Here is a 72089-nt window from a genome sequence, read left to right as displayed (position 1 = left end):
ATATATATATATGTGTGTGTGTGTGTGTGTGTGTGTGTGTGTGTGTATAGAGAGAGAGGGGGGGAGGGGAAAAACTTTTAGGTTGTGGCAAGTGGCACACATGCAGTGAGCCACTTGTCCGCGCTTAAGAAAGTGGAGAGTGACATTTGCAAGGGGTAACCCGTAACCCTTCGCCTGAGAGGTGGTTGTGCGGTGCCAGGTATGTTTTTAGCAATTTGTGTAGCACAGCTGCATTTAAACAATGAGAGCCTCTTGAATGTACATGCAACTGATGATATACTGTATGTATCTGATGACATGATACACTCTATGGTCCAACTAACGCCCGACGTGGTCAGCTCGTGCTAGCCATGGCACCGGCGGTGGTGGGGGTCTTTTGTTGTGTGGTCTTCTCAGAGCATCTTCAGCCGCGCCCCTAACAAGGCCCTCCAGACGATTTTTCGGTCACGGCGCTAAAAAATTGGCCCAGTCACGTTCTCAGGGGTCCATTTTTTTCGGCTCGGACCGAAATTGGCGCCGGCGGATCCAACCCGAACCCGGCGCGCTCGGGGGCGCTGGGCGAATCGTTTTTGGCGCGAAAGCGGCGCGGTCCAGCCGCGTCAGCGACACCGTCCGCCCCGTCTTCTCCCGACGCCTCGGTTTCCCGCGGGGAATCAATGGCAAGGCTGCCGCCGGTCGGCTTTGCCATTGATTCCTCACGGGGTGGCGCCGACGCCTCCCCTCCCTCGGACGCGTACACACGGGCGCGGCGTGGCTATATATGGCCTCGTTCGCCTGCGATGAGTGCCACCTCTCCACCTCTCCCCGAGCGCCGCCGTCGAGCTCTTCTCTCCCGTCGATCTCTTCTCCCCAGCCATCCCATCTTCCCGATGGCCGAGCGTTTCCACGGAGACGAGGCCAGGACTCCCTGAAGATGGCGAGGGAGCGCCAGTGTGGCACTTCGCGCAGCGCCGCCAAGGCCGCGACGAAGGAGGAGGAGGAGTCATCGACGACAGCGACGACGCGCCGCCGCCGCCGCCACCAGCCGGGGAGGGGTCCAGCAGGGGCGCCCGAGTCAAGGAGGAGAAGGCCGATGATGGCGGCGACGACGGCGACTTCTCGGCCTTCAGCAAGTTTTTTTTATTAGTTTTTACATGTAATGGCGACTACTCAACTTAAATCGGCGAATATAAGCCCAAGTTTGCCAAAATTTGGCGTGTTTCAGCCGAACTTAGCCTAAATTTGCTACACGTTTTTTTCCCCGCGCCTGGGGCCTGCCCTGGGGTCGGCGGCTGGGGGCCAACTCGCCCCCAGGCAGTGGCGGAGCTAGCATTTGACACCAGGGTGGTCCGCCTTCAAAAAAAATTAGAACAACTATGACATGTAAACATTTTAACTAATTGCAGGTATCACATAAATAGATCAATATGGTCTTATAAACACACTAAAATTCTCATTCAAGTCTAACTTTTGCAAAAAAGAAGCTTACATAGTACATAGTACATACCTTGAGAAGTGAAAGAAGATTATGTTTCCGGCCTACGCTTTTGCATAGCCATGAATATATTCACTATATCATCATCATTCACCTCCGAAAAAAGAATCCATCCCAATAATGTGACAAGGCAATCATCCAAAAGAGTATCATCCAAATTATTTCTCAACTTGCTCTTGACTGAAACATGTTGGTGAAAAAGTTCTGCAATATCTCCGATCCTCTTCATCCTTCAATAATTCTACAATAAGAATATACTTGTTGTCAATCATAAATTCATAATGACACAACTGAATAGAAATAATATGCTTAATTGGGTGTTTGTTCATCGGTTCATCTTCATCAGTTTATGTATTTGTACTGTCCAGTGCACAACACAAAAAAAATAGCAAGCAAGCCCTAGGTAAAAGATTGGGTAATTGGGGAGTGGATGAACGGTACCTCAAATCAGGCCGAGCCGAGTGCCGTAGTGCGCACTAGGCGGCTGCAGCCCGCTTGCAGGGACGCCAGGCGGCTGGGACAGGGCAGGATCTCGGCCTGGGATGGTGGATTGGTGGTAGGGCTCGCGCGGAGCGATTGGCAGGCCGAAGGCGCAATGGGAGGGCAGGAGCGGAGGAGCCTCATGGCTGCTGAGAGGCCGGCAAGGGCGGCGACCGGCGATGCAGGCAGAGGCGGGGACGGGCGGCCGGTGGTTGGGTATCGGGCAGAGGGTCTCGCGCGCGTGCGTGGTTTCTCTCTACGAGCGAGAGGTGTTCTTTGGTTTTAGGTTAAAGTGTTGTTGGGCCCTTCTTTTCTTCTCTGGCCCATCTCTATAGGTATATATAGGCCGGGGGGTCAAAATCCCAGGGTGGGCTGCAGCCCACCCTGGCCATCCTGCAGCTCCGCCCCTGCCCCCAGGCCCATTTTTTGCACAGGGTCATCCCCAGACGGCGATTTTAGGCGTCCCCTGAGGGGCCAACGGCTGGAGATGCTCTCAGCGAGCAGCTTCCTTGCTTCTTCTCCACCAACACCTTGCATAGGTTGAACAGGGACAAGATGTGCTTTTGCTTCCTCCTAACAGTCTCCATCTTCTGATTCTTAAAAAAACAGTCTCCATCTTCCAGTTCCAAAACTTCTCCTCCATCGCGATCTTCTTGCCAACGGCCTTGGTCGCCGCCACCACCACCGCTAGCGCATCGTTCAGAGACTTTGTCAACGGCCTCGGCGCCTCGCTGTCCATCTCCTGCAGGACATGCTCCTTCCACTACATTCAGTCGGCGGTGTACATGTCCTTCCTGTTCTTTATGATGACCATAGGTTGAACCGGCTGCAGCATCTGTAGCCAGCCGAGGTCATTGGGCCCGCCCGAGTACTACTCGAGGCTGATCATTGGGTTTTTAGATTAGTTTTAGTTGCAAGAATAATTACGCTGCTGCATAAAAAAAGTACAGATAAGCTCTGTGTTCATCGCAGATGATGTACTCTGTAGGTTCCTAGTCGTGGTCATGCGCATCATGTGGTTTGAAAAGTGATGTAGACTGATATACCCAAGCCCCTATTTCTAACCAAGTTTCTTTCACCACGTTGACCCACTTGTTATGATAGAAGTGGGTGACCAACCGCCAGTCGCCACGTGCATTTGTTTGGGACATGGTGGAGTAGGATTGTGGTGTCTTTAGGAATTTTTGTAAAATTTTGTTAACTTCCCTGAATTTAACGGGTACACAAAGGGTGAACGTTGCCATTTTCCAGCAACTTCTCGGGTCAAACCTTCTCTTTGTCCGGCGGTGGATCTTCCTGATGTGGTTGCGTACGTGGTACTGTGTGATGTGTGAGGGCATGGCCAATGCTCCATCGTGGAGTGATGCCCCAGCTATCCACGTAGGTTCGGGTGGTCCAGCATGCTGCTTGCAGGCCAAAGCGGCATCCTGCAGAAGAACCGGATTCCTCGGTTGAGAAAGGTAAGAAAGCAAGGGAAAAAGCAAGCCAGTGAGATGTGCTGCTCATGATCCTCCCATTCTGGGTAACAGAGCAGTGAAAACGCTGATGAGAGAGATGGAAAAAGTGCTCACCAATGATGGCAGCTTGGGGTCACGAGTTGGGCACAGGCTAGATGAAACCATTGTCCTCGTCAGTTCGTGCACATGAGGAGCATGGGGCAGCACCTAGGTGCTGCCTCCATTGTACATGCCCTGAGGGGACTACATGGCATGGTAGCAGTGGATCACTCTTGGGTACGCCCTTACCGCGACTCTTATTGTGTTTAATTTTGCCATCTATTGCTTGCCCCGCCCAATAGTGACCCTACTTGTCTAGAGTTACATGGGCTGATATTCGGTATGATCCATTAGCTTGTAAACTTTATTTAATTCTAAAAGAGTATATCATTTCACCAATATTGTATAATCATTTTTATAATAAGAAAACATTCATGTTTTGCAACTAGAATTCCATATATCAAAAACAAATGTTTGTGTATTGAAATGGAGGTTCCACCTATTCTTTTCACAATGATATATGTGAAAAGAGATATCCAGGTGCTACAAAATATATTATTGTATGGACAGTTCTTAAGTATTAAAAAGTATTTAGTGAAAAAAATCTTCATGTGTTACAAGGAATATGTTCACTATACTGAAATAAATGATTTTCTATTTCAGAAAAAAATTATTTCATGTATGTAAAATAATACATTCATATATATTAAAAGAGGTGCTCATATTGTTTTAAAAAATACACATAGATTCCAAAAGAAGTCTCATATAAACATCATGTATTTATTATCATAAAAGAAAATGTATAATAAAACAAAGAAATCAAATAAAAAAAAGTGGAAATATGAAATGGACAAGAAATAAACAAAAAGGGAAAAGAAGCACAATTATATAGAAATGAAAATGAAAATAATTCACATTGGCCCATGGCCCATGCAGGATCGTGCATACGATATCACGATTCTTGTGCCTTTGTTGTGTTTCGGTCTTCCTCTGTATAGGCAAACCCTAGTCCATGCATAGAACACTGGATAGCCATCAAAGGTGTGTCCTCACGCATGTTCATGGATGCTATGGGAACATTTTTAAAAATCTGGAACATTTTTAAAAAATCTGTGAACACTATTTTATATTCATGGATATTACAGAAATTCATGATCAATTTTAAACATTTGGAACGTTTCTGGTTACTCATGATTTATTTCAAATTGGCGAACATATTAATAATTTCTTGTACATTTTTACATTTGCATACACATTTTTTAAATTCTATAGAAAAATTCAAAATTACAAACCTTTCAAAAATATGAAAATACTTTCGGATATGTTTTTAAAAATAAGAAATGAAGACATAAAATATGAAAATTATAATAATAACATTTCAAAATGGAAAGGGAACAAAAACACACGCCCTCCTCTGCACTAGGCCGGAACAAATCCTGTGGTGTGTGTGTACGATAGGAATTGAGCAAACACACAGCTCGTGCGTATTGGGCCGACCCAAATAGTTACCTTGTTTTGTATCAAGAAATGGAAATATTATATTACGTAAAAAAAATATTTTGGAAAATATTTAGAAAATTACAGAGAAAATTTGATTTTTTTACAAATTAAATACATGTTTGAGAATATAATAAAAAATCATGAATTGGAAAATTTTCTGGACTGGAAAAATAGAAATAGAAAAATTTATTGAATTTAGAAAATATTGTCAGATTTTAAAAAGTGGTCACGAATTTGGAAAATGTGCAAAAACTAAAACAGAGAAAAATAAATAACAAAAATATAAGAAATGAAAACCCCAAAAGAAAATAAGTAGAACCGCTATATAGAAAAACAAAATAACAGGAAAACACATACGGCTTCAGGAAACTTCTTAAAACCAAAATAACCTAGGTATATTAGTTGGCCCAATAGCGCTTGTGTGGGTGCATGTTTTCTCGACCACCAACATGCTAATAAGTTGGCGCAAGGACTAGGAGTTCTCCTATGTGTACCACTTGTATCACTCAGATGTAGCACGAACTAGAAAGGCTCACAATCAACCGACGGAAAAATTGATATAAGTTGGTGAGGTTGTACTTGTATGTGTGTTTATTTGAAAATGGACTATACAGAAAATCATGACTTCTAAACAACACTTCTACAGTACATGTTTCGTAAAGAAATGTTGAGTTGTTCTAGTCCTTAGCTGAGACCCTCCAAAAAAACCACACTTGCCTACCCAAGAAATACAATGATGAAAATATTTGTCTGCGGTAACTATATTTAGAATATAATTAGCAATGTGTTTGTTCCAAATGCGCTGCTCAAAAGAATTGCTTCCATATATATATTATTCTACATTCCAACAAAAAAGTTTCCCCAAAATCATGAAAAGGGATCCAACATCCACAAGAATTGTTATGTGTGAAAATAATGTTCATTTAATTAAAGAAAATCATTCAAATAGGTAACAAAAACTTCCACTACAGATGAAGTTGTGGCCACGAAAAAATAAACAAAAAAAGGAGAAGCAAATGAAAAATTAGGAAGAAAATATTAAGAATACTTTTGTTTTCTAAAACACAAGAGAAAAAAGGGAACAAAAAACTAAATAAAAATAATCATAAATATTAAATGTGCAATTGATCAATGAAAAATAAGTGACAAAAAACAAGAAACGTGACTTTTTGATGTTGCATACTTGTTTCAAGGTTTGTCTTTCGGAAATCTGAGCATTATAAGAACCACCAACCAAAAAAATGTGTATTGTGGAAGAAGGCAAAGAAAAGTGGGCGTGACTCTAGTGTTAAGAATGAGTAAGAACCCAATCTGCACATTCTTTTTTTTTTGCGAAATGCACATTCTTAATATTGGAGTTCCGGGTATATTATTTGTGCAAATGTGGTGAGCTAGTTCAACTCGTCCTTCACTAAATATGGATCAAGAAAACATGATGTTTTTAGCACTCAAACAAATGTAAAGAAAAGAAGGGAATACATGCAAATTGTAGAGAGCAATAATAGTAATAAAAAATGATACATGAAAAAAAATACCAATAACAAAATATATCCAATTGCATGTTTGTACCATTAGTCATCTAATATTTCTGTAGTTATGATCATCATAATATGTCACTCGTTCAACAACAAAATATTATCATATATAAAAATAAATGTGATAAAAAAAGAAATAAATGTATATATTTGTCGCACAAACTTGCTACTGGTCATAACAAACTGGAAAAGACACGAGAAACTGCAACGAAATTTTTGTCCCTGCCCAGCCTACCCAGCTAAGCAACACATGATACGAATGGATGACCCAGCTACCTTAGTGAGGCTTACAATGGCAGATGGGGAGCAAGCGGGCGCAGTGGTGAGGATGGACAATACACACTACACAGTCGTGGAGGATGGCATAGGGGCACAAGGAGGAGCACGACTACGCAAGGTGCAGTGAACAGTGGCTGCGGCAAAGTGATGCCTAATGTGTGTGGTACTTTGATTTTGCATCGATTTTTTTATTTTATTTTTTTGCTTTAGCATATGCATCACCTCAAAAAGATTGTTCTACGCCACTTCATGTCTTGTTAGCACATGAAAACAGTTACTTGACCACAAGAGAATCAACAAAATGGAAATTTCAAGAACTCAAGGAGAAACCATTGTAAACATCTCAAGCACTCTAGAATTATTTATTTACTTATACCTTAGATAGACATTCGTTTGCTCTAGAAATATCTATGAAGATAATTGCAAGCCTACCCAATTTATAGATCTTTTCAAAAATATTTAAGTACGAATGCACACACATATATAAACGTAATAATTCATCTAAGTGGCATAATTTATTTTGTGCAGGATTGTGATTTTGTCCTTTTATTTTTCTCTCATCCATCTATGTGGATCAATTCAAATGAATATTTTATGGAAAAACTACTAAAAAAATTAAGCAATGTAAATTTCCTTGAATTTTGTAGTGACAGTAAACACAAGTACATGTGTGTTGTTGTTCATTATTATTTTTCAGGCAAACAATGGCTTGCCCTAATAATTAACAGTGTGGTTATATGGTTGATTTTGCTAATTATATAAATTAGAAAAAATATGTGCGAAAATAATATATTGAGAGAATAAATTATAAATAAGTAAAAAAGGTAGTTTATTTTGATAAGGATAAGTGCTTACAATACGTGTTAGGTCCGTACGTTGATAGAATAAGTTATAAATAAATATAAATGTGACTAATTTTTCGAAGCCTGGTTGCTAAATATTTTTGTGAGGATCGAACAATAATGGAATGAGCTATAAATAAATATAAAATGTGGTTCATTTTGTTGCATTTAATAGATATGCAAAAGATGTGGTTAAATTTGGCAGGTGTAATAGAAATTTTTATTAATTTAATGTACTGACAAAGAACTCACAAAGATTTAATATTTTTTTAATATAATTTTGCACCATTGTCCCCACACGGTGCATTCACCAGAACAATGTTCTCACCATCATTTTCGCCTTCACGTCCCTGATCATACCTCGCCACCCTCCTATCCACCCCGCCTTTAGTGGAAATACTGAGGCATGCTATCATCATCACGACTTGTCTCAAATTTGAGTGTGTGATGGACTCCTATGTGATATGAATGGTAGTGTGATATATGTTCTGTGTATTAAACTTATTTGTTACTAGCATAACAGGAACATGTGTGATTAGTTTAATACATAAAGTATGTGTCCACTTCTCTTTTAACATATAAAGTTTCTCCACTTGAAAGATTAAAGGAACTATGTGACATCACCTTGAGCCTTGGAAAATGTGCTTAATTCTAACAATCAACGATACTTAATTTCCAAGTGTAAGTATATCCTTTATATGTATGCCAAGGCAGTTTCCCTCAATCACTTTGCTCTGAGATTTGGTAATGTATCCAATTTGAAGACTATCTTCTTAGTATAAGAGTACAACTAAAGATCGAGGAGCATGCATCAGGTTGGACAATGCCCCTATATCCCAATGTTTTTATCTTAGTTTGCTCATGGTCAATTATACTAACAAGGGTAAGTGGATTTCCCCACTTCTCCGTGTCGTGCTTCCCTTATTTTGTCCCTGAAGGCCCATGTTTCACAATAAGGAGGGCCCATGCCTGGACCACCAACATCTGCATACGCTCCACCCTAGGTGATTTTCAAGGCGTTTAGAACATCAAGATAGGACAAAGAAGCAGACCAAAACGGTGACAGACTAAGACACAGACAAATACCCCAATAAATAGGCATCCACCCAACAGGAGCAGGACGTCTTCAAAACATGCCAAGATCTCTAGAAGTTGTCCATCGGTTATTCTAGGCATTAACTTGTTGAACGTCATTTGCACTCGATGATTGTAATCATTTCGTCATATAATTTCACACAAGTAGAAGTAGGGTTTGTTACTCATCACACGAGGGGCCCAAACCTAGGTAGAATAGGTGCCTCGTGTTTATCTGGTAACATGAGGTGACGTACCATTGTCATAAAAATTATGTGAAGTTCTTGAACTGCTCTTAGGTATTTGCAAGAAAAAAAACCTTGACGGCTAGCACCGACAGTGGAGATCCTCACGATACTAGAATAGATATGTGCCTACAACCACATACCACCTATTATAATTTTGTCTCCTCCCATTGGGCTAGCTCTGTCTCCATCAGTTTCCACCAACCTCAAACCAGACGAGGACACGACGAAATTTCCGACCCAGCTCAGAATGACGAGCCCGTGAAGATAAGAACTCCTTGCCAACCTTCTTGTTTCCCAAGTGGCCGACAAACCTTGTGCTACTAGATTGAATCTATGACCATCCGTTCCTCTTCAGGATGCACCTTTGGTACCTCACTCGGCCTCATCTACTTTATTATCTTCAACACCTCCACTAGCTTTGAAAGGTGGCAACAGAGATCCCACAACGCCTACTACGTCGACTGATATTTCTTTGACGTATCTACAATTTTTATTGTTATTTTCTACTGTATCATCGGTCTTACATACTTTTGTTATTATTTTGCAACATTTTATATTTTTTTATGGGATAACTTACTAATTTAGTGCCCAGTGCAAGTTCCTATTTTTTTACTTATTTTTGTTTTCGCAGAAAATTGTTATCTAGGAACAACCAAATGCGATGCCATTTTTTGACGATTTTTCCTATAACATAAGGAACACTAGAAGCTTCGGGAGATGCCGAGGGGACCCAAGAACCTCCCACACGGACACATGGCACGCACAAGGGAGCGGCTGCGCCACCTGTCCATGTGGGACGAGCCTTCGTTCACTACAAGAATTATGTCAACTTGCGACCATCAGTGTTGGTCGCTGAATGGTTAGTGTTTTTCATTTGCGATCTTTTTGTGACCAGAAACAGGCGGTCAAAAGCGGACCATCTTTAATGAAAATTAACGACCTTCTCTGTCATAAGGTCGTTGAAGGCAACGACCAAAACAAAAGGTCGTTGATCCTACGACCTTTTGTTTTTTTCGTTGTTTGTCTGCCCAGGCCACGTCGGATCAGACGTGACAAGCTGACGTGGCAAAATTGCGACCAATTGAATTGATTGTTGATTAGAATCAGCCCGATCCAATTTGGTGTATCGCTGCTATTAAAGATAAAAAGATGGGGTCTATTTCTACATGAATAGATCTTGTCTATATCATGTCATCGTTCTTACTGCATTACCCCGTTTCTTCATGAACTTAATACACTAGATGCATGTTGGATAGTGGTCGATGTGTGGAGTAATAGTAGTAATGCAGGCAGTAGTTGGTCTACTAATATTGGACATGATGCATATATATATGACCATTGCCTTGGATATCATCATAATTATTTGCTCTTCTATAAATTGGCCAACAGTAATTTGTCTACCCGCCATATGCTATTTTATTGAGAGAAGCCCGTATAAAATCTACGACCCCGGGTCTATTTTCTATCATATTATTTTCAGATCTATTAATCCATAAATCCAAAATACCATACTGCACTTTTTCTTTATCTATTTTATTTCGTGTTTTCGTTTGTTTGACCTATTTATCCAATCTCATATAATTTAATCTATCTCAATACCGAGGAGGGATTGACAGCCCCTCTTACGCGTTGGGTTGCAAGTTTTGTTATTTGTGTGAAGGTACTGTTTGCATAGTCTGGTGGATCCTCCTACTGGAATGATGCCTTAGTTTTCATTACTGATGGAAATACTTATGTTGTTGTGCTGCATCATCCTCTGTTCTTCAAGAAAATACCAACGCAGTGCAAACAGCAATCAAGAGCGACAACCTGGAGTTGTAGATATTCTGACAAGGGGCGGCATTGAAGCGATATTGATGGGATCCTCATTGGTATCAAAAGGGGCTACTGGTGAATAAATTCAACAGACTAGATTCTTAGGTTTCGCCAGTCATTACGTGAGATTCATGCAATCTCATGTACACGTCATATCTGATCTAAAATATAAGGTTGTAGATTTGGTTAGGTAGGCGGTGAAGAAACATTTTGCTTGTAAGGAAATGTTGATCCTATAAAAAATGACCTTCTATAAAGAGGATAAGAATGTAAAGGAGGAAGCAGCCTTGGGAGACGGGGCATGCACGTCGGGGCCATGCACGTCGATCACGCCGACGGATGCAGGTGCGGCGACGATTTCCTGGGAAGAAATTAGAGCAGCATCTGTAGAAAACAAGTTAGGTGACAAATATGACAGGTCGTATTTCCGCACATGGACATCCGAAACCGGTTCATTAGATGGAAAAGTAAGGGCGTGCTCAATAGAAGCAATATCAACCAAGACACCCGGTCTGGAGTAAGGGAAAACTGACTCATCGAAAACAACATCATGAGAAATGTAGATCCTACCGGGGGTGCGATCAAGACACTTATAGCCATTATGCAGAGGACTATAACCAAGGAAAACACACATCTTGGAGCGGAACTCCAGCTTGTGAGCATTATACTTGCGGAGAGTAGGCCAGCAAGCACACCCAAAAATCCGAAGAGAGGAATAATTGGGCTAAACATGAAATAGACAGAACAGGGGCGTGTCCTTGTTGAGAACCGGAGTGGGCATATGGTTGATGAGATAACATGCCATAAGAAAGGCCTCATTCCAAAACCAGAGTGGGAGAGACGAATGCGCTAGTAAGGCGAGTACGGTCTCGACCAAGCGACGGTGTTTGCGCTCGGCAATGCCGTTCTGCTGAGACGTATGTGGACACGACACACGGTGGGAGATGCCCGTGCGTTGAAAATAGCGATGAAGCTTGTGGTATTCACCACCTAGTCGGACTGAACAGCCTTGATTTTGCAATCCAAAAGGTGTTCGACATGAGCCTGAAAGTTATAGAAGACTTGCTCAACATCAGACTTATGTTTAAGCAAATAAATCCAAGTGAAGCGCGTGTAGTCATCAACAAAACTAACATAATACTTGTACCCCCCAAAGACGCAATAGCGGGACCCCAAACATCTGAATGAATTAATTCAAGAGGTACAGTAGTGACATGATAAGACGTAGAATATGGTAGTTGATGACTCTTAGCACGCTGACATGCGTCACACACTAATGGTGAATTATTTGAACTAGAACAACGAAGGTCATGGCTCCGAACGTGACCACATTATTGGTAGGGTGACCTAGACATTGATGCCATTGCAACGACGAAACGCGGACACTGGATGAAGCATGGCGAGATGACGAGGACGATGCACGAGCAAAGGGAATCGGGTACCCCCCTCCCCCTGACCGCTACCTTGAAGAATGACACGCCTGGTTGCTTTGTCCTTAACAAAGAAAAGACGATGGTGAAACTCAACAAACATGTCATTATCACAAACAAGACGGTAGACAGAAAGGAGATACTCTCTGATGTGTGGAACATGAAGGATGTTGCACAGTTTAAGAGATGAACAGGGTAAACGGGAATGACCAATGTGTGAAATAGACAAACCTGCACCATTGGCCACCTAAACCTGGTCTTTGCCATCATAGCGCTCGTGAACTTGGAGGCTTTCCAGATCACTCGTCAGGTGATCCGTAGCCCCGGTGTCCAGTACCCAAGGATAGTCGACGGTGTTGGTGCAGACCGTGTTGGTGGAGCGAGTGTTGTAGTCCTGGTCATAGCGCTTGCGACAATCATCGGCCTCATGCCCCCAGTTTTTGCAAATTTGACACCGGAGGCGCCAGCGATTGTTGCGACGGCCACCACCGCCGTTGTTGCTGTTGTTACCCCCGCCACTTTGCCGACAATTGCCGGCGTAGGAGGGGTTGCGATCGCGGCCACCGTTGCCGCCTTGGCGGCCGTGCCCGGGCTGGCCGTTGCCATTGACCGAGAGAACCCCACCCTGGGAGGGGTAGGGCTCCGAGTAGGGAGCACGTCCGCCTGGCCGTAGGGGCCGGAGCGAGTCACGGCGTTGGCGGAGGGACTCCACCCCTCCGATGCACTCTGCTGAGCCTGTAACGCTTCGAACGACAAGACGAGCGAGTAGAAGCTGGAGTAGGGCATAGGTGCGTTACTCACACCCAGGAAGGCGGAGATGGAGTTGTAGGCATAGCCGAGTCCGGTGAGGATGTGATCAATGAGCTCATCATCACGAATCAGAGAGCTGGCGGCAGCCATGGTGTCGGTGAGGGCCTTCATCTTGTGCATGTACTCAGCCGCGGACATCTCCTCCTTCCGCAGCGTCTGGAGTTGACGCCGGATGTGACAGACGTTGGCGCGACTCTGCACGCCGTACATGGCACCGACGGCCGTCCATACCGCCTGCGCCGTCTCGCAGCTGATGAGCTGACAGGCGATGTCCTCCTTCATGGAGGTAAGAAGGAGGCCCTTGACCTTCTGATCCTGAGTCCACCAGTGATGGTACGCCGGATTAGCGGTGGTCGTTGCGGCGTCGCCAGTTTTGACGATGATGGTCTTGTCGGGTGCCGCCGTGGTGCTGTCCAGGTAGCCATGGAGGTTGGCGGCGACTAAGACGGTGCCGGTGATACCTCCCTGATAATCCACAAGTGTAGGGGATCGCAACAGCTTTCGAGGGTGAAGTACAACCCAAATTTATTGATTCGACACAAGGGGAGCCAAAGAATATTCTTGAGTATTAGCAGTTGAGTTGTCAATTCAACCACACTTGGATAACTTAGTATCTGCAGCAAAGTATTTAGTAGCAAAAGTGGTATGATAATAAAGGTAACGGTAGCAACAGTAAAGATAAATGTTTTTGGGTTTTTGTAGTAGTTGTAACAGTAGCAACGGAAAAGTAAATAAGCGAAGAACAATATATGAAAAGCTCGTAGGTAATGGATCAGTGATGGATAATTATGCCGGATGTGTTTCCTCGTGCAATAGTTATAACACAGGGTGATATAGAACTAGCTCCAATTCATCAATGTAATGTAGGCATGTATTCCGTAAATAGTCATACGTGCTTATGGAAAATAACTTGTATGACATCTTTTGTCCTACCCTCCCGTGGCAGCGGGGTCCTGGCGGAAACTAAGGGATATTAAGGCCTCCTTTTAAGAGAGAACCGGACCAAAACATTAACACATACTGAATACATGAACTCCTCAAACTACGGCCATCACCGAGAAGTATCCCGATTATTGTCACTTCGGGGTTGTCGCATCATAACACATAATAGGTGACTATAGACTTGCAAGATAGGATCAAGAACACACATATATTCATGAAAACATAATAAGTTCAGATCTGAAATCATGGCACTCGGGCCCTAGTGACAAGCATTAAGCATAGCAAAGTCATAGCAACATCAATCTCAGAACATAGTGGATACTAGGGATCAAACCCTAACAAAACTAACTTGATTACATGGTAAATCTCATCCAACCCATCACCGTCCAGCAAGCCTACGATGGAATTACTCACACACGGCGGTGAGCATCATGAAATTGGTGATGGAGGATGGTTGATGATGACGACGGCGATGAATCCCCCTCTCCGAAGCCCCGAACGGACTCCAGATCAGCCCTCTCGAGAGAGATTAGGGCTTGGCGGCGGCTCCGTGTCGTAAAACGCGATAAAACTTTCTCTCTGATTTTTTCTCCCCGAGACGGAATATATGGAGTCGGAGTTGAGGTCGGTGGAGGTCCAGGGGGCCCACGAGATAGGAGGCCGCGCCCTAGGGGGGGCGCCCCCTGTCTCGTGGACAGGCTGTGGGCCCCCTGGCATTAATTCTTTCGCCAAAAATTCTTATTAATTCCAAAAGGTGCCTCCGTGGATTTCCAGGACATTCTGAGAACTTTTCTTTTCTACACATAAAACAACATCATGGCAGTTCTGCTGAAAACAGCGTCAGTCCGGGTTAGTTTCATTCAAATCATGCAAGTTAGAGTCCAAAACAAGGGCAAACGTGTTTGGAAAAGTAGATACGTTGGAGACGTATCAACTCCCCCACGCTTAAACCTTTGCTTGTCCTCAAGCAATTCAGTTGATAAACTGAAAGTGATAAAGAAAAACTTTTACAAACTCTGTTTGCTCTTATTGTTGTAAACATGAAAAGCCAGCATTCAAGTTTCAGCAAATATTTTGAACTAACCATATTCACAATGACACTTAGCGCTCACAATTACTCATATCAATAGCATAATCAGCTAGCGAGCCATAATAATAAAACTCGGATGACAACACTTTCTCAAAATAATCATAACATGATATAACAAAATGTTATCTCACTAGCCCTTTCTGAGACCGCAAAACATAAATGCAGAGCACCTTTAAAGATCAAGGACTGACTAAACATTGTAATTCATGGTAAAAGAGATCCAGTCAAGTCATACCCAATATAAACCAGTAATAATGAATGCAAATGACAGTGTGCTCTCCAGCGGGTGCTTTTAATAAGAAGGATGATGACTCAACATAAAAGTAAATAGATAGGCCATTCACAGAGGGAATCAGGGATTTGTAGAGGTGCCAGAGCTCGATTTTAAAATAGAGATTGAATAACATTTTGAGCGGCATACTTTTGCTATCAGCGCAACACCTATGAGATGGTTGTATCTTCCATACTAAATGCATTATAGGCAGTTCCCAAACAGAATGGTAAAGGTTTATACTCCCCCAACCACCAACAAGCATCAATCCATGGCTTGCTCGATACAACGAGTGCCTCCAACATACAACAGCCCTGGGGGAGTTTGGTTTAATTATTTTGATTTGCTTTGATCTTTTTGGATCATGGGACTGGGCATCCCGGTTACCGGCCCTTTCTCGTGAATGAGGAGCGGAGTCCACTCCTCTAAGAATAACCCACCTAGCATGGAAGATACAGGCAGCCCTAGTTGTAACATGAGCTGCTCGAGCATACAAAACAGAATTTTATTTGAAGGTTTGGAGTTTGGCACATACAAATTTACTTGGAACGGCAGGTAAATACCGCATATAGGTAGGTATCGTGGACTCATATGGAACAACTTTGGGGTTTAAGGAGTTTGGATGCACAAGCAGTATTCCCGCTTAGTACAGGTGAAGGCTAGCAAAAGACTGGGAAGCAACCAACTGAGAGAGCGACAACAGTCGTAAGCATGCATTAAAATTAATTCACACTGAGTACAAGCATGAGTAGGATATAATCCACCATGAACATAAATATCGTGAAGGCTATGTTGATTTGATTCAACTACGTGCGTGAACATGTGCCAAGTCGAGTCACTCAATTCATTCAAAGGAGGATACCATCCCATCATACCACATCATAATCATTCTAATAGCATGTTGGCACGCAAGGTAAAGCATTATAACTCATAGCTAATCAAGCATGGCACAAGTAACTATAATCTCTAAATGTCATTGCAAATATGTTTACTTCATAATAGCTGACTCAGGAGCGATGAATTCATCATATTTACAAAAACAAGAGAGGTCGAGTTCATACCAGCTTTTCTCATCCCAATAAGTCCATCATATATCATCATTATTGCCTTTCACTTGCACGACCGAACGATGTGTATAATAATAAGAGTGCACGTGCATTGGACTAAGCTAGAATCTGCAAGCATTCAACTCAAGAGAGAAGACAAGTAATATGGCTCTAAATTAAATAAATAATCATGCATATAAGAGCCACTAAGCATTTTCAATATGGTCTTCTCGACCCCCAAAGGAAAGAAAAGAAAATAAAACTATTTACACGGGAAAGCTCCCAACAATTAAAAGAAGAACTAGAAATCTTTTTGGGTTTTCATTTTAATTCCTACTACAGGCAAGGAAATTAAACTAACTAATTTTTTTGGTTTTTTCTTAAGGTTTATCAAATACACAAGAAGAAAACTAGAAAAAGAAATTTAAACTAGCATGGATAATACAATGAAAGAGTATGAGCACCGACAACTAGTGTGTGAACATGAATGTGAAGTCGGTGAGAAATACGTACTCCCCCAAGCTTAGGCTATTGGCCTAAGTTGGTTTAATACCAAGGACCGCCTGACTGATATCCATAAGTGAAACTGGGGTAGTACTGAGATGCAAAGGCGACCGTCTCCTGAGCAGCAGCGTGTTGGCGAACTGCCTCCATTCCCCTCTCATATTCAGTTGCTTCTTCCCTGGTGACAACATATCTTCCTTTTTCCTGATAATCAAAAAGGTAGGGAGCAGGAAGAGTAACAGGGACGACGTTGCGTCTGTCATAGATTAGTCGATAATGGAGGAATTGTTCATTCCTCTCAAGAAAATGATGATCACAAACATAGCTTCTTTATCCAAATAAACAGAGGTACAATCATATCCCCCTCTCGTGGAGCTATATTAAGAAAATTAGCCACACGGGTTGCATAAATTCCTCCAAAGAAATCTCCCCTTCTACTATTATTCTGCAACATACGTGCAACTATTGCCCCAAGTTATAACCTTTATAATCTGACACAACACTCTTGAGGACACAAATATCAGGGACACACATGTGACAAACCTCATCCTTACCATTAATGCATCTACCAATAAAGAGAGCAAAGTAATGTATAGCATGAAAATGAATGCTCCCTATGGTAGCTTGTGCTACATCCCTAGATTCTCCCACAGTAATATTAGCAAGAAAATCTCTTAATTCAGATTTGGGAGGATCGTTACTATTACCCCACTGCGGGAGTTTGCAAGCAGTTGTGAAATCCTCTAAATCCATGGTATAAGATGTATCATAAATATCAAACATGACACTAGGAGAATTATGCGCAGAAATATATTCGAACCTCCGCACAAAGGAATCGGTCAATTGATAATATTGAGGACACTTATCTTGTAAGAAGTCCTCCAGCTCGGCATTACGCACATACGCATCAAATTCTTCCTTGAAGCCTGCTTCGACCATAAAATCATCGGATGGCCACTCACAAGCCCGTACATTTGCGTCCCTTGGCAAATTAATATCTTGTTCACGTATAGCAATCCTTGGCCCTTCCTTTGCCGAGGAACCTCCTTGGTACATTCTTCTAAGCATATTTCTTTTTCTGAAAATTTCTGAAATTTTAGTGACTTCAAAATAAAAGTGGATAAAACTAAACAAGATTGGTAGCAACTACTCCTACAAGTGCCTAGAGCCCATATCATGCATTGGAATTGCTTGGGACCTCAAAAAATTAACATGCAAGCTCAAGAACATGGTCACCTAAGCAGCAAAAATTTTCAATGAATAAAGCACTAGAAAAAAAACTAATTGGACCAATGGAGGAGTCACATACCAAGCAACAATCTCCCAAAGCAGTTTTGTGAATGGAGCTTTGAGCTAGGAGATCGAAAATCGCAGCAAAACGAGTTAGAACTCGTGCTTAAGCTGGATGGGGATTTTTTTGGGTAGAAGGTGAAGTGTGTGGGTGCTGGCATAAGTGGAGGGGAGCCACCAGGGGCCCACGAGACAGGGGGGCGCCCTCCTCTCTCGTGGCCTGGTGCTTGCCCCTCCTGCAGTGTTTTCCGTGCCTAAAATCCTCAAATATTCCAGAAAAATCATACTAAATTTGTAGGGCATTTGGAGCACTTTTATTTTCGGACTATTTTTTAATGCACGAATAATTCAGGAAACAGACGGATAATACTATTTTTTCTTTATTTATTCTAAATAACAAAAAGTAAAAGGAGGGTATAGAAGGTTGTGCCTTCTAGTTTCCTCCATCTCGTGATCATCAAAATGAACCCGCTAACAAGGTTGATCAAGTCTTGTTAACAAACTCATTCCGAATAACACGGAACCGGAGAAATTTCGAATAACACTAAGTTACCTCAACGGGATATGAAAATCCCCAACAATAAGAATATCATACTTTTTCTTGACAGTAGGGAGAGAAAATTCAAAATCTCCAAAACTGATATTTGGAACTTTTTCAATAGAATTGATGCTATGAACTTGAGATTGTTTTCTCAGAAAGTGTACCATATGCTCATTACCATTAACATGAAAAGTGACATTGCCTTTGTTGCAATCAATAACAGCCCATGCAGTATTAAGAAAAGGTCTACCAAGGATAATAGACATACTATCGTCCTCGGGAATATCAAGAATAACAAAGTCTGTTAAGATAGTGACATTTGCAACCACAACAGGCACATCCTCACAAATACCGACAGGTATAGCAGTTGATTTATCAGCCATTTACAAAGATATTTCAGTAGGTGTCAACTTATTCAATTCAAGTCTACGATATAAAGAGAGAGGCATAACACAAACACCGGCTCCAAGATCACATAAAGCAGTTCTGACATAATTTCTTTTAATGGAGCATGGTATAGTTGGAACACCCGGATCTCCAAGTTTCTTTTGTATTCCACCCTTAAAAGCGTAATTAGCAAGCATGGTGGAAATTTCAGCTTCCGGTATCTTCCTTTTATTTGTGATGATATCCTTCATATACTTAGCATAAGGATTTACTTTAAGCATATCAGTTAAGCGCATACGTAAGAAAATAGGTCTAATCATTTCAGCAAAGCGCTCAAAATCCTCATCATCCTTTGACTTGGATGGTTTAGGAGGAAAGGGCATGAGTTTTTGAACCCATGGTTCTCTTTCTTTACCATGCTTCCTAGCAACAAAATCTCTCTTATCATAATGTTGATTCTTTGATTGTGGGTTATCAAGATCAACAGCAGGTTCAGTCTCTACATCATTGTTTTTGCTAGGTTGAGCATCAACACGAACATTATCATTAACATTATCACTAGGTTCATGTTCATCACCTGATTGTGTTTCAGCATCAGAGATAGAAATATCATTGGGATTCTCAGGTGTGTCTACAGTAGGTTCACTAGAACCATGCAAGGTTCTATCGTCTTTCTTCTTCTTCTTTTTAGAAGAACTAGGTGCCTCTAAATTATTTCTCTGAGAATCTTGCTCGATTCTCTTAGGGTGGCCTTTAGGATACAAAGGTTCCTGAGTCATTCTACCAGTTCTAGTAGCCACTCTAACGGCAAAGTCATTTTTATTATTCAATTCATCAAGCAAATCATTTTGAGCTTTGAGTACTTGCCCAGCTTGAGTAGCAACCATAGAAGCATATTTGCTAACGCGGTGAAGTTCATCTTTAACTCTAGCCAGATTATCACCTACGCGTCCTATCTCGAAAGCATTATTCTTTAACTCTCTACCAACATAAGCATTAAAACTTTCTTGTCTAGCCATAAAGTCATCAAATTCATCTAAGCATGGGCTATGAAATTTAGTAGAGGGTATTTCAACTTTATCATATCTATAGAGAGAATTTACCTTTACTACCTGTGTCGGGTTCTCAAGACAATGTGGTTCTTCAGGCGGTAAATTAAGACCATGTATTTCTTCAATAGGTGGTAAATTCTTAACATCTTCAGCTTTAATACCTTTTCTTTCATTGACTTCTTTGCCTCTTGCATATCTTCAGGACTGAGAAATAAAACACCTCTCATCTTCGGAGTGGGTTTAGGAATAGGCTCAGGAATTGGCTCAATTGGTTCAGGAATTACTTCAGGAACTGGCTCAGGAAGAGTCCAATTATTTTCATTAGTCAACATATTATTCAATAATATTTCAGCTTCCTCGACTGTTCTTTCCCTGAAAACACAACCAGCACAACTATCCAAGTAGTCCTTGGAAGCATCGGTTAGTCCATTATAAAAGATATCAATTATTTCATTTTTCTTAAGAGGATGATCAGGCAAAGCATTAAGTAACCGGAGAAGCCTCCCCCAAGCTTGTGGAAGACTCTCTTCTTTGATTTGCACACAATTATATATTTCCCGCAAGGCAGCTTGTTTCTTATGAGCAAGGAAATATTTAGCAGAGAAGTAATAAATCATATCCTGGTGACTACGCACACAACTAGGAGCAAGAGAATTATACCAAGTCTTAGCATCACCCTTTAATGAGAACGGAAATATCTTAAGGATATATAAATAGCGAGACTTCTCATCATGAGAGAACAGGGTGGCTATGTCATTCAACTTGGTAAGATGTGCCACAACAGTTTCAGGTTCAAGTCCATAAAAAGGATCAGATTCAACTAAAGTAATAACATCAGGATCAATAGAGAATTCATAATCCTTATCAGTAACACAGATAGGTGAAGTAGCAAAAGCAGGATCGGGTTTCATTCTAGCATTAAGAGACTGCTGCTTCCATTTAGCTAATAATTTCTTAAGATCATTTCTATCATTGCAAGCAAGAATTTCCATAGCAGCTGCTTCATTCATAACATAACCCTTAGGAACAACAGGTAATACATAATCATTGGGGGAACGTTCATCATCACTATCATCAATAATAGGTTCTTCAATATTTTCATTCCCCCTAACTCTAGCAAGTTGTTCATCTAGAAATTCACCTAATGGCAAAGTAGTATCACGCACAGAAGTAGTTTCATCATGCATAGCAGAAGTGGCATCATCAATAACATGCGACATATCAGAATTCATAGCAGTAGCAGGTTTAGGTGTCGCAAGCCTACTAATAACGGAAGGAGAATCTAGTGCAGAGCTAGATGGCAGTTCCTTAGTTGAGGGCAAAATCTTGGTCTTAGCGTCTTTCAAGTTCTTCATAGTGATCAACAGATATAAATCCCAAGTGACTCAGAGAATATTGCTATGCTCCCCGGCAATGGCGCCAGAAATTAGTCTTGATAACCCACAAGTGTAGGGGATCGCAACAGCTTTTGAGGGTGAAGTACAACCCAAATTTATTGATTCGACACAAGGGGAGCCAAAGAATATTCTTGAGTATTAGCAGTTGAGTTGTGAATTCAACCACACCTGGATAACTTAGTATCTGCAGCAAAGTATTTAGTAGCAAAAGTGGTATGATAATAAAGGTAACAGTAGCAGTAAAGATAAATGTTTTTGGGTTTTTGTAGTAGTTGTAACAGTAGCAACAAAAAAGTAAATAAGCGAAGAACAATATATGAAAAGCTCGTAGGCAATGGATCAGTGATGGATAATTATGCCGGATGCGGTTCCTCATGCAATAGTTATAACATAGGGTGATATAGAACTAGCTCCAATTCATCAATGTAATGTAGGCAAGTATTCCGTAAATAGTCATACGTGCTTATGGAAAATAACTTGTATGACATCTTTTGTCCTACCCTCCCGTGGTAGCGGGGTCCTGGCGGAAACTAAGGGATATTAAGGCCTTCTTTTAATAGAGAACCAGACCAAAGCAGTAACACATATTGAATACATGAACTCCTCAAACTACGGTCATCACCGAGAAGTATCCCGATTATTGTCACTTCGGGGTTGTCGGATCATAACACATAATAGGTGACTATAGACTTGCAAGATAGGATCAAGAACACACATATATTCATGAAAACATAATAGGTTTAGATCTGAAATCATGGCACTCGGGCCCTAGTGACAAGCATTAAGCATAGCAAAGTCATAGCAACATCAATCTCAGAACATAGTGGATACTAGGGATCAAACCCTAACAAAACTAACTTGATTACATGATAAATCTCATCCAACCCATCACCGTCCAGCAAGCTACGATGGAATTATTCACACACGGTGGTGAGCATCATGAAATTGGTGATGGAGGATGGTTGATGATGACGACAGCGACGAATCCCCCTCTTCGGAGCCCCGAGCGGACTCCAGATCAGCCCTACCGAGAGAGATTAGGGCTTGGCGGCGGCTCCGTGTCGTAAAACGCGATGAAACTTTCTCTCTGATTTTTTTTCTCCCCGAGACAGAATATATGGAGTTGGAGTTGAGGTCGGTGGAGGTCCAGGGGGGCCACGAGATAGGAGGCCGCGCCCTAGGGGGGGCGTCCCCCTGTCTCGTGGACTGGCTGTGGGCCCCTGGTATTAATTATTTCGCAAAAAATTCTTATTTATTCCAAAAAGTGCCTCCGTGGATTTCCAGGACATTCCGAGAACTTTTCTTTTCTACACATAAAACAGCATCATGGCAGTTCTGCTGAAAACAACGTCAGTCCGGGTTAGTTTCATTCAAATCATGCAAGTTAGAGTCCAAAACAAGGGCAAAAGTGTTTGGAAAAGTAGATATGTTGGAGACGTATCACTCCCCACAGCATGAAGTTGTGGCGGCCAAGGCGGACGGAGATCGCCGGAACGGCGAGAGCGGCGGGAATGGTGGCAGCCGCGGGCGAGGTGATGGTGCTGACGCTGTTGGAGAGCGAAAGGGCGGCAGACGATATCGCGACGGCGCGGAGGAGGATGGCGCGCGGCGGCGGAGAAGGAAACTCGCGGCGGCAGCGGCGCGGAAGGGTGGCGCGCCGTGGCGGTGGTGGATGGATCGGGCAGCGGCATAGGGTTCGCGCGGCGGCCCTGTGGCTATCTGATACCAAGTTGAATAGGTAGGTTTAGGGTTTTGTGTGGGTGGCTAACATGCAGCCTCACGTCTTTTTAAATAGATGATCATAATATAATTACATACGTATACAAATACGTGTACATGTACAATATGCTAGACCCTATTTTACATCCCATGTTTAAACCTGAAACATATATGCATAGTGTTATTAGCGTGAGCAAGTGCACATAGGTAGGGTGGAAATCTTTCTCGTCTTGTAATATAAAGCAGTGCCCACCTGTATTTTTGCGCTTGGAGAGCAACTCCAACGGGCCGACCTAAACGGAAGGCGATTTCGTCCGTTTGGGTCGGCCAGACAGACACGAGCGTCCGTTTCCGCGTTTGGGTCGGCGCGTGCGCCCAACACTAGCGCGACCCATTTCAACGGCGTAAAAAAATTAATGAATGCATGCATATTTAACATAAAAACTAAATTAATTAAACATTAAGCCGGCCACGAAAGCCAGCGGGAGTCCACGCGTCCACATTAGCATTTAAGAAAATTTAAAACAAACTAAAAACTAGGCGCCAGCGCGCTGCCCTAGGCGGCGTCGTCGTCGTCCTCGGGGTCAGTGAGGTCGATGAGCGTCGGCGCCGGACCGGCCCAGCTGAATGCCGTGTTTCAGAGCGCGGCCATGTCGGGCGCGGGCTGTGCCGGCACTGGCAGTGCCGCCGCCTGGCGCGCCTACTCCTCGGCCTCGGCGTCGCACTCGAGCATCTCGAGGTACTCGCCCTCGCGGCGCTCCTCGGCCACACGGATCTGCAGCCAGTGCTCGAGGTACGCCGCCTCTTGCTCCGGCATGGCCTGCATCCATACCGGCGGCGCCCTCACCCGCTCGCGCACTACTCCTGTCCAGGAGTGGCACTCGATGGGCTCCGGCTCCGGGTCGGCCTTGACGAGGCGTCGGGGAGGGGACGGCGGCGCCACCGGCGGCACCACGCAGTCGTCGGCCGCTGAGAGGGCCATGGCTTGCGCCATGGCCGCCTCGTACTGAGCTTCTTCCTCTTCTGCCGCCTCCACCCTGCGCCGCTCGTCCTGCTCGCTCTTCCGGTAGACGGCCGCAAGGGCCGCCTGGATCTTCCTCCCTGACGAAGATCTCCCGCACGCCACGCCGCCTCGCCTCCTCGTGCTCGAACGCGAACCAGCGCACCGAGTTAGGCGAGTCGAAGGCGTACGCCTCGTCGCGGTGCTGCTCCGGCGTCATGAGCGCCCGCCGGTGACGCACCTCCTCCGCGTGCGCCCTAGCCGGCCGCGGCACCGTCGGCACTGGGATCATTTCCGGATCCAGATGCCAGTCATGCGGCAGCGTCACGTCGGGATAGGGCAGCGGCACGCGGTGGCGCCAGTGCCACTCCGCCTGGTGCACGGGCACGTTCACCCGCTGCCTCTGCCGGCGAGCCGGCGCAAGCGGAGGCAGGGTGAACTCCGCGGGGAAGGGGAAGACGGGGGCCTTGCCCTACGACTTGCTGTCGGAGAAGAGCCCCATTTGGGCGGCTGGGGTGGCTGGGATGGCTAGGGTTTGGTTGCCGGCGATGGGGGAGCGAGCGTGGCCTAGATGGGGACGAGAAGTGGATGAGGACGGCCCCGCCACACGGTCGGCTTTAAAAAGGACGACCGCCATCGCTGACGCGTGGGCCCGGGGTCATAAATTAAGCTGACCGGCGAGGGGGGTGGGTGGTTGGGCGACCGCCAGGTGGGGCCGCGGCGGACATCGAGAAGGCGCGCATGACGTCTGTTCCGCGTCCGCGCCGACGCATTTGGGTCACAAATTTGGGCGGCAAATGCGTCGGCGCAGACGCGGAGCGGATGCATTTTGGGTTTGGGTCAGCGTGTTGGGCCTCCACTTTTGTCCGCGCCGACCCAAACAGACGGCGACGGACGAAATGGATCGCCCCATTGAAGTTGCTCTGAAGTCATTGGGGGTTCGACGCGATCATTGGGAATGGCATGGTTGTCGGTTCCTTGCGGGCAAAGACAAGCGAAGGACCCTTGTGTGTTGGTACATTGTCCGTAGCATTAGATATCTTCCGCGGGTAACTTTGCACTCGTTGATCTCTACTCCTAATGTGGTAGTCTCTATTTCACGATTTATTTTCGTCCCATCTATGTCTGGCTTATTTTCATCCCTGCTCCCACCTCCCACGTAGTCCCCTCCACGCCTAAAAAATCGATCCAGCCCACATTACAAGGGAGCGAGGCCTCCAGGTTATACCTGGCCAAACCTCGGGCCGGGCTGGGCCTAGCCAAGCCCGACACAAAAAACTCAGGCCTGGGCCCGGCCCGGCCATCGGGCCTGTGTTTCTGGGCCCGAGCACTAAAAGTCCGTCGGGCTTCGGGCCGGCCCGACCCGACCTTTAGAAAATGGCAAAAACGACGGGCCCGGGCCCGGCCCGACCCGTCCTTCGGGCTCAAAAACTAGGCCCAAGCCCGGCCCGGGGGCTTTTTCGGGCCGGGTCGGGCTTCCCATGGCCAGGACTACTCCAGGTACTCCCCTCCATGTCTAAAAAGGACGAAAATAAACCAACGAAAGAAAACCAGCGGAAAAAAATTGTCTTGGACTGGCAACGTGCGAACGAGCGAGCGAAGCCTCCAGGTGCCCTCGAGCGACGCCCACCAGATCCCTTCGCCGCCGCCCTCGCCCTCGCAGCCGCCGCCGATCCCCTCCCCCATCTTCCTCCCTCAAACGCTAACCGCAACGACCGTGAGTGTGCCGCCCCTGCTTCCAGCCGTCTCGCAATGCGCCCCCGCCCGTCGCGGCCGCCCCCGCCACCTCCCGTCGCGACCGCCGCCCCAGCACCAGCCGTGGCCGCCGCGCCCAGATCCAGCCACGGCTGCCGCCCCACCTCCAGCCGTGGCCGCCGCGGCCGCTGCCCTGCGCGCCAACGACCCCTTCCCCCGCCGCCACGCCACGAGCTCCAGCGCTGACCATCCCACCGCTGCTCGTGATCCCCTCTTCCATCAGCTCCACTTCACCGGAACCGTAAGTCCACAGGAGTATGCATAGCAGGTTCACCAGATCCTCTTGACATCTTCTTCCTTCTCCAAAAATATTCTCCGGCTTTATTGATGACGTGGTCAAGAAAGGATCCCGCCAATTCCTCTTGAATTGCTTTCATGCGATCTTGTTCTAGGAGTTCATCCCACATCTGCCACGTCTAATTTGAAGAAGGGGGTTAATACATATATGAATGAAACTCAACAGAAATGATGGTGTAATAAAATGAAATTGTGAATATTATTGCTTACGCACTTCATACTGTCCTTTAGAGTAGCACCGCTTATGTTTCAAAGTCGCATTGTAGATGAACTCGCACACGTAGTATCCACAGAAATCATTCCCTTGTTCTTGCCACAAGCACTTTACGAGAAATAGAGGTCAATCAAACTGATAATGAAGCATTATAAATGGCATTGATGAAAGTACAGCTATAGAATCAATGGGAGATGCGCGCAACTAGCTAGCTAGTAGTATGTACTTTCGGGTATGTATATCGCAGCTCCTTCGGCAGTCCCAGAACTTCTGCGGTGAACTGTTTCCAAACCCTGCAAGACAAAGAAAATAAATATTATTACTTGAGATATCAGGAAATGAACAAAAAGTTGCCGATATGGTGCGATAAATGATCGATTGAACTTACTTGTTGAGTATTTTAGTCATGTCCGCATAGGTTTGCGGATCTTTTCTTCTCGAGTCTAAGACGATTACTACTCCCCGCTCAAGCTTAATCTCCAGAAGAACATAGTGGAATCTGCGCACGCATGCATAACTCATCAATTACATTACTATAACCTCGCTCGAGTAATAAGGGAAACTGAATATGCACACGACAGTAACACTCACTGGGAGTTGTAAGGAAAGAGTATTAAATCTTTGTTTTGATTTTTGATCAACGATTGTAGCAAGTTCTCCTCAGCCTCTGCGTGGTGCTTTTTAACCAGAAATTCATCTATGATATTTGTGTTAATGAACCCAATATCATACATTTCTTGTTTTTTGCACTCGACGATCTTCAATCTGCATAATATAGTAAGGATAATTAATTATAAATACATGCAATGAAAGAGCCGAGCTATATATAGAGACTTAATGACATAAATAATACTTACAAACAGTAGCAAAAGACCATTAGTTTCAGGGCCTTTTGATTGAAAAACGCGAAGAACTCATCAAATGGAACAGTCAACAGATCAGTTGCAAAGAGGTCGTGCTCCTCTTTAATATTCAGATACAAAGCATTCGTCCCCCCAGACTCTCTGCAGGTTTTCATGTACCAATTATGAAATCTTCGCATCATAGTTGTCAGAGATTTTTCATCTTTGATGAGAGGCTTCCCGTACTCGTATTTGTGTTCGTCCACCTCCAAGAAATCAGGAAGTTGATTGTTAGGCAGGTAATCTCCAAGATTGCCATAACCGGCACCGTCCTTGGAGAAATAGACACATTGAGCGGGGGGCACGATTGCTGTGCTTGTTCGCCGAGCTGGGCAATTTTTTTCCCAGCTGCTCATTCTTTTAACCTTTTATCACTGACAGTACTTCCCGACCGCTGGGCTTTGAGATATGTCTGTTCAGTAATGCGCTGATAGTTGGTTCTCGGCGGAGACTTTGGCGGTTTCCTCAGGGCATCGATAGTGCGCTTTGCTTTCACCGGATCTACCTTCTTTCCCGGAGGTGGATGTCTCTTTGCTTTCACCCCTTCAAAGAAGTCCTTCACGTGGGCCTGCACGATCGTCTCGTTTTCCTCCTCGGTCCTCTCGTACGATAACTTCTCTAGAGGCTTGAGAGGTGACCGTATCTGTATTGCCTCCCGCCTCTGCTGGCTGCTGTACTGCTAGACGCCGGAGGAGACGGAGCGGCTGTGGCGCCTGTCTTCTTTTGTGCTTGCTTACAAGGCGGAGGAGAAGGACTACGATGCGCCGGAGCAGCCGGGGCGGCGGCGGGTCTCTTCCGCCCTTGCTGGCGAGGTGGAGAAGGAGGAAGGTGCTGGCTGCTCGGGCGCGCCAGCGCAGGCGGAGAAGGAGGCAGAGTGCCATCACGCGTCGGAGAAGGAGGAGGCTGCTGGTTGCTCGGGCACGCTGACGCAGGCGGAGAAGGAGGCGGAGTGCCACCACGCGCCGGAGAAGGAGGAGGCTGCTGGCTGCTCGGGCGCGCCGGCGCAGGCGGAGAAGGAGGCGGAGTGACGCCATGCGCTGGAGAAGGAGGCCCAGTGCCCTGATCGACACTCGCCAGAGGAGGAGGCGCTGGAGGAGGCAGAGTGCCCTGACTCGCCGAAGGAGGAGGAGGAGGCGGAGGCGTCTAGTTCAGAAGGTTGATGAGCTCCTTCCGCCATAGGCATGGAGTCTTCATAGCAGAACCCAGCCTAGTCTCCCCTTCACCGGTAGGGTAGTCAAGCTGGAGGTCCTCAAATCCCTCTGTTATTTCATCCACCATCACCCTGACATATCCTTCTGGAATCGGTCGACAGTGATAAGTTGCACCTTGTTCAGTAGGATAAACAGAGCCAACAGCCGCCTTGACCTTCAAATTCATCCATCGCGTCATAATGTGGCAATTTTGAGTCCCCGTGATAGCATCCACGGGATAGCTGGCAGGAGCCGTCAAGACATGCTCCGGTTGAAGCACCTCGGTGGAAGCCACGCTGCTTCTCCGCTGAGATGGCGGGGTAGCTTCGGGGAAGCTTCGGCAGGTCGTTTGTTGCGATCTGCTTCTCATTCCTCTAGCCCCATTACCCTTCCGTGCAGCGCCTGCAGTTGGCTCTGCTCCAGTTTCTTCCTCCTCTCATGGGTTTTGTAACCCCCTGCGTCCGTAAAACCAACCTTCCACAAAATGGAGCCTGGCGTGCCTCGTGCCCGTCCAGGGTGCTCAGGATTCCCGAGGGCCATTGTGAGCTTGTCCTTCTCCCTGTCTGGAACGAACGTCCCTTGCTGCGCTGCATGGATATACTGCCAAAGCCTTGTGACTGGTGTTTTCAGTTGCTCGTCCGTCCAACGGCACTTCCCTGATACAGGGTCCAAGGTTCCGCCAGCCCCGAAGAACCAAGTCCGGCAACGGTCTGGCCATCTCATTGTCTCCGGTTCGATCCCTTTATCAAGAAGATCATTCTCAGCCTTGGACCACTTAGGCCGGGCTTGCAGGTAGCCACCTGACCCCGTGCGATGGTGAAACTTCTTCTTTGCAGCATTTAGCTTGTTTGTCGCCGACATCTTCTTACTCTTTTCCGATGTCGTGTAGGCCACAAATGCGGGCCAGTGATCTCTGATCTTCTCATATTTGCCGATGAATTCTGGTGTCTCTTCTTTGTCGACAAACTTTTTTAGCTCTTTCCTCCACCTCCTGAATAGGTCTGCCATCTTCTTAAGAGCACAAGACTTGATTAATTGCTCTTTAACTGGCTTCTCCGGATCCTCCTCTGGCGGTAGGGTGAAATTTGCGTTCAGCTCAGTCCAAAGATCATCTTTCTGCATATCATTGACATAAGACACCTGAGGGTCTTCCTCCTTAGGCTTATACCATTGGTGGATGCTGATCGGGATCTTGTCCCTAACAAGAACCCCGCACTGAGCAACAAATGTGTTCTTTGTCCGGATGGGTTCAATTGGTTAGTCGTCGCGCGCGATTGCTGTGATCTCAAACCTTTCATCCGAGCTCAACTTTTTCTTCAGGCCTCGTCTCCTTACCGAAGTTGTGCTCGATCCGGAGGGCTAGAAAAAGGAAGAAAGTTAATTAATATGTGTACATATACCAAAACAATGAATGCATCAATTAACTAGTCAGCACGGGCTTAACTAATATATATATACCTGGCCGGACTCGGTTCAGTCACCGGAGCAGTCAGCACGGTCTCCTTCTTGTACCTCCATTGGGTCATCACCGGAGCCATCATGAACATAGCCCTCTTCTTGTACCGGCATTAATGGGCCGGAGCCATCATGAACATAGCCCTCTTCTTCACCCAGTCCTTCCTGACCAACGACGTCGTTGAAAAATGACGCAATGACATCAGTTCCTTCTGCGATTATCTCCCCAAACATCGCTTCTGTTGATTCGTCTCGGTAGTGCTCCATAGTTTCTGCAAATATTTACAACATGTCAATTATTATTCAAACATGGTACAGATGGATATATATTAGTGGCAAACGTAGAACTAGCTAGCTAATCACAATAAGGAATCATGTTAGTGGCCTCGACGCTGCTTCTCTAGGGTTTGGGGTGGCCTAGACAATGCTTCAAGAGTTTGGGGTGGCCTCGACACAACGCTTCAAGGGTTTGGGGTGGCCTCGACGACAACGCTCTTTTAACTTGGTAAATTTGGGTGGCCTCAAGAGAGTTTGTCGGGTAGGGGCGCAGCGGGAGGGGGTAGGAGACCAACATCGTTTTCTCTCTAGGGTTTGGGTGTCCTCGAGAGTTTTGGTCGAGCGAGAGGGCCGAGGGGGGGGTATATCGACGACGACAGAGGAGAAGATCGAAGAAAAAAAAGAATAAAAAAAGAGGAGAAGAAGAAAGGAATAGAGGAGAAGAAGAAACAATCCTTTCTTCTTCTCCTCTATTCCTTTCTTCTTCTCCTCTTCTTTTTCTTCTTTTTTCCTCTTCTTATTTATTTCTCCTCTTCTTCCTCTCCTCTTCTTCTCCTTTCTTCCTCTTCTTATTTTCCTTTTTCCTCTCCTTCTTTTTCTTCTTCTTCTTCCTTCTTCCTTCTTCTTCTTTTCTTCCTTTTCCTTATTTTACTTTTTCCTCTACGCTAACCTAAAATGCACTAACCTAAAATCGATATCTACTAACAACCTAAATAAAAATTTAATACATATATTAAAAAACATATATAAACAAAAAAATGCTATGAACATTATATTCATACATAGATAGCCACATCCATTCATCATATAGCTACCACATACATATATACATTATATATATGAAAAAAATGCACATATATACACATACAAACACATATATGTATACACATATATACACACAAAAAATACACATATATACACATACAAACACATATATACACATATACACAAAAAATGCATATATACACATATACACAAAAAAATGCAGGGCAGGGGCGGCGGCACGGCGGCCGCGCAGGACAGGGCGGCGCGCGGCAGCCGCGCAGGGCAAGGGCGGCGGCGCGGCGGCCGCGCAGGTGCGCGGGACGGGAGGGGCGCGGGACTGCTCATAGAGAGCGGCGGTGACGGCGAAGGCGAGCAGCCTGACGGCGTCGATGGCGGCGGCGACAGCGAAGGCGAGCAGCCTGACGGCGTCGGTGGCGGCGGCCACGGCAAGGTGGAGCAGGGGCGTCGGGCGGCGACGGCGACGAGGAGGAGCAGGGAGAAGTGGGGGATTTGGTCGAAAACTGCTCAGTGTTGTATATATATCAATAGCATTGGTCCCGGTTCGTGGCACCAACCGGGACTAATACACCCTTTAGTCCCGGTTCGTGCCACCAACCGGGACCAAAGGCCTCTTTTCAGCAGCCCAAAGGGCGGGAAGCGGCGGCCTTTGGTCCCGGTTGGTGCCACCAACCGGGACTAAAGGGTGGGCATTGGTACCGGTTGGTGCCACGAACCGGGACCAATGCCCCCCTTTAGTCTCGGTTGGTGCTGCCAACCGGGACCAATGGTCGTGTGCTGGCACGGTGCCGCACGAAAGTTTAGTCCCACCTCGCTAGCTGAGAGGGGCGCGCGGTGGTTTTTAAGCCCCACTGCCGCACCCCTCTCGAGCTCCTCTCCACTGCAGGCTTATGGGCCTACTTACCACTGCTTTGCCTGATGGGCCTACTTACCACTGCTTTGCCTGATGGGCCTACTGGGCCTCCTGCGGGCCTGAATCTTGGCACATGGTGGGTTTCTAGTCGTATTGAGGCCGTGGGGGGCCAGTAGGAGGCATTTTTTTCTTTACTTATTGTTGCTATTTTTATTTTTTTTTCCCAGTTTTTTGTTTTGTTTTCTGCATTATTTATTTTCTTTTGTTTTTTTGCTTTATTTTTTAGTTCTTTTTGCTTTTAGTTTTAAAAAAATTATAAACTTTATGTTAGTGCCATTAGTTCTCAAATTTGAAAACACTTTTCTTGTTTTTTTTGTTTTGTTTTTTTCTTTATTTATTTTATTTCGTTTCTACTTACAACAAAATACTTATTGTTGCAGTTTTTATTTTTTTTCCAGTTTTTTTGTTTTGCTTTCTGCATTATTTATTTTCTTTTGTTTTTTTGCTTTCTTTTTTAATTCTTTTTTTCTTTTAGTTTTAGAAAAATTATAAACTTTCTGTTAGTGCCATTAGTTTTCAAATTTGAAAACACTTTTTTTGTTTTCTTTTTGCTTTATTTATTTTATTTTGTTTCTACTTACAACAAAATACTTATTGTTGCTATTTTTATTTATTTTTCCAGTTTTTTTGTTTTGTTTTCTGCATTATTTATTTTCTTTTGTTTTTTGCTTTATTTTTTAATTCTTTTTGCTTTTAGGTCAGCAAAATTATAAACTTTCTATTAGTGCCATTAGTTTTAGAAAAATTATAAACTTTCTGTTAGTGCCATTAGTTTTCAAATTTGAATAGAGAAAAAAGGTCAACACGAATCGGGACCAATGGCCCACGTGGCTGCCCTCTTGAGAGTGTTCTTGGTGAGAACATAGTTGACAAGGAATGAACGAGGATTAATGGTATTACGAGGGCCGAACCATAAGACATTAAAGGATTTCAAATGAACTCTGAAAAAGTTGAAAGTTGGCATGGTATCATAATTTCACGCACATAGCATGTGCATGTACAAAACGGACAATGGTATCATACTCGTCTGTTACAAAGTTGGCATGGTATCATCATAATAGCTGCGGGAGAAAGTCTTCACTTTTTCTTCGCTTGTGTCATTTGCTTATTGCGCCGTAACCATGGATAATCTTCATCGTTTATCAGGATGCTGGGGTCAGCCTTGACTTTGAAGGGAGGAATTTCATGAAACTTTTCATAATCTTTAGACATGTCTGTCTTGCCCTCCACTCCCACGACGTCCCTTTTTCCTGAAAGAACTATGCGGCGCTTTGGCTCATCGTATGATGTATTCATTTCCTTATCTTTTCTTTTTCTCGGTCTGGTAGACATGTCCTTCACATAGATAACCTATGCCACATCATTGGCTAGGACGAACGGTTCCTCAGTGTACCCAAGATTTTTCAGATCCACTGTTGTCATTCCGTACTGTGGGTCTACCTGTACCCCGCCTCCTGACAGATTGACCCATTTGCACTTAAACAAAGGAACCTTAAAATCATGTCCATAGTCAAGTTCCCATATGTCCACTATATAACCATAATACGTGTCCTTTCCCCTCTCGGTTGTTGCATCAAAGCGGACACCGCTGTTTTGGTTGGTGCTCTTTTTATCTTGGTCAATCGTGTAAAATGTATTCCCATTTATCTCGTATCCTTTCCAAATCGTAACAGTCGAAGATGGTCCCCTGGACAACAAGTACAGCTCATCACAAACAATGTTGTCACCTCTGAGACGTGTTTCCAACCAACTGCTGAAAGTCCTGATATGTTCACATCTAACCCAGTCGTCGCACTGCTCCGGGTGTTTGGAGCGCAGACTGTTCTTGTGTTCATCGACATACGGGGTCACCAAGGTAGAGTTCTGTAGAACTATGTAGTGTGCTTGAGACCAAGAATATCCGTCCCTGCATATTATTGAGTCCCTTCCAAGCGTGCCTTTTCCAGTCAGTCTCCCCTCATACCGCGATTTAGGGAGACCTATCTTCTTAAGGCCAGGAATGAAGTCAACACAAAACCCGGTGACATCTTCTGTTTGATGGCCCATGGAGATGCTTCCTTCTGGCATAGCACGGTTACGAATATATTTCTTTAGGACTCTCATGAACCTCTCAAAGGGGTACATATTGTGTAGAAATACGGGGCCCAGAATGACAATCTCGTCGACTAGATGAACTAGGACGTGCGTCATGATATTGAAGAAGGATGGTGGGAACACCAGCTCGAAACTGACAAGACATTGCACCACATCACTCCTTAGCATTGGTATGATTTCTGGATCGATCACCTATAAGAGATTGCATTGAGGAATGCACATAGCTTCACAATGGCTAATCGGACGTTTTCCGGTAGAAGCCCCGTCAATGCAACCGGAAGCAGTTGCGTCATAATCACGTGGCAGTCATGAGACTTTAGGTTCTGGAACTTTTTATCTGCCATATTTATTATTCCCTTTATATTCGACGAGAAGCCAGTCGGGACCTTCATACTAAGCAGGCATTCAAAGAAGATTTCCTTCTCTTCTTTGGTAAGAGCATAGCTGGCAGGACCTTCATATTGCTTTGGAGGCATGCCGTCTTTTTCATGCAAACGTTGCAGGTCCTCCCATACCTCAGCTGTATCTTTTGTCTTTCCATACACGCCCAAGAAGCCTAGCAGGTTCACGAAAAGGTTCGTCGTCACGTGCATCACATCAATTGAAGAGCGGACCTCTAGGTCTTTCTAGTAGGGTAGGTCCCAAAATATAGATTTCTTCTTCCACATGGGTGCATGTCCCCCAGCGTCATTCAGAACAGCTAGTGCGCCGGGACCCTTTCCAAAGATTACATGTAAATCATTGACCATAGCAAGTATGTGATCACCAGTACGCATGGCGGGCTTCTTCCGCTGATCTGCCTCGCCTTTGAAATGCTTGCCTTTCTTCCGACATTGATGGTTGGTCGGAAGAAATCAACGATGGCCCAGGTACACATTCTTCCTGCAGCTTCCCAGGTATATACTTTCGGTGTCAAGTAAACAGTGCGTGCATGCATGGTATCCCTTGTTTGTCTGTCCTGAAACGTTACTGAGAGCGGGCCAATCGTTGATGGTCACGAATAGCAACGCCTTTAGGTCAAATTCCTCCTGTTTGTGCTCATCCCACGTACGTACACCGTTTCCATTCCACAGCTGTAAAAGTTCTTCAACTAATGGCCTTAGGTACACATCAATGTCGTTGCCGGGTTGCTTAGGGCCTTGGATGAGAACTGGCATCATAATGAACTTCCGCTTCATGCACATTCAAGGAGGAAGGTTATACATACATAGAGTCACGGGCCAGGTGCTGTGATTGTTGCTCTGCTCCCCGAAAGGATTAATGCCATCTGCGCTTAAAGCAAACCATACGTTCCTTGGGTCACGTGCAAACTCAGCCCAGTACTTTCTCTCAATTTTTCTCCACTGCGACCCTTCAGTGGGTGCTCTCAACTTCCCGTCTTTCTTACGGTCCTCACTCTGCCATCACATAAACTTGGCATGCTCTCTGTTTCTGAACAGAAGTTTCAACCGTGGTATTATAGGAGCATACCACATCACCTTCGCAGGAACCCTCTTCCAGGGGGGTCGCCGTCAACATCACCAGGGTCATCTCGTCTGATCTTATACCATAATGCACCGCATACCGGGCATGCGTTCAGATCCTTGTACGCACCGCGGTAGAGGATGCAGTCATTAGGGCATGCATGTATCTTCTGCACCTCCAATCCTAGAGGGCATATGACCTTCTTTGCTGCGTATGTACTGTCGGGCAATTTGTTATCCTTTGGAAGCTTCTTCTTCAATATTTTCAGTAGCTTCTCAAATCCTTTGTCTGGCACAGCATTCTCTGCCTTCCACTGCAGCAATTCCAGTACGTTACCGAGCTTTGTGTTGCCATCTTCGCAATTGGGGTACAACCCTTTTTTGTGATCCTCTAACATGCGATCGAACTTCAGCTTCTCCTTTTGACTTTTGCATTGCGTCCTTGCATCGACAATGACCCGGTGGATATCATCATCATCGGGCACATTGTCTGGTTCCTCTTGATCTTCGTCAGCTTCTCCCATTGCAGCATCATCGTGCACATCGTCTGGTTCCTCTTGATGTTCAGTAGCATCACCGTATTCAGGGGGCACATAGTTGTCATCGTACTCTTCTTCGTCGTCGTCTTCCATCATAACCCCTATTTCTCCATGCCTCGTCCAAACATTATAGTGTGGCATGAAACCCTTGTAAAGCAGGTGGGTGTGAAGGATTTTCCGGTCAGAGTAAGACTTCGTATTCCCACATATAGGGCATGGACAACACATAAAACCATTCTGCTTGTTTGCCTCAACCACTTCGAGAAAATCATGCACGCCCTTAATGTACTCGGAGGTGCGTCTGTCACTGTACATCCATTGCCGGTTCCTCTGCGTGCATTATATATAATTAAGTGTGTCAAAAATCATTACAGAACATCATGAATAGATAACTAAGTGACCAAATTAATAGAAGTTCATCATCACAATAAAACCAAAGTACATACATAGTTCTCATCTTCAAGCGAAAATCATTACAGAACAACATAAAGCTTTGCAGAGCATCTAAATTAATTAAACCATACATTGAAACTATGTAAAACATTTCAATGCGAAAACAAATGCGATCATAATCGCAACCAAGGTAACGACTGATCCAACGGCATAATGATACCAAGCCTCGATATGAATGGCATATTTTTTAATCTTTCTAATCTTCAAGCGCATTGCATCCATCTTGATCTTGTGATCATCGACGACATCCGCAACATGCAACTCCAATATCATCTTCTCCTCCTCAATTTTTCTTATTTTTTCCTTCAAGAAATTGCTTTCTTCTTCAACTAAATTTAACCTCTCGACAATAGGGTCGGTTGTAATTTCCGGTTCAACAACCTCCTAGATAAATAAAATCTATGTCACGTTGGTCGGCATAATTTTCATAAACAATAAATGAACCAATAGTTATGAAAAGATAATATATACCACATCCCAATCATAGACAGGACGAGGGCCGACGGGGGCGGATACCAAAACCATCGCACTATATAAGATGCAATAATAAAATTAGAAAATAATACAAGTATCTATCTAAACATACAAGTAAGAATATTTTTCCTTTTAGAAAGAAGATAAGAACAAGAGGCTCACCACGGTGGTGCCGGCGATGAGATCGGCGCGGGTGATCGACGACGGTGAAGACGGGTACGGGGCGTGACGGACCGCTAAACCTAGACAAATATTGAGGAAAATGGAGCTTGGAGGTCGAGCTTGGAGAGGAGAAAGCTTAAGTACTGTGGCTCGGACATTCCATCAAACACCTTGTGTGCATAGGAGGTGAGCTAGAGCACCACCAAGCCCTCTCCCCCTCAGCTGCCAGAAAAAGCAGAGCAGTGTGCTCTGCTCTTATGCGAGGGGGTATATATAGGCACCTCATTGGTCCCGGTTGGTGGCTTGAACCGGGACTAAAGGGCAGCCTTTGGTCCCGGTTTGTGGCACCAACCGAGACCAATGGTGGTGGGCCAGGAGCGAGGCCCATTGGTCCTGGTTCATCCCACCAACCGGGACCAAAAGGTCGAGACGAACCGGGACCAATGGACCACGTGGCCCGGCCGGCCCCCGGGGCTCACGAACCGGGTCCAATGCCACCATTGGTCCCGGTTCTGGATTGAACCGGGACTAATGGGCTGACCCGGCCTGGACCAATGCTCCCTTTTCTACTAGTGCTGGTATGTTAATCTCATAGCCCTGACATTGAACATTTTCTTCTTTTGTCCTGTATATGCACACTTACCTTCCTGCAACTGTATGTACATCCTCTGTAAGGAAATATAGGAGTGTTTAGAATACTAAAGTAGTGATCTAAATGTTATTATATTTCTTTACAGAGGGATTATTAACTAGCAAATTGCTTTCATTTAATTATCATTATTCTGGAAATGTTGTTCACTTGATATTAAACATTTTAATTGGAATAAGCTATCCAAGGATGTTTGCTTGTGCCCTCATGATGAGAAATGCATGGTTCATTTACTAAGTGTCTTAATTTGTCTCATGTACTAAACCCAAGAGAGATTTAACCTGACAGCCAAGACATTGACCCAACTCTTCAAAAAGTTGTAATCCCTTGATGCAGTTACTTTGGTGGACCTGATGAACACTCATTCTTCTCATCTTTGTGTTTTGTGATTTCTTTTGATGCATTGTAGTGATGTGTTGTGACATATGAAATATGTGTATTCATCTAATTGTTGTTCCTCTTCTAGCCTGCAGGATCGCACTGTCAGGAGTTCCGGGATCCAAGTGCGTGTCTCCACACCCAATTATGAGTTCCGGGATCCAAGTGCGTGCCTCCACATCCCATTATGATGTGGCATGGTTGGAAATCATGTGTTTTTAGTGCTTGAGATGCTGGGCATTGGAATTTGCATTTCACAGCTGGACAAATTTGTTCGAGCAGGGAGCAGGTTTAATATTCGTTAGCGCTCCAACTGGCTTCTGGGATTGAGAGTGACTTCATAGTGCTTCTGGGACTGAGAGTGGCTTGATTGGAGTTCGCTGAAAGAGGGCTTGAGAGTGGCTTGAGAGTGCTTCTGGTTCAGGGATTGCACGTGAATGACATCGGGTGCCGTGCGGTGCTCGGGAGACGCCACCACGATGAAGGCACGAACAAGCTGGTCCACGCATGGTTCTGGCAGTACCATAGGTAGGATTGCAAGGTATCCTTTTCACTTCCATCATGTTTCAGTTGTGCCAATGCCTAGGATTGCAACAAATGATTACAACCAATAGTCATCTTTGTATTATACTTTCTGCAGATGTATGTTCTGTAAGTTGATCTCAGTTCATCTCACGCACTTTTAGGAATGGCTCACCATTGTGTTATTTGGGATCAATATGTTAGGTTTATAAAGCTAAATGAGATCGATATATAGCAGGAAAATATGCCTATAGCCCAGATCTGATTATTTGAAGATGAAAGGAAGAGCCGAGAAGCTCGAGGGCTGGAGGAACGAGGAGAAGCTAAACGGACAGCAGAAGACGAAGCACTGGGGAGCCCTTAGACATACAATGTTCAACCTTGGTTGCTGAGGATAAATGCAAAAGAAAATTGTCAAGGCTATCTTGCATACCATGCCTCTTTGAGGTTCACGTTGAGGTCAGTTTTAATCTCTTGTAATGTAGTGTATTCTAAAAACAATCTTTTATATTTATTCCGAGTCACATGTCTAATATTTGGCACGAAGACTCTATTTGTGGGGATGTGATGCCCGCTCTACTCCTCGCAACTAGGTGTCACTGTCTCCTGCATATTACCACGAAGCACCACTATATAACGCTTGTCATCACCAGCCTGCACCAGTGATTATGCCACACACAAATCAGGGGAATGCCATATTCACTGATAGGTGATAAATGGCGTATTTGATTAATTAGTTTGCTAAATAGGAAGCTGGGTAAGTGGAGACTTGTACCAAATATCCTATTCTCACATTGCAACCTGATGTCTTTATTCATTGGGCCCCAAGATATTTAGTTCAACACTCCTTCTGATATTTCTTTCTTTTCATGGATATAATCTTTTAGTGGAATACTTGTTCAGCTACATAACTGCGAACAATTATGTATATTATTGTTATTATTATGCAATGGTACAATCCCCTACTCCCAGCCTGCTCATCCAGATCTGCACTGGCTTAGGAAACTTCTTAAATGCAAGTGTTGAATCATCACTTGGAGGTGTTAGTATATGATTTAAAAAATCTGACAGTGTAGGAGATATCTAACTCCATGGCAATGTTCGATGGCTGTGCTACGAATTGCTCACAAGCCATGAAAAATTGGAGTTTAACACTGCCTATATTGTCATACACACTCATGATCTGGTGATAGTTTTAATTGCTTTGTTCTTTTTTTTGTAGTACAGACAAGAATAGCTTCAATGACAGCATCTCCAAATAGTCCCAGCTTGCCAATATTTTGATAGAGCTGGTTGGGGCTCAATCCAAACACACCCATAGAGCCAGATAATGTGTATGTGTAAGAATTTCATCTACACTTATATTATTTTGCAGGGTCCTAATGCATTCACTACTCTAATTTCTCCCGGATGCATCGGAGTGCACTACTACCAAGTGTAATACTCTTGAAAACTAACACATATAGTTAGTATTCTGGGAAATAAAGAAAACTATGGAATAATGAGGACCCTGGTCTTCTATGTAAACTAGATACTGATCCTACATGGAATTTCTATGCAAAAATTACTGACATAGTGGAGAAGTGCACCACTTGATGTCCTGAGCCTTCACATAGCCAGCAAGTGCTTTGGCTGGGCTTGTGTTGGATGGTAGAAAGTTTTGACTCGGGTTGTTGTTTGTTCAATTGGCAATATACTAATGTTTTGACCAAGGTAGTTGTTTTGAATCAAGTTATGTGCCTTCTTATTAACTAATCAATATCAGGAACTATGTTTTTGTGTTTATTCCTTAACACTTCCAATATACTAATGTGCCTACTTTTTATGCTGTTCTTAACTGAAGTTGGTTGTTCATGCAGGCACGAATTGTTAGACTGAGAAATGCTGACAGAGGGGGATAAGACCATGCAAGTATGTATGTGCCAAAAATGGTAGATTTAACTCTATGTATTGCATTATTTTGCCGCAGGGTAGGAGTACTCTTTAAAGAATTTGTAGGAGATAGCAAAAGGAGTAGATGAAGGATCCATTGATTTAAAAACAGGTGGAAAGCATTCAGTTTAGTAAATATTGTATATACCCTTCCCTGAAAAGTTTGATGTTGTTACTTGGCAAAAGGAAAATGGACACAGATCAAATCCTTTGATACAATGATTACTTTTTAGTGATGCAAAGTTTAAACTTCAGTCATGCTTTATTGGTCATTTTCCTCCCAATAAATATATTCCATGTAGTATAAACATCTGGAGGTATAATAATTTATATAAGTTAATAACAATGCATATAGTCAGAGACTGAATTAGCTTAGGACATCAAAGGAAGTTCCTTTTGTAACTTGAAGAGTGCTCTTTCATATGTGTTAATAATAGTTTGCCACCAATTAGTTTCTAGCCATCCTTTCCAAATCTCATACCTTTCATATCCCTCTGTATTCTCCTTTTAGTCCAATTATATCTTGAGAACTAAAATAATTATATACTCCCTCCGTCTAGAATTACTTGATGCTGAAATGGACGTCTAAAAAAGATACATCCATGTCAGCGTCAAGTAACTCTGGAAGGACATTTCTCTTGATTTTTGATCAACTGTTATTTTTTCTTCTGGATAGGCAAGAGAGGTCAAACTGGCAAAAACATACGAGGATGTTTCTACACTTCTCTTCCTCTACTGAGTTTATAATGCATACGAAAAAAATGTATACCTGTTTCTGTTCTGGCACCTATATTATTTGTTTATTTTTTTTATGCTCCTTTGACTCTTTTTGAATGTCCTATCCTATCTGCAATCATAAAACTGGAAGAAATATGCTTTTTAGGGCATCTTCAATGCAAGACTCTTATACATGCGCTTAGAGAACTAATAATTTTTATAAAATTAACAAAAGCACCCAAGTGCTCTTCTATTCCAATGCAGACACTACCTAATCTGTCGATATAGCAGCGATCCATCCCACACAGCAAGAGATACCTAGGCGCTCATGCTATTTCTCGCGTCGATGCCACCCCTGAAACCATGAATTGGCCGGGAATCGGTGGCACTACCAGCACGCGAGCAGGATGGATACAGAAGTGCTCTGCACACGATTGCTAATGCACGATTTAAATAAACTAGATAATCGTATGGTGTAGGAACATTGTCGTGTGTGGATCGTGCGGGGAATTATCGTGTGCATACCAGTGCTCGGATGGATACCCTGGCGCCTCTGTTAGCGCCCACGTTGGGCATGCCATTAAGGCCTTATATGCGTTCATTTTCTATCATTGTCTCCACACCTCATTCGTCTAATGGTAATTAGCAACAACCTTTTTCTAGGTCAGGTATTATAGTGTTACAAATGTGTGCTGAAGCCACTCCTTGCAGCAAGCACAAATTGGAAGCGTACTTTCTATTTTCAGCAGTATTGCCGTTCCCAATTATTGGCTCTTTACTATGGAAGTTCTTAAAGAAAATTAGTTGGCCTAAAATTAAGGATTAATATTCATTCTTGCTTTTGATTTCTCATATGAGGAAATAAGTAGAAAATATATGAAATTAATCAAAAGAAGAGTCACAAAACTAGCATATAGAGTTAACATGAACAAGTCCTTTTAGGCCTTGTACAACGGAAGGTGCTTAGAGAAATAAACCAGGCTTTTCTTAAGTACCGGTGCTTATTTTTCTAAGCGTCTCTCCTGTAGAAATAGGCACCGGTGCTTCAGAAAAACCCGATTTATTTTTCTAAACATCTTTCTAAGCACCTCCCATTGTACAAGGCCTTAACGCTACTGATGTGATCCTCACTACAGCACAATCGATAATGGTTTACTCTTACTATCCTCACAAGGTTTCCCATCTATTTGGGGACCTCCTAATAGCTTAGCATCGCAGAAAAATAAACGTAATGATTGTAGCATCTGAGAAAAATAAACATGGTAATATTACGAGCTTTGAACAAATACTGAAGTGCACTAAGGGTCCCTTTTTCCCTATATAGTAAGGAGTTAGTGCAGTTTTGGCATTGATGAACAACACCCCAAGCAGCAAGGATGGTGACCACGGGGATGAGATCAAGAGCCTCAACAACTTCTTGGCGGGGTTCCTCCTTGTCGTCGGCACAACCACAACCATCAACAATGATGACCGGCTCACGAGGCAGCCACTTAAGCATTGGAGCCTTCTTCAGAAGACAACATACTGAAGATCGAGAGTGGTCTAGAGGGGGGGGGGATCAGAGAGGGGTTAAGAGAGATCGAGAGAGGGAAGAAGGGATCCTCCCCAAAGATATATGTTTAACACAGTTAATGTTAAACCGCTAGAATATTTTTGCCCCAATGAGAGTGAGCTGGATGGGGGTTTGGGTTGGTTTTTTAGTTATGACTGTATGGACGGAATAGTTGTCTTATTTTAGGAAATATGGCAAATTGTGTTTCATTAGAGAATATTCCGCTCAGACAATCATAACTGAACAGATAGTATGAGAAAGAAATGAGCTTCAACCTTCATGGTGACCTTAATTGTTTGTTTGATTCATTTATATGCATTGTAGCCCGTAGCAATGCACGGGCGTACTACTAGTATCTATAGACAGCCAGCCAACACTTTTAACAGTTAGATGAAAATAAATCTGAGTCATTTTCCGCCTAAAATCGGAAAGTTAACAAACAAATCAATAATGCATTGGTCAAAAGAAATTAAGTTTCCTGAAAAGAGAAATAGTATATTTCACTTCCTATTCCTACTAGGTTCTTGACTTCTTGTGCACTTGCGACAGAGTTATAGAAGATTTAGATTTCTCACCCCGTTTTAAACACTTGTTTCACTTTGAACCATATTTCACCCAACTGTCCGGTCTGGCATAGTCTAAGAGCATCTCCAGCCGTTTGGCCCCGCAGGGCGGTGAAAAAAAGCCACCTGAGGACGAACCGGCGCAAGTTTGGCGCTTGGAGGCGACTCAATCCCCAGTTGTCGCCCAACAGGTCACCCTGTGTTCGGAAAAATTACGTAGAAACTTGTGCAAACTCGGCGATCTAGTATGAACTCGGCAAAATTTCATTGAAATTTGTAAAAACATGCAAACTACGGCAAACTACGCCAGCCACTACGCCGCTAGCCACTACGCCGCGTCCACCATCCGTCATCTACATGCTGAGAAGCCTGTAGAAGCAGGTGTAGTCGCCGCCGCCGCCGTCGTCGTCGTCACGCACCCCGTCGGAGCCACCCCCGTCCCTGCTGCAACCATGCCCAGGGTCGCCGGTGCGCAGCCGGGCGCTGGATGGCCCGGCCTCATCCTCCTCGTCGTTGTCGAGGACGATGATGCCGCCCTCCTCGCGACCACATCGCCGGGCCTGTCGCCGGGCCTGGAGCTTCTCGTACGCCTGGCGCTGGTGGCGCACCTACTCGCGGACGTAGTCCTCCTTCGCCCATTTTAGGGCGGCCTCGTCGTCGGGGGCCACCATGCCGGTGTGCTCCGGCTTCACGGGGAGCGGGCCCAACTCGGGCTTCGGCTGGACCAGGCGAAGGGAGCACTGCGAGTGCGACGCCGCTGCGGTGTCTCCTCCGGCTCTGGCTTGACCGGACGGAGAGCCGGCAAGCCGAAGGAGAGCGAGCCAGAGCCCGACAACGAGGACATCGGCTCCATTCGCCGCGACGTCAGGAACTGCCGCGGCGGCGAGAGAAGGATGGTCGCGTTGGGTACTAGAGGCGCGACACGTTGCCGGTCTCGATGTGGTCGAGGACGGCCTCAAGGGTGCGGCCGGGGACGCCCCACCGCTCGCGTCGTCCTTCGGCGTTGAGGCGGCCGTGGGGAATGACACCGTTGACGGAGGCGATCTGCTCCTCGCGGCGGCGCTCGAAGTACATCGTCCATAGTGTTTCGCTGTCGGGTGCGTACCTCGGCTCGTTCTGCTACTCCTCTGTCAGGGAGGAACGGATGCGGGCGATCTCCGCCTGCAGTGCCGCCCCTTCGGGCACCGGCGACACTGGGACGCCGCAGCGCTCAGCCTCCACGCTCCCGGCACGCGCATGTCAGGGGGCGCCGGGTACTCGGCCTCGTAGAGGAGGCGCGCCTCCGGCTCTTGGAGGTGGCGGCGGCCGAAGCCATTGTTAGGACCCTGACTCAATGGCACACCGATCTAGCATGTAACACCTCATATCACTTTGCGGCCTCACGCACGGTATTCCCACGGGTGTCGCCTTACCAGGCCCGGGACCGTTTGTGCCTTTTGACACATGTATATGATAGTGTCGCTAGCATCCATATGACAAGGAGCCCGGGCTGACATGGCTAGTCGTGAACCCAAAGTGGCACTAACTTACAGGGACAGGCATACATGACCCGGCAACGAACATGTCGGTCATCAGCGAGTGAATCTGGGCTGTAGCAACTGGGCTAGCAGCACTCCGATAGACATCGCGTGACATTTCCTCGAAGGGACAGACACATGAACGAAGAAGGACACATGCCAGCCAGCCTAAGTGTTTCGGAGCAGTAGCAAGCTACCAAGGCTCAGTGGAAGCACTAGGAGACATTTCCCAGTAAGACAGCCTACCAAGGATAAACAACAAGATAGTTAGATCCCACACATACCAAGCATTTCAATAACATACACACAATATGCTCGATATGTGCAAATACAACATGGCATCACAACATGACTCTACAACTCAAGTATTTTATTCAATAGGCTTCGAGGAGCCAAGTATTACAAACATGGGTCTCTCGACCCGGCATTCAGAGCATACAAGTCAAAGCACAAACAGAAGTTTAACATGTCTGAGTACAGACATCTACAAATGAAAAAGGCTAAGAAGCCCGACTATCTACTAGATCCTGCCGAGGGCACAAGATCGTAGCTGAGGTAACAAGCTAAACGTCGAAGTCCACACGGAACTACTAGTGAGACTGAAGTGTCTCTGTAAAAACATAAAATAAGCAAACGTGAGTACAAATGTACCCAACAAGACTTACATCAGAACTAACTACATATGCATCATTATCAACAAAGGGGGTGGTGGAGTTTAACTGCAGCAAGCCAGCTTTGACTCGATGGCTATCCTAAATTACGACTGCAAGTAACTCTTTTGAGGTGGCGCACACGAGTCCACATAATCACCATATCAATACGCCACTATGGATCCGCTCCCGTCTCCCTACGAGAACGCCATCCATAGCACTCACGCTTATCTTCGTATTTTAGAGTATCCACTTTCACTTGTCTATGAACTGTACAGGCAACCCAGAAGTCCTTTACCGCGGACACGGCTATTCGAATAGATAATGCTAACCTTGCAGGGGTGTACTTCTTCACACACGCTCTCCCCGCTTACCGTCATGTACACGTCATGTATCTCGGCAATCTTCAAGCGGAAGCCTGGCGAGGGAGTCGGCCACGACCTGACTAACCATGCAAGTCTCTCGTCCAGGTTTATCACCTATTCGGGTTCCATCCGCAAGGAGATCCGGCCGGGGTGTCGCTCATGGCCCCAAACGATGTGTGCAGGGTTCCCAAGCCCACCTCGACGGGTGGATCTACGCTTGGTACACCGTGCCACGGTGCCTAATCTGTCCCAAGCCCACCTGTACCGGGTGCCACTTGGTAGACTACTAACACTACCTACAAACACCAGAAACTAGTTGCAACTCCTAGACAGAGATCGAGTTGATTAATAAGTCGAGAGAGCTTGGAGTGCCCGGAGCCCAATGTGTGGTAGTAACTGTTCATGGATCACAAACACAGAACTTAGTTCCTGAGGATGGTTTCAATGAGACAACCCACCATGTACTCCTACATGGCCTCTCACCGCTACCTTTACCAAATCGTGTTCACACACTTGGCTCTCAACAGTAGGACATGTTCACCACATTCCAATTCATCCCCGATGAATCAGACCTGACACAACTCTAAGCAATAGCAGGCATGACAAACAAGCATGAATGAGTAGGCACATCAGGGCTCAAACAACTCCTACTCATGCTAGTGGGTTTCATCTATTTACTGTGGCAATGACAGGTTATGCAGAGGAAAGGGGTTCAACTACCGCAGCATGTAACAGTTGAATCGTTGTTGTCCTAATGCAGTAAAAGAGAGCAGGAGCGAGAGAGTGGGATTGTATCGGAATGAACAAGGGGGTTTTGCTTGCCTGGCACTTCTGAAGATAGTATATTTCTTCATCGGTGTCATTGATCTCATCGCCGGTATCACATCTATCAAGAGGGGACAAATACAGGCAACAGAGAAGAAATACAATCAATTGAATGCACAATATGATGCATGATCATGACATGTCAATATGCTGTGTATTGGGCTAATGCAACTAAAACCAGAGTGGCTTGAGCTTGTTTAAATGAAAGATTCAAATACAAGCCTAAACTATGAACTCATATAAGTGCATTATCATGTTTCATCTAAACAGCAAGGTTAGGTTGCTCTAACATGCATGAAACCAGTACAAATGGAAAGGTTGGATTTTTTTGATTATTTTTCATATATAATTTATTTCAATGTGAGTTATAGATTATTTTCTATGAATTTTTAAAGTTTTGGATATTTTCTGAAAATAAATAAATCAAATAGATTTATTTAAAATCCAGAAAAGCATTACTGCGTCAGCCTGACGTCAGGGTGACGTCAGCAGAGTCAACAGGGCTGCCCCGGGTCAAACCTGACCAGGGGGTCCCACTGGTCAGTGTCACGGTGCTGGTTAGGGTCGCTGACGTGTGGGCCCAGTCAACAGCCACGTCAGTGGGTCAACTCAGGCATGTGGTTCCCGCTGGGTTTTAAACTAACATAAACAGAAACAAAACTAGGATTAATTAGGGCGCGGGGCCCATGCGTCAGTGGCCCAGGGGGTTGGTTAGCGGTGTGATTAGGCCCTAATCACGGCCACGTCGGCGGTTAACCGCCGGTGACACACAGACGCGGCGGCATCGCTCGTCCCGACGACTCCGGCGACGAGAGGAGGCAGGGTTGGGCTCTAAGGCTGCAGCGCGATGAGGCGCATCGAGTGGTGGCTGCGGGACTGCCGAAGATTGACTGAGGCGGCGGCAGCGTCAAGCGGAGCGATGCCGGAGCACGGCTCGACCGTTGCAACGCTACGGGCATCGGTAGAACGACGGGTACGATGGGCGAAACACAACGGGGTTAGGGGTAATCGACGGCGGAGCTCACAGTGAGGTCGACGGGTGCGAGAGCGAGGTCGGGGATGCATTGGGGCGGGCGGAACGGCGAAGGCGATCTCAGGCGGCCGGAGGTGAAGACGACGATGGTGGAGGCGATGCAGAGCTTCCCGGCTCGCGTGGATCGGCAGTAAGGACGGGGGCATCACGTCGGTTCTCCTGGAAGCAACTATGAGGCGAGGGGTTGGTGGTGGACGCGGCAACAGTGGGCGGCGGCGATGGCTCCGCTCGGGCACGAGCGAGGGAACAGAGGAGGGGGAGGGAGAGCCAGAGAGCGAGGGGAAAGTGAGGGAGGCGTCGGGCGTCTCCGTGGCGTGAGGGGGAGGCAGGAGGTGGCCGCGTTCGGCTGCGCGCTCGCCACGCACCTGCTTCTCCTTCTGGCAGAAGGTTGAAGAAGCAGGCAGCGCTGGCTGGGCTGGGCCAGCCATTTGGGCCGCCAGGTGGCCTGGCCAGGTGGGCTGCTAGGTACAAGTAAGCTGGCCCAAGTTAGTTTCCTTCTTTTTTTCACATTTCTGTTTTTGTTTTCTAATATTTGAATTCTGTTTTGATTTGATTCACAACCCAAATCATTTAGTAGCTTCTGAAAATATTTATGTGGCTTGATGCAATATATTCAAAGCCACTCATAGGTTTTTCAGAATTGTTGGACTTGCAATTCTTTTATAGAAGAATTAAATTCAACTCAAATATTTATGAGTTAAATCCAAATAGCCAAAGTAATTCCTCAAAAATGTTCCATATTTTTGGTTTGGACCAAAACCCTTGCCAAAGATATTAAACATCATTGAAGAGCATTTTGGAAACATTGGATGCATTTTCCAGGGTTATTTGCCCTTCTTTTAATTAAAATTTTGAGGCTTCCAAATTTCCTCAATTCAAGTTTCAAAATTTTAAACATGATGCAAGCAAGATGCAAACACTAGGCAGCACCAGAAGCTAGGGATGTGACAGTCGTTCGCCGCTGCGCCATCGCCTGGAAACCTCTCGGTCATCTTTGCTTCGCTCGTCGACGGGAAGGGGGGAGGGAGAGGGCTGCTTTTGCGAGGGCGGATGCAGGGGGAGGTTGTGGCGTTCACCGGCGGGAAGGGGTCGCCTTTTGTAGCCCCAGCGGGGCGGCGGGGAGGCTGCATGCCGGGCAACACGTGGCGGGAGCGGGCGGGACGCGCGGCAGCGGCGCCTTCACTGCGCCGCCCGTGAGGCATTAATGAAGCATCAATGGAGGCTAACCGGCGCGGCAGCGCAGCAGCCTTGGCATTAATTCCCGCGGGAACCGAGGCGACGAGGGCGACGAAGCGGCGTCTCGCTGACTAGGTGGGCCCGCCCCCGTTCGCGCCAAAACCGCTCGCCCCGGCGCCCCCGGGCGCCCCCCCCCCCCAGCGCGCCGGGTTCGGCCTGGGTCCGCCGGCGCTAACTTCAGCCTAAACCGGCAAAAAAAGGGCTCTTAAAACGCGACTGGGCCGTTTTTTGGCGCCGGCATGAAAAAATCGTGTTGGGGGACCGTGTTGGGGACGCGGTTGGAGATGCTATAACCATGTGCAAGGTGAAGTATGTGGTTTAAAATGTGATTGATGCACAAATGTCCGGTGCAGAGTGAAATCTACTAAAATTAGTCGGAGAGAAGTGCAAATTGACCTGTGCATCCATCGGGGATGTAAGGATTGCCTTCATAACCATCTTCGCAGGAGCAATTATGACCTTTAGGAGTCGTTTGGCAGGAGCTTTTGTTACTTTTGCACACGTTGTGAGCTGCTTATCTACAATTGTCGGGCCACTCGTCAGCTGGCCGGTGTTGGTTAACTATCTGCCAGTTTAGAAGAAGGGGAACCGGCATCGTAAATCAAGGACAGTATAACCGAGCCTAATCCGAGCCTTCTCACCCCCTCACTGATTTCTGCCATTGGATCACACATCTCGACCATCCTTGGCCGTCCAAGGCATTGTTTTCTCCTGCACGGGCTAATACTGGGCCGAATGTCTTGGGGCAGCTACTCCCAAGGCCGAATCGAAAGCCTCTTGTTCACTTACTATGCCCAACGTCGGATGCGGAAGGAACGATAGTGATTCTCTCTGATTCTAAAAAAAAGATAGTGATTCTCTTTGTGTCCTCGTAGCCCCACCCGCTCCTCGGCCCTCCCCGCACCCACCCCGCTCCACCCCTGACCCTCCAGGCGCGCCGCCACGGTCGTCGTCACTGTAGAGAGAGGGAGCCGCTCAGATCGCTCCCAGTCTAAGCCGAGCCTCCACATCTCGCATGAAGAAAGAGATCTGTGCGTCACTTCCTCCATCCTGTACAGGTCTGTGCATCTCTCTTCCTCTCCTGCATCCCCTATTTTCTACCAGTCTATTACTCGATCTGGTATTCGAGATGGTTGGGAGAGCAACATGAGAGGTTAAACAACAGAGCATGGGCGTCGTTGTCGTGCAGGAAGACGATGTATCCAACCATGTCGTCGCCGGGCCCACGTAGGGAGAGGCGTCCTCAGATTCTGCGGAGGGCGAAGGAGACCACAAGAGAAAGCTCGAGGAGGTTGACGCCGGCGCGAAGGTGAACGACGACGTGGAGGATGCGTGGAAGGCAATGGCATGACTTAGTTTCTCCAACACCTTGCCCCTCTATATCCACGTGTGTGTTGTATTGTATCTAGGGTTTAGTGTCTTAAGCAATGATTCTAGCGTGTCAAACATGGTCGGCTTTGTGTTAAGCTTGGATTGGAATCCATCTGATCCGTTCATTATCTCTATTGGGATCAGACGTCAGTCAAAACAGAGAGTCCTCCGAGAAGCCTGGGGAGCCATGACTGAATTACCGCTACAACAGCAAAAATTTGCTGCAACCGGTGACCTGCAGGAGACTACCCACGTAATTGATGTGCCCAATACAAAGGTATAACCAGTTGAAATCTGTTTTGTATTTGGGTTCTGTTTCATGTAAAGTTTTTTGAAGCCATTGCTCTGTGGGGAACAAAACAGAAACAGAGAAAGCATCAAACACAGAAAAATAATATTTGTGTGTACCGTTGATTTAGACACATAATTTGCATATGCTGATTATGGCAGTTCATCCAGGTTGATGTTCTAATATGGAAAGCAGGTGAAACGATCAGAAACCTTTAAATGAGCAAAGGCGCGAAAGATTCAAATTACAAAGGATGTAGATGTTCCTTCAGATGCCATTACTCGTTCGATTGAATTGTTCGGAACACATGTGAGTATTGCCTAGGCTGCAGCGTAGCTTATTAAGAGTGTTATAACTGATGTATGCTAAAGGTAATCAACTTTCTCATGGGTTTGTAGTAGTTCACTTTAGATGCATTTCTATCCATGTAGTTACATCTCTGAGGCTCCATCTAATACATCTATTTGCAGGTTGAAGATGGTGGTTCCCCTACCTTGATGGACAAAGGTTTTGGGTCCACACAGTTAGGTTCAGAGCAGTTTCAGAGTGGAGGCTTGTTTCTTCTTCCTCATCACGCATGTGTCGGGGCTCCCCTAACATCGACCTCGACCTCAAGCAGTGGTGCCCCTCTCATGGCCGGTTTAAGCAGCGTTCCAAGGCAGACTGCCATCAGGATGGACACCATGCTTCTGCCCTACATCCACCGCTGGCATGTCGTCCCCTGTAGGTTCACGTAGGGGCGAGAGGGACGACATGGAGTAGCACTGTCGCAGTGTAGCACTCATATATTGCCTATGTCTTTCACTTTATGATTCCAAATCAGATTACCCTGTCAAGGTCAGTACTGCTCCTTTTTGCTGTTTCTTGTTATCAATATTTTAGTGCCACTTCTAAAATATCAAATTACCAATCCTTCTCCATACATGTAGTCTTACATTTCTATGTCCTTAGATATTTGTTATGATCTGTTTAGTTCGTACATAAATATTCAGAAATAGTTCAATGCGTAATTCATGATTAAAATTTATGCTAATTAGGCTTTAGTTTGGTGCCACTTTGATTCTTAGACTAAGCTTGGCTTGCCTATGATATAACAATATCATGTAGAGATTTTGCTGAATTTTATGTGAATAATATAGACAAATGGATATCGGATTTTTGATGAATAATATAATATATACAATCTGTTGACATGTTTGGAATTGTAAGCACATTCATCATTTCTTAAGCACTGTTAAAAGGTCGCAGCAACAAAATCTTCTCTTAAGCTAACATGATTTGCATAATAAAATGTTTACTTTTGGGTTAAGGTACAATTTTCCTACTGCTAGCCGATTTTAGGTACAGATTATGAATTTGATTACCAAATGTTGTTTTCTGGCTATTAGCAACAACATTTTTCATCATTATTCAGTGTACAAATTTTCATGTGTTTTACAAAAATCTCTGGCAGGATGGAGATCTGACATCACTAAAGTTATGAAATTTCTAACATTACCAAGCCATAAACGATAGTTAGTAGTTTCCCTGTATTTTATGAGATCACCATGTACACCAGCCTCTTGTAATTTGACAGAGACAAAAAAAAGTCAGACTTGACTTCTTCTGTTGCTAACAAATATATGCATGTAGATGCAAAATGAACTATAATGTTTCTTGCACCTGTATATTTACATAAATTCATATCATTTTATTGTTAAAATAGATGGGAGCGACAACGCGCGCCACCCATGATCTAGTTTGTTTGATGATCGGCGTCTTCCCCCGGAAATCCCATTAGAGCACCGGAGACAGAGGCTTGATCGAACAACCCTTCCTCCGCCACGAGCATGATCGCCGGCGACTGCTGCCAAGGGCTGGTCGGCGCCATTGATTGATAGAGATTCTAGTAGCTAGCAAATCTGTAGTTTCGAGTGTGGTGTAGCTAGAGTTCGAACAGACGCCTTTATATGGACAAAATCGCGTCGAGATCGATAAAGAACTATTTCCATCAATTAGAGCATCTACAGCCTTACATGGCAAATCTGGGACCGCAAACGTCCGCGGACGTGTCCGCGAACATTGACCGGACACTCCTCAAATTACGTCGTCCACATCCGTGTCTCTCATATTCAAACCCCTATATCCATACTATATCATGCAACGCCGATGAAACTACGTAAATCAGCTCCGGACATAGAAATTGCACAATAGTTTATCAAAAGATCCACCAAAATTCACATAAACGACGAACAACTTTATACTACATGTAAAATTTGAAATTAAAATTAACTTCACCACTTCCGAACCTGCCCTTTCCTCTTCTAGTCGCCGGCGTAGCTGTACCCGTTGGCGGCCGGCTGGTGGCGGATCGTCCGATTCGTCGTAGGAGGAGTACACGATGACGAGGCCCTTGAGGCACTGGACGGCCCGGTCCTGCTGGCGCTAGAGCTTGGCCAGCCGAGGCGGCTCCTTCGTCTTCTCCAACGCCTCTCGCTCGGACTGCTCAATGGCAAGTCGAAGAGCCTTGGTGTTCTTCCGACGGAGCCGCCGAGCGTCCGTCTCCGCCGTCGTAAGCGACCCGGCTGTAGACCCACGCAGGAGCCACTAGTCCTCGTCGGGCTCCGCCGGTAACCCACGCTGGCGTTGGACAGAGCTCTCCACAGCCTTCCTCTCCCTTGCCCGCTGCCTCTCGCGGTGGGCGGCGCGCGCCTCCGACTTCGGCGTGCGCGTCCGGGCGGGCGGGGCGGACACAAGCACTAACCGCTGCCCACGAGGGGGAGCAGCAGCCCGCGGGGCGATGGGGCGGCGTAGGGGAGGCGCCGATTGCGCTGGCCACCTGTCGGAGCTGCCAATGGGCCGGGAGGGGCTAGAGCCGGCGTCCGAGATGCACCGACGAGGAAGCGGTGGCTGCGGCGAGGCTGCAGATCCGGAGCTGCCCGCGGTCTCCACCTTGGACCGCTCCAAGGCGATGCGGAGGGAAAGCTCATACTCCGGATCCACCCCGTCGTCGGAGCAGCTGCCGGAGCTCGACATTGCGTTGGATTCGATCAGAATCGGTGAGAGGAGAGGAGAGGACAGAGCGAGAGAGGAGAGTGAGTGAGCTAGGGTTTCGGACCGACGAGGCCAATGGGTTTTTTGTGGGACATCCGTGGGATCGGTGATGGGCGGGCTTGTCAGGCGGACGCGCCCGGGCCACGGATCGGTGATGGACGGTCTTGTCAGGCGGACGCGCCCGGGAGTGGCCGGGCCACCTCATATCCGTCTCATATTTGGGCTGAATATGAGGGGTTCCAGTCAGTCCGGGCGTTTGAGGCGTCCGTTTGAATCGAAAAACGTGACCGGGCGATTCGCCCGGACATATGAGGCGGCTTTAAGAGGTCCCGTGTAGATGCTCTTACCACGCACAGGTTCGGCTGATTGACCGGAGACGATGCCCACGTTCGAACTTGACATCATGCCAACAACCCGGTACGAACCTGATACGTTTCCCATGTTTGACAAAAAAGACACTGCAGCCACTCCTCTTTGCTGGCACCGCGTTCATCGAAGATAATGGCATGCATGATCGCCAATTGGGTTGGGTATACCTCAAAAGCTCCAAAAGTCCAAACTGTCAAACACTACTTGTTATGTCTAGCCTGTTATAAAACAAAGACTTCTCCAATATTTATCCCCATAGATTAGGGCATGACTTAAAATATAGCCAGTTGCTGGTTATAGGTGCATGTTATCTATGGTCAATCTAATAACGAACATGTATAGTAATTAGCTACAAAGAAGTATGCTTTGTTTACACATGATTCATCTCTCACTCTAGAAAAAATTAGAGCACATGCTATAGTTAGCTCTTAATCTACATCCCACTTATCTTCTATTTCTTACAACTCAGCAAAAATATAATATTTAAGCTTTTATAACCCGCTTACGTCACCTTATTATGCTTGCTCTATTGGAGTTGAAACACCCTTAGATACCCTTTCATGTCCTCCAAATGGAGGACTTAGAAGAACAAATTATATGCTCCCTCGAATATAATGTGTATTATTTTTTGAAAAAAAAATCAAACTTCTCTATGTTTGATGAACTTATAAAGCAAAATAGCAATAATTACAATACCAAAACGGTATCATTGGAGCTATTACAAAATACATTTTCATATCTTATGTATTTGATATTGTACATGTTAATACTCTTTTTAGAAAGTTGGTCAAACATAGATACACCTTATATTTTAAATGGATGGAGTATTACATAACTAAATCTGTCCATTTTTTGTGTGTTGTACATGTTTGTAGTTTTTTCATATTTGATCCAAAGTATTGTACATACAATAGTTATCGTGTTTGAATAAAGTTGCAGGTATTTCTATAAAAGGAGCAAAATCACTCATTATGCTTACACATATCTTTGAAAATCAGAGATGCGAACAACATGCTGACTGAATACAATAGCAGCAACCAAAACCAAGAGTTTTAGGACCATGTAGCAAACTGCATGCATTCCCTATAGAAGTGTAACAAATGGTGAGAACCTAAAAATTATTTGTTTTAAGGCCTCATGGGCATGCTTCAAAAATAAATCTTCCTTCTGTTGTATCACACATTATTGTTACACAAGAAACCACGATGTCACAAGAGCAAAAAGATCAATGGCAACTAAAAAATGGTAATTAATGCACACAAATCTTTGGGATTAATTGTTAAAATTGCATGTGTTATCAACATGTCTAAGAAGAACTACTGAGGACATCTTGCGGATAACATAAACTCTTCTTCCAAGTTGTATTGTCTTGTTGACCCATCATGGTTTCTTTCGGCACTTTTGGTTGATGTTGAATTTATTGCGTTGCCACCCTTCTGAAATTCCCCGACCAGTGGACCATCTAGAACACGGTCCATGGATGTTTGAAGTCCTTCTAGTGTCATCTCCACTTGCCTCATGGTAGGACGTTCCTCTCCTTTTAATTTCACACATTCTACCGCAAGCTTAGCAACTTCTTCAACTTCTATGCCTCCCTCTTCGATTACTCGGGGATCTAATATCTGTAATAAATTGCCTTCCGCAATTAGGGTGACAAATTTTGCAACAAGGCTATCACCTTCAGAAGACATGTATGAAAATGGCTTCTTTCGAGTCAACAATTCAATAAGAATGACACCGAAGCTATAAACATCACTCTTGTCTGTGAGACGTGATGTGTAAAAGTACATAGGATCCAAATATCCTATTGTACCTTGCACCATTGTTGTTACCGAATTGCTCCATTGGAATGTACCTTGAAGCTCCAAAGTCTGCTACCTTCGCTGTTAGAGTATCATCCAAAAGTATGTTGACAGACTTGATATCTCTATGGATGACAGGTATTGAAACCGCTGAGTGAAGATAAGCAAGAGATTTTGATGTTTCAATTGCTATGCGTAGCCTATCGTCCCATGACAACGACTTAATATGAACATGATCATAAAGGGTCCCATTGGATATGAACTCATAGACCAACATTGGGACTTCTATTTCAAGGCAACAACCATAAAGTTTCACCACATTTCTATGATTGACTTGTGACAAGATAGCGACCTCATTAATAAACTCATCAATTTCTTTTGAACCATCACCTTGGGTTTCTTGATGGCTACGACATGGAGATCCGATAAAATCCCTTTGTAGACGGTACCATGCCCTCCACCACCAAGCTCACGAGATTTATCAAAATTGTTTGTCGCCTTCTCTAGCTCTTTCAAGGTTATGATCATTTTTTCTGCAATATCAGCTCTCTGAGATACCAATTGTTGCAACAACTGACCACGATTTTTCTCAAATAATTTATGTCTTAATCTTCTTGCCCTTTGGTGTTTATATCGTTGTGTCATGAAAAATACCATGAAAATAAAAGCAACAACACTTGTCCCACTGCCAAGTCCGATTCCGATGCTTAAAGCTGAAATATATATATGCATATTGTTATTACCGTGAGCATGTACATATAGGTAAACTGATAGACTTCCGCAGTCATGTAATATCAAGCCGTACTGCGCACCTGCGTTTCCTGGCTTTGCGGGCTTGGTGGGTTCAAAGCAGCCATTGGGCAGTGTATGGTTGCCAATGGTGCCTTGCTGGCAATGACACTCGAAGGATCCCTCTGTGTTGGTACATTCGCCGTAGCACTCAATTTCTTCTGCAGTGAAGTTGCATTCGTTCCTATCTACAAATAGCCAGACAATACTTATAAGGTTTATGACAAAACTTGGTAAAAGTTATTTTTCTCCTAAAATCGGAAGAATAATAGTTAACATTAACAAACAAAACAATACTACAACTACCCGCAAAGAAACACAATACTACAACCATAAAATACTCCTAAAAAGAAGGGAAACGTTTCCAGCCGGAGCACCGGCTGAAACGTTCCGCCGGTCGCACGCAAGCATGCCACGCACCAGGGCCCCACGCGTCAAGAAACAACTTCCTTTTCCTTATCTTATTTCTCCAGCGCCCGCATCTCATCTCCGTTCTCGCTGTTCTCTCCCCTTTTCCGCGCCAGCGTCATGCTTCTCCCTCCTCCCCGTAGCAAACCACGGCGAGGACTGCCCAAAATAGATCACCGTGCGGCGGTGCCTTGCTGCTGCAAGCTCCATGGCCGGATTCCTCTGCTAGGCGCAGGCCATGGCCGGATTCGAGCCATCTAGAAGGGGATTTTTTTGCGCCATGGACGAGCTGCTAGCGGCATCAATGGAGGTTCGCTGGGGGCACCTCCTGCAAAAGCTACATCCGGCCATGAAGGTCTTGGAACCGGCCTCGCAGTTTTGCTGGAAAACAGCCCACGCAGGTGCTGGAACGCCCAATTAGTGCTACCTTCCTGCGCCCCGCCGGTACTGGAATCGTCAAACAGTGGTGCTGGAACCGGTCACTACGGCTGCTACAACCCGCCATCACAATTGCTGGAACCGTCCACCATGGGTGCTACAAGCTGTCGGCGTCATTGCTGGAACCTGCGGTATGAGGAGCTACAACCGGCAATCTCGTTTGCTACCAACGGCACCACCATATGCTGGAACGGGCCAACTGTTTTGCTGCAACCGGCACGAGGCACTGCCTTGACGGTGACGGGCGTGGTGCCGGGGTGAACCGCGACGCATAGTTTGTTGCAACCAGCAAACTAGAAGCTGGAACTGATGGAATTTTCTGCTACATCGCCAGAGTGGTGCAAGAGCAATGATGGGGGATGGCGCCGCGATTGATGCAACCGGCATTTGTAAAAGCTTCAACTGACATAGAAAAAGCTTCAACCATGGGGGAAAAAAAGCTACAGCCGGCGTAGAGGAAAAGCTTCAAACGTGGAGGAAAGCTTCAACCCGTGTGAAAAAAGTTTCGATCGGAACTGAAAAAAGCTTCAACCATACAAAAAAAAGCTTCAACCGGTGTAAAAAAAAGCTTCCACCGTGAATCTTCAAACCAGGGCCGTCTGCTGAGAGCGGCGACGTCGGGAGCTACGGCCGGCGGCATGGTGATGCTGCGATGGCCGTGTTCCTACGGCGGCAACTAGTTGCTGCAACGACGGAGGTATCAGGCGTCCTACAAATGGCGGACGTTGCTACGAGGGACGACGACTGGATGTTGCGGCGGCGCCCTGCTGGAACCAGTGGGGAAGGCGAGTGGCGACGAGCCGGCGGGGAAGGCGAGTGACGGCGAGCAGGCGGCGCCTCAAGGTGGGGGCGCTCTCATATCCATGGACAGCAAGGTTGCTGCAGGGACGTCAATGGCAGAGGAGGGATTTTTTTCTCTGTTTCGTTGGCAGACTAGGAGCCTAGGAGGAAGACGACGATTCATTTTTTTAAGTCAATCGTACGGTGCGAATCGTTTTAATCATGTGGCCGTTAATAGACCGGCCGAAAGTTTCGGCCGGCGCGCCGGCGCGTATTACTCGCCAAAAAAGAAATACTAATATGTTTCACTTTCCACTAGAATCTTGTGCACTTGTGACAAATTATGGAAGATTTGGATTTATCACCACATTTTAAAGACATGTTCCACTTTGAACAAGATTTCACCCAACAATATGTGGTTACAAATCTGGTCTAACCGATGCAAATACCAGGTGCGGAGAGAAATTTACTCAAATTAAAGTTGGAGAAGAGTGCAAATTAACGTGTGCATCCGTCGGGGATGTAGGGGTTGCCTTCGTATCCGTTTTCGCATGAGCAAAGATACCCTCCATCTGCCGTCAAGCAGACGCTTTTGTTGCTCTTGCAGACGTTGCGGGCTGCTTCCATGGTACAATTTCCGAAGAAATCAGGTGGCCGGTCGTGATCAGCAACCACCCAGGACAGGAGAAAGGGAACTGCCGTTGGAGTAACTTTCTCCGGATGGGTATAATTATACTCTTCATCTGGAATTGGACCAGCAAGGAGGGGAAACCCCATCAAACTACCCTAGACAGAGGCCTGATCGAACCACCCCTCCTCCGCAACCAGCACGCTTGCCGGCGGCCCCATATCGTCCATGGTACGGTTCGAACCGAACCATGTGAACTGCAAATGGTCCGGCATGCCGCCGTAGATGGGCGCCTGGCAGCAGCCCATGCTGTCGCAGTTCTTGGTGTTGCTACTGAAGGGCATATCTTCTCTCCTTAACCGTTTCGTGACTATATCCATCGCGGCTCTCTCGACGTTGGGGCAGAACGAGGCGCAGCCGCTCATCATAATGTGATCAGCCTTCTCGTACAGCTTCGCATAAACGTTGCAGCCCAGCACGACGAGCTCGTTGAAGCCGAGCTTGTAGGGCCCCTCGTCGCTGAGCCCGGCTCCGAACATGCCATTGCCGGCGGCGTCGACTTTTATGTCCCCGTTGCGTATGACACGCACTGTAATGTCCTCGATGAAGATCCCAGTGACTTGGAGGGTGCCGTCGCCGAGCAGCAGCCTTGGCGCGCCCTGGCCACTGGTGTCGCAGGTGAGGTTGAAGCTCGGCCAGTAGCATCCAGCCGGGCCGAGGGCGAATGGGTACGGCACGCTCACGTTGCCGCACGTGCGGGTGCAGTTCTGCCGCGGCGGAGGCACGTCGACCGCCGCCGCTGCAAAAAATGCCATCATCAGCATCACTGCTGCCAAGCACGAGCTGGTCAGCGCCATTGGTCAATAGAGATTCTGGTAGCTAGCCAGTCTGTTGTTTCGAGTGTGGTGTAGCTAGAGTTCGAACAAGCGCCGTTATATGGACATTATCTCGCGTCGAGCTCGATAGAGAAACTATTTCGGTCAATTACTACGCGCAGGTCCAATTGATTGACCTGGTTCAAGTGTGCTGTAGCTAGAGGATGCGCACGTTCGAATCATCGTGGTGCTCACGTAGCCCACGCTTGGCATCATGCCAATAGCCCGGTGTAGCTGATACGTTCCAAATGTTTGACAAGAAGACACTGCTGCAGCCACTCCTCTTTGGTGGCACCGCGTTCATCGAAGATAATGACATGCATGATGGCCAGTTGGATTGGATGTATATATATACCTTAAAAGCTCCAAAAGTCCAAACTATCAAACAAGACTTTTATGTCTGGACCGTTAAACAAAGGCTTCTCCAATATTGTTCACCGTAGTTGAAGCACACCCAGATGCCCTTTCATGTCCTGCAAGTGGCGGACTTAGAAGAAAAACATATACTCCCTCCATGTGTATTACTTCTCAAAGAAAAAGAAATCAAACTTCTCTATGTTTCACCTAACTTATAAAGCAAAATAGCAATAACTAAAATACCAAATAAGTACCATTAGATTTATCCAAATGAAAGTGTCACACATGTGGCACGAAGCACTCCGGCTCTGACGTTTTTTACAACTAAAGTTGCCATCTGAAAAGAAAAAACAAACTCAAAACAAAACCCTGAAACTTGTCATCCAAAAAAAAGTTGCCATGCTTGACAGGTAAACTTGCCATCCTCATGTCGTTAAACTTGTCATAAAAAATGTTCGAAGTTGATATGTGTCTGTGCCATACATGTGGCACTTATCAGGGTCCTATATTTATCATGTAATACACTTTTATATCTTATGTATTTCATATTGTACATGTTCATATTATTTTTAGAAAGTTGGGTCAAACATAGGTACACCTTATACTTTAAAACAGATGGAGTGTTACATAACTAACTCTAGTTTTCGTGAAAAAATGTTCATGAAAGCCTATTAACATGGTCAGTAAAAAAAATGGCGCGCTATAGCGTCTGAGAAATGCCTCACTATATAAATTGGTGTACAATGTCTTGCTAATAGCATGCTATAGTGCGATATAGCATGCTAATAGCATATTTTGAGGCCCACAAATGTTTTTCATAGCACGCTATTTATTTCACTCATCTAGTTACGAAGATCTCGATGCGAGAAATCCAACGGTGGAAACAGTTCGTTATTTGGACGCACGGTTCAAGAGATAAAACATTTGAATGAATGAATATAAAAAAAATCTCAAGTTGTGACAAGTGGCACACATGCAGTACGCCATTTGTCAGCGCCTGAGAAGGTGGGGGGTAACCCTTAACTAGTGATTTCACCATCTATCGCTTGTCCCCCGCAATAGCGATCCAACTCGTCTAGAGTTACATGGGCTGATAGTAGGTATGATCCATTAGCTTGTAAAGCTTATTTTATTGTATCTAAATTCTAGAAGAGTATATTCATTTCACTAATATTCTATGATCATTTTATAATAAGAAAATATTCATGTTCTGCAAAAAAACAAATCTTTACGTAATTCAAAGGATGTTTCACCTGTTTTTTACAACGTTGTATGTGAAAAGACACATCCAGGTGCTCGAAAATATATTATTGTATTAAGAGTTCTTAAGTAAATTAAAAATATTTAAGGAAACAAATCTTCACGTGTTACAAGGAAATATGTTCACTCTATTGAAAAAATGTTTTTTATTTCAGAAAAATGTTTTATGTATGCAAAATAATACATTCATATATATTCAAAGAGGGGCTCATATTGTTTAAAATAATATGCATACATTAAAAAAGAAGTTTTCTTGTATCTCATATAAACATTCATGTATTTATTTAAAAAAATAAAATGAATAATAAAACAAAGAAATCAAATAACAAAAAATAAAAATGGAAATATGAATGGATGTGAAATAAACAAAAAAAGAAAAGAAACAAAATTAAATTTTTTAGGGGTAAAGCCTAGTCATTATTGATCAAACACCACAGAGTGTGGGATAGTGTTTACATCATGTGGTTGGTCAAATCACACATGACTCACATGAGCTAAGCAAATCTAGCTAAGCTATGTGGGTGGCCAAAACCCGTAAATGATGCATTACACACATCGTCCGGCTACTTCATCAGAACATGCTATCAGACTACCTAAATTTGGCATGTTCTATCTACATACTAATATGCAGAAGATCATCCATGTCTGCCTTTGCCCTTCCCAGCCCTCTTGCAGTCCTTCTCGCGGAAGTAGCGGCCGAACACGCAGTATGAATCGAGTCTGATCTGCTCATTGTCGGAGCTGTCTGACCTATTGTTCTCGCCCTTCTCGTCCTGGGGAGGGGGAGATTGGGCTGTTCGGCCATGGCACAGACCGCCCGGTTCTACTCTCGGGCGAGGTGGCGCGTGTTTCTCCGCAGCAGCTTCTTTACAGTGAGGGCGCAGATGGCTTCCTCCTCCGCGGCAGCCCGTGCCGTTGCATCAGCCACCTGCGCCACCGCGTTGACAGTGAGGTGGGCCTCCGCCACCCTCATCCTCTTCTTACCACGGCAGGCACACCGGTCTCAGTAGCACTCATACTTCGGCGGACCGGTGACAGGGAAAGGGAAATTGGAAGGCTCCCGGGAGCACCGCAATGATCTAGCCCTGGAGGATCCGAGCCCCTGATGCCCCGACGAAATGGACTCGCGTCGGACAGATCCCGTCGTCGGTCGGGCGCTGTCCTCCCGGGAGCAGCGGAGTGCAATGCAGACGGCCATGATCTCCTCCAACACACATGGGATGACACCCCACTCGACGGATCTGGACTGGTCAGAGTCAGATCCGCTGCCCACCATGCCGAAAAAGACCGGAGATGGCCGGATGTGAGCTTGAGTGGAGGGGAGTGGAGTGGAGTGGCTAGGGTTTGATCCGCGGAATGGATGAAGACGAATATATGTGGGGTTGGTTAAGCCAGTGTGGGCCGGATCCGACGTGGCGGATGCGCCCGGTCACACTCGGGCCTCCCTATATCCTCCTATTTTTGGGCTGGATATGAGGGGTGTCGGTCAGGCCGGGCTTTTGAGACCGGTTTGAGATGCACGTCTGGGTCAGCTTTTTTTACTGGTTAATGACCGGGTCGTTCGTCCAAACATATGAGGAGGGTTTGAAGCGTCCGGCTGTAGATGCTCTTATATAACCAACTCTGTTTTTTTTTGAGGTACACAGAACAAACTATTTCACTTACATACTGTGCACATACACAAGTCTATCAAATTAATGGTTTGTCGACCGGTGTCCTACATACTCCCTCCATTTCAAAATAGATGACTCAACTTTGTACTAACTTTAGTACAAAGTTAGTACAAAGTTGGGTCATCTATTTTGAAACGGAGGGAGTATACATCATTCACATGGCCAGTACTAGATTTTATTTTCTGGGATAATGGCCAGTAGATGTAATTTTGGGAGACCCTCATCTTGTTTACTCAAATTTCAGGAGACCTCTCTGTTTTTTCTTTTTTTTTTGATAAACTTCAGGAGACCTCTCTATTCAGCGCATAAGGCGCCCCGATCGTACTGACGCTCGCACAGAATTGCTAGGCTGCCCTCGGCCCATTTGTGCACAGCTGGTCCTGTTCGATCACTAACTTCGCTCACGACATGCTCAGCCTGGCTGCGGTCGTTCGCTCCTTTAAGAAAAAAAACTTTTCCAGTATTTTCTATAGATTTTTAAAAAATCATACAGTAAAAAAGTTTACGAAATTCAAATTTCATGAATTTGATTTTTTACATAAAAATTCATCATTTTTCTAAATCACTGATTTTAAAAATGTTCACGAATTTGAGATTTCATGCATTTCAAAAATGTTTTACTATATTGAAAAAATGTTCACGGACTTGAAATTTGTCCGCAAATTTGGAAAATTCTCATGAATTTACTAAAATATTGTGAGCTAAAAGATTGTTGACGAACTTGAAATATGTTCATGTTTTTTTACAAAAAATTGCGAGTTTGAAAACTGTTCGTAAATTTTAAACTATTCGTGAATTTAGAAAAGTTGATTTTTTTCAAGAATTTAAAAATATTCACGAGCTTCAAAAAATATTCACTAATTTATAACAAGAAAATAAACGAAGATAAATCATGTGAAATTGCCAAAAAAGTATAGAAACAGACTGGCCAAAAGCTGCCAGGTGTTTCCCAATACTGAAACAATTATGTGGGCCGGTCCATTAAAGAACGTAGGCTATATAGGGTGTGCGCTGGTTAACTAAACGCTAGTATTCGGTGCCATACATGCCAAATACGAAAAATTCATAAATATTGCCGACGCGCCTTGTCGGTGTCAAAACCGGCGGATCTCGGGTAGGGGGTCCCGAACTGTGCGTCTAGGCGGATGGTAACAGGAGACGAGGGACACGATGTTTTTACCCAGGTTCGGGCCCTCTTGATGGAGGTAAAACCCTACGTCCTGCTTGATTAATATTGATGATGTGGGTTACAAGAGTAGATCTACCACGAGATCAAGGAGGCTAAACCCTAGAAGCTAGCCTATGGTATGATTGTTGTTCGTCCTATGGACTAAAGTCATCCGGTTTATATAGACACGGGAGAGGGCTAGGGTTACACAGAGTCGGTTACAATGGTAGGAGATCTACATATCCGTATCGCCAAGCTTGCCTTCCACGCCGAGGAAAGTCCCATCCGGACATGGGACGAAGTCTTCAATCTTGTATCTTCATAGTCTTGGAGTCCGGCCGATGATGATAGTTCGGCTATCCGGACACCCCCTAGTCCAGGACTCCCTCAGTAGCCCCTGAACCAGGCGTCAATGACGACGAGTCCGGCGCGCATATTGTCTTCGGCATTGCAAGGCGGGTTCCTCCTCCGAATAATTTATAGAAGATCGTGAACACCAGGATAGTGTCCGGCTCTGCAAAAATAAATTCCACATACCACCGTAGAGAGAATAATTTTACACAAGATCAATCTGCTGACGTATTCTGTGGCGTAACGTCACACCACAACCAAGCCTTTATTTGAAACGTTTTTATTGTACCACTTCAACGCGTTTAGCGAAGCGGTTTCCTTGGCACGTCCTGTCGAAGCAGAGATCGTGTTCCCCTTATTCCGGGATTCCCATCAATACGGACGTGGGTAACCCAACCGCGCCCGTTGCCACGCCCCCTCCATCGAAGGCAGGTTCCAAACGGTCACGGGGACGGCTCTTGGTATTCTTCCTCTTTATAATGAGACCAAGGCCCGTTCTTTTTATCCAATCCTCTATCGAATCTGCCCCTCTCCCTGAGTTCCAACACCCAGGGCTCCGAATTCAGGTACCTTCGATCCTCGACAATGTCCGGTCCTGATCTACGAGGCCGGTGGATGCCCTCCTCCGTCACGGAGGAGGACGTGCTAAAGCTGAGAGATGTCAGGTATTTAACCTACGAGATTTCGCATAGGCTGCCTGTCCGAGGGCAAGTTATCCCAACTCCCGAGCCTGGCGAGATCGGCGTGTTCACGTCTCACTTCCGTCGGGGTTTAGGCTTCCCGACGGATCCCTTCATGAGGGGGCTCATGTTTTACTATGGCCTGGAATTCCACGACCTGGCTCTGGAGTCCATCCTCCATATCTCATCATTCATTGTCATCTGTGAAGCCTTCCTCCGCACTACCCCTCACTTGGGCTTATGGCTCAAAACCTTCAACGTGGAGCCGAAGATGATCGAGGGGCGTCAGGCAGAGTGCGGAGGGGCGGTTATAAGCAAGAGGGCCGAAGCTCCATGGCCCAAGGGTTCTTTCCAAGAGGAGCTCGGCTTGTGGCAACAGGAGTGGTTTTATATCACCGCTCCCCGGGGCAGCAGGCAGAAGCCGCCGCCCGTCTTTCGCTCGGGCCCTCCACAGCAGCTGACGTCATGGGTCAACAAGGGGTGTGACTGGGGGTCGCCCAAAGACGTCCCCCTGTTGCAGGACCGGATTCGAGGCCTCCAAGAAAGGGAGATCAATCTGGTCGCAGTGGTGCAGGTCATGTTGATCCGGCGCCTACTGCCCTGCAAACGTCGCCCCCTCCGCCTGTGGGAATTTAATCCGGAGGGGCCGCGAGCTCTTCAACACTTCATGGGTTTGACTCCCATGGAGATGTATAAACTGTTCTTCGGATCGCCAGAGACGCATCAGGAATTGACCGAGGATGCTGGCCTGAGCTGCAATCGCCCGGATACTCAAGTAAGTAGCCCTGTGTCCGGACACACCATCCATTTATTTATCGTGAGCTTGCCTTTTAACCAGCTATCCCTGGACAGGAGTGGATAGCGCAAGCAAAACTGATACGGTGTCCGGCCCCCCTCCCTGAGACCACGCAGGATCCCGTGTTAATCAAAATGTTGGAGGTTGCACCTTCGAATGAGGGCGAAGGGGGGCACGGGGAAACTGTCACCTCTGCCAAGGAGGCGTTTAGTAAGGGAGAAATCGAGAGTCCCTCCTTCCAGGGGGAGAAGAGGAACGCTTCCGAAGACCCGGAGGCCAAGGCCTCAAAGCGGGGAAAGAAATCTGTACTGGAAGGTCCTGCGCCAGAAAGCGCCCCGGCCGTACTGTCTCCTCGGAGGAATCAGCCCTCTAACGAGCCGTAAGTAAAAAGGGGGATTTTATAATTATCGGACACCCCTGCTTAATGTCTAAAGGTAATGAAGTTCTTACCTTGCAGTTCGGATCCCAGCCCATCTCAGCACAGCTCATCTTTGGGAGACCTTCGTCCGGAGATGATGGAAAGCGAAACGCCTTCATCTGCCGCCCCATCGTGCGGGGCAGACGACCCTGAGGTGTCGTCGCGGAGGGTCTCCCCGAATCCGGCGGGACCAGAGAGTTCGGCGCCCATTGGAGTACGGCTGGTGGAGCTGTAGGATTTGCTTAAGAGGGCGTCCATCTTAGAAGATCGCCGCACATTAATGGGTGATGTGATTGAGAGGATCTCGTCCGCCGAAGCCGGGTTGTATGAGGCCATCGGAAGTTTACTGACGGGATTTGAAGTACGCAAAAAATGACATACCTGTTGACAGTTTTGCACATGAAGTGTGCCCTGTATAGATAGTAGCCCCCGAGACTTGGTATGCTGTCAAAAACGACAGCGTGCCTAGGATCGTAATCTCGGTTATTAACTGTCGCCTTTCCCATGCAGGTGGCGGAACGTTCGGTGGCTAGCCGGACTGATGAATTTGCCGAGCTGAAGAAGCAACTCGACGCTGCGGATGCGGACATCTCGCTGGTCAATAGACGACTGGATGAGTCACAAGGTATGTGGTTGCCCCGCGGTTGGTTAGTAAGGGAGCTGACACCCATTCCTTACAAATTGTATGCTTAGATGCAGATGGTGCTGCTGCTGTGGAGGACCTTCAAGCAGAACTTGCTCGGGCCAAGGAGCAAGCCAGAAAAAGCGAGGCGGCTGCCTTGAAGGCAGCGGAAGGGCTAGAAGCCGAGAAGGCTGCTCACTGCCGAAGCAGGGAGGAGATGGCTGGAATGGCCATGAAATTAAGAGTTGCTACCGACCGCCTGGAAGTTCTTGAAGGAGAACGCCGAGCGGAGCTAGAGGACCTGAAGAAGGCCGATGCCGAGGCCAAGGATGCCCGTAGTGCGATGCGGGCTATGAAGGAGGAACTGCGTTAGGTCGGAGACATTGTGGCTGGAAAGCCCTTTATGCTGCGTAGGAAGTTCACGGATCCGAAGTATGCTCAGCTAGGCCGATTGTACGGTGCGGAGGATCCTTATCTGGACTTGGCGGTGAGTGCGGCTGACGCAGTCGTGCACTTTTGAAGCTAGGAGGATCATGAAATGGAAGAGCTTTTTTGGTCTCAATTCCATAGTCCAGAGCGTCCACTTCCGTTGAGTGATCGGCTGGTTGAGTGGGCTGAGCTAAATAGATTGTCCGGACTGGCTATGACGAATGTGGTAACTCATCTATGGCCGAAAAGGCCCAAGCCAAAGAGTTATTTTGGCTTGTTGCAGCAATTCCTTGGGGCAGTGCCGCATATTAAGGTGATGAAGCGGTCGGCATGCATAGAAGGTGTGCGGATGGCTCTCGCCCGTGGTAAAACAGACTGGGCGGAGATGGATGCCACCGCTGTTGCATCCCGGGGTTCGGACAAAAGCCGATTCCCCACCGAGCATTACTTTGAGGAAGTCCTGCAGGGCGCTCGTATAATAGAGTCGCAGTGCTCGAAAGATGTTATGTTTGAATGACATGTATGATTTCTAAGATCATGTTTATAATGCAATGACTTTTTATACTTGTGTGTTCAAGTATTGAACTATCTCCTGTGCGGCCGTATATGTATGTATAATCTGAAAGATGGCAGCCTTTGGCTTCAGCCCCCACGCACATGGTGCGGGGGTGTTTGCAAAAAGAAAAACGCTTTTTCACACATAATCCAACGTCTTGGTCCTGTTAAGGAGGTGATAGCATAGCAAACTAGGCAACCGGACTATAATGCTTTATAACTTTCACTTAGCCATAGGAGCTCGAATGTGGGGCTACTATATAACCCCTGATGGCACCGCGCCTCTCCGAACTTGGGGCGTGTATGTGCTGACCGGGAAGCGGTCCTTCATCAAAGCGGAGGAATTCTAAACATTCCAATGGTCGATCGAGTGGTTGACCAGTCTCTCGCTATATCATGACAGTCAGTTTTCGGCTTTCTCTACTGAGGTGCTCTCCCGGCCGAACCGGGGCACAATCGCAGCAGTTCTCTTGGTGCCGCGTTAGCCGATGATATGGAACGTAAGGCAGCAAAACACAGGAGCCGGGCAAACCCAACATTTGACCAAAGACATGATTCGGAGCTAATGCATATAAGGCCTAACTCGAGATGCCGAACACTCCCTGAGGTGTTCGGTCTTTATGATATCGGGCAGAATAAAGCACTAAGCCCCTAGTGTCCAGGTACAGGTGGGAACTTCTGACGCGGCCGATGCCAAAACGCCAGCCTCCCCCTCGGCTCTGGTAAGAAACCGGGGGATGTTTATCAACAAGAGACAGTGAGAAAGGTTTACGCAGGGTCTTAATCTGAAAAGAATCCTTGCAACGGGTCCCTACTGCGCGTCTGCGCCTGTGTCTCCGTTGTGCTGTATCTTGGACGGGTGTAGCACGTGCTTCATCTATAAAAGAGAAGGACTTAGTTTCTAAGAAATATCATGCAAAAAGTGTATCAAAATAAAGTATAATTTGGAAGATGAAGAAACTTGAGCTTTATTAGCTTTCATCATTTATGCGCGCGGCCCCCTGAAAAAAAGGGGTATGCGGCTGGGAAGCCCCTTGTTAAGTTACGCCGGACTCGTCTAACCATGTCCGAGGTCTAAATGACCTGTTTTTAGGGGCTTTGACCTGCAAGGTCGGAATAATGTGTAGCTGTCTAGGCAGCCGCACATTCTCCGTGGTCGAGAGACACCTGGAGTTTTAAAAATATGCCACGTGGACCAGGCATTTTTAAGCGTAAGAGACGGGTAATGTGGTATTGCATTAAAGCGGGCAAAAGCTGCACGCCCCAGTAGTGCTTAAGGGCTACTGCTAAATGGGGCGATGGAGGGTGAGCTTTTCGCGACGGAGTTTGTCGGATGAACCGAACACGACCCCTAGTGGTACAGAGCCTGTAAAATTGGCTAAAAAGGCCTGACGTCACTCCTTTGAAGGAAGTGGTTGCTATAGCGAATTTTGGTGGGTTCTATCCCCAGTCTGCGGACGGTGTCCTGGTATAGCAGGGGCCGCGCTGCGTGTTATCACGTGAAGTGAGTTTACTGTTTTGACTTCTAATGGGAAAGTCTTTTGGTTTCCGGAGCATTGCTTTTGGGTTTCGTCACTTTCACTTGGTGTGTCGAGCCCTTTGTGTTCGGCGTTAAGTCGGCCGGACTGCTTGAAGACCCAACAATCTCTGTGGGTATGGTTTGCAGGCTTCCCGGAGGTACCGTGTATTTGACACAGTCTATCCAGAATCTTGTTGAGGTTGGATAGCTCGTCACTGTTATCCTTTAAGGGCAGTGTTTTATTGTTCGGCCAAGAGCTTTTGAATCCGGCGTTGACCGCCGTACTATTTGGGTCATTCTCCTTATTCCGGCGCTGATCTTTTTTGCGTCGTGATTTCCCATTTCCATCCCTGATTTCGGATGTACTCGGGTCGCTGGTGCTGCATCTAGTCAACCAGCTGTCTTCCCCCGCGCAAAAGCGGGTCATGAGACTTGTTAGTGCGGCCATTGTTCTTGGTTTTTCCTGGCCGAGGTGTCTGGCGAGCCATTCGTCTCGGACGTTGTGTTTGAAGGCTGCTAAGGCTTCAGCGTCCGGACAGTCGACTATTTGGTTCTTTTTAGTGAGGAACCTGTTCCAGAATTTGCGTGCTGATTCTCCGGGCTGTTGAGTTATGTGACTTAAATCGTCTGCATCTGGAGGCCGGACATAAGTCCCCTGAAAATTTGCTCGAAACGCATCCTCAAGCTCTTCCCAACTCCCAATCGTATTTTCTGGGAGGCTTTTAAGCCAATGCCGGGCCGGCCCTTTGAGCTTGAGGGGAAGGTATTTTATGGCATGGAGATCGCCTCCTCTTGCCATGTGTATGTGTAGGATATAATCCTCAATCCAGACTCTGGGGTCTATTGTTCCGTCGTATGCCTCTATGTTTATGGGTTTAAATCCCGCTGGAAATCCATGATCCAGTACCTCGTCGGTAAAACATAGTGGGTGTGCGGCGCCCCTGTATTTGGGTGTGCCGTTGTCTTTAAATGCTCGGCTGGTTGTGTTACTTCCTGGAGTCTTCTTTTTTGGCCCATAGATACACATGGCAGGGTTATCCTTTTTCTGAAGATCTTTATGCTGATCATGTGTCGGCTTGTGTGTGGCGCCCCGTGTTGCTCTTGGCCTATCATCTGGTCGTCTATCCGGCCAGGCGGCCCCTTGCTTTTTTGACTGCGGGGGCTCGAAGGCCTCCTCGTCAAATTCGGGCAACAACTTGCGCTTCGGGTAGCTCTTTGTCTGGTGACTAGTGCCATATTTATCTGCGGTGTTGAGTACTTTGCTCCATCTCATTCTGAGTGTGTCTTCCGCTGTTTTGAGCTTCCGCTTTTGCTTCTTCAAACTTCTTGCAGTGGCGACGAGCCTGTTATGGAGATTCATATGCTCTGGTGATGTGAGATCATCTTCGCCGGGGATGGGTTGCTTGTCCGGTTCATGTCCAGCTGGCTGCTTGTTGACGTGTGCGTCGTCCACTGCTTCGCCCTGCTCTACGGCCGGGTCCATATGGGTACCGTTTTTGTCGATGCCGGTCTTCGGGCGGCGCTTGCGTCGCCGCTTTGTTTGTCTGTTGGGGGAGTTGTCCTTCGCCACGCCCCATTTTTCCTCATTGTCGCGTCCTTTTGGTGTGTCCACCATGCATACGTTGTGGGATGGGGTGGCTTTCCTGCGCCCGTTAGGCGCTGGTTCTTGGTCGTCCCCGGCATCGTCGTCCATACCGTCGATGTCCTCGGGGTTGTAGTCTAGCCTGTTAGTTAAATCGTCGACAGCGGCTACCAAGTGGGTGGTGGGTGGGCTTTGAATTTCTTCGTCGTCCGCATCCCAGCCGTCCTGACCACAATCTGTCTAGGTCTCTCCTGATAATAAGAAGTGTTTTAGCGAACTCAAGATGTCGCCGAAAGGTGAGTGTTGAGAGACGTCCGCTGCGGTGAACTCCATGATCGGCGCCCAGTCGGATTCGATCGGGGCGGGCGCGGGAGGTTCGGAGTCCGGCGAGGAGTCCGGCACCTTGGAGTCACGAGCTTTATGAGGGACGAAGTCAGTGTTCGGCTCTATCACCGTAGAGGTTGCAGCCCCCGAGGCGGTGTCTAGGCATCCATCCTCGATCTGCGGAGCTGCCTCCGAATTGAAGATCGGAGTGGTTTCGAGTGCGGCCTCCAGGGTACTGTCCGGCGGCAGAGCTAAATCATGCCCGACGTGACAGTGCGGCACGCTCGGCTGTGGCTCGAATCCGTCGAAGATCAAGTCCCCGCGGATGTCAGCCGTGAAGTCCAAACTTCCAAATCTGACCCGACGGCCCGGGGCGTAACTTTCGATCTGCTCTAGATGGCCAAGCGAATTGGCCCGCAGTGCGAAGCCGCCGAATACGAAG

General features: G+C 46.1%; 1 long non-coding RNA gene and 1 pseudogene across 1 annotated transcript; one reads left to right on the top strand and one right to left on the bottom strand.

Moving 5' to 3' along the window:
* The first annotated feature begins 50048 nt into the window (after positions 1-50048).
* On the top strand, positions 50049-51962 carry LOC123162923 (uncharacterized). The gene is made up of 3 exons (XR_006481567.1): positions 50049-50189; positions 50321-51162; positions 51262-51962. It is a non-coding gene; the product is annotated as an uncharacterized lncRNA (long non-coding RNA).
* A 3547-nt stretch (positions 51963-55509) lies between these two features.
* On the bottom strand, positions 55510-59895 carry LOC123156597 (wall-associated receptor kinase 2-like; annotated as a pseudogene).
* Between the last annotated feature and the right edge of the window lie 12194 nt (positions 59896-72089).

This window comes from Triticum aestivum, chromosome 7B (assembly GCF_018294505.1).
Source record: "Triticum aestivum cultivar Chinese Spring chromosome 7B, IWGSC CS RefSeq v2.1, whole genome shotgun sequence".
Taxonomy (NCBI): domain Eukaryota; kingdom Viridiplantae; phylum Streptophyta; class Magnoliopsida; order Poales; family Poaceae; genus Triticum; species Triticum aestivum.
This window is presented reverse-complemented; position numbering and strand designations above follow the sequence as displayed.